At 38.2% G+C, this 58,738-nt stretch overlaps 1 protein-coding gene across 4 annotated transcripts; it reads left to right on the top strand.

Moving 5' to 3' along the window:
* The first annotated feature begins 34,933 nt into the window (after positions 1-34,933).
* Positions 34,934-58,528, top strand: LOC149789613 (carnosine synthase 1-like). Of its 4 annotated transcripts, XM_089971637.1 has the most exons (12): positions 34,934-35,126; positions 35,640-35,814; positions 36,291-36,503; positions 40,481-40,666; positions 44,244-44,482; positions 45,477-45,746; positions 46,264-46,444; positions 46,860-47,180; positions 49,197-49,459; positions 49,930-50,146; positions 51,744-51,828; positions 53,500-53,637. In XM_089971637.1, the coding sequence occupies exons 2-11, from the start codon at positions 35,640-35,642 to the stop codon at positions 51,785-51,787; spliced, it is 2,109 nt and encodes a 702-aa protein (XP_089827763.1). In that variant the 5' UTR covers positions 34,934-35,126; the 3' UTR covers positions 51,788-51,828; positions 53,500-53,637. The 4 variants fall into 4 exon arrangements, with proteins under 4 accessions (XP_089827763.1, XP_089827760.1, XP_089827761.1 ...); XM_089971634.1 differs by lacking the exon at positions 51,744-51,828 and having other exon boundaries at positions 34,945-35,126; positions 53,500-58,528; XM_089971635.1 differs by lacking the exons at positions 35,640-35,814; positions 51,744-51,828 and having other exon boundaries at positions 34,948-35,126; positions 53,500-58,528.
* The last annotated feature ends 210 nt before the right edge of the window (positions 58,529-58,738 follow it).

Raw genomic sequence — 58,738 nt, 5'->3', positions numbered from 1 at the left:
TATCAATACGCTAGAGGCGATTGTCACATCAGCCAGCATGGGGTCACAATGTTGTCAGTACTCTAGAGGTGATTGTCACATCAGCCAGCATGGGGCCACAATGTTGTCAGTACTCTAGAGGCGATTGTCACATCTGCCAGCATGGAGCCACAATGTTGTCAGTACTCTAGATGCGATTGTCACATCAGCCAGCATGGAGCCACAATGTTATCAATACTCTAGAGGTGATTGTCACATCAGCATAGGTTCTTCAGTGATTTCCAAGGCAGTAAATTGGTTGTAAATAAAAGTTTTGCCGATCTGTCTTACAAAATAAGAACTGTGAAAATATTGTTTTTGCTACTTATAATAAAACTGGTCTTAGTGATATATTTTTTTAAACCAGAAGCGTTTGTTTTCACTTTTTTTTGTTGGGGGAATAGATTGTCAAGCTGACTGACATGGTTGCCATTCTGGATATTGGATTCTTGCCATTTCAGGATTGCATATGGGATGCGTGATCGTGCAAATCCCCGCAAAATTTAAGATTTCCTGTAAGATTTGTAATCCTATGTAGGCAAAATCGCGCAATAAATAAGATTTGTGTGCATTTTTTCGTTAAGAATGCATTATTTTATAATTTTTGTATGCTGTAAAGTTCCAGTTGTCACTAGCCAAATATGTTGTATAGTTGTAAATACATTACTTTTTTCTGTGTGTCGTGTGCTCAGTTCTGATTGGTTAATAACAAAGGTCAGAACACGTTTGATACGGAGGCTGGCTTGGCTGGACAACATGTTAAATGGCTAAATCAGTTACAGCTTTGACCCTTTTTCATTATTTTAGCAATAACACTTCGAACAACAGCAAAGGTGCAGAAGTTTGTCAATTGCACACTGACAGCGAACAAACACGTCGTCAGGCTAATCCTGTATTGGATGATGCTAGTGATGATGTGCTTAAAGATTGCAGCCATGAAACTAAGGGTCCATCTAATGCCAAGAAAAAAAGTACTCTTTCAGTTCAGACTGGAAGCTAAATCGACCATGACTGGAAATAAACGAAAACAAATATAATAGAAATTATATATACATTCCCGAATTCAATTTGAGTTTTGGACGTTTCCTTAAAAATTATTTGTCATACATGAAAGGAAAATATGTGCTCTTCTGATCTTTCTTGGTATGGATTTGTAACCAATCAGAATTGAGCACGTGACACGCAGGAAGTACATGCCACTATTTTAAGATTGGCCAGAGGAGTGACACTATCTTCAGTCTACGGTTTGATTCTTTAATGGTTAGTGTGTAGATATATAATGCTGTTAGATATAAGACTGATTTAAGTTTTAAATGTTATACTATAATATACAGAAGACATGAGATACATTTAATGCACTTATACTTGCTATTGCTCTTTTTGAATATATTTGAGTTTTGTTTTACACCATACTGGAGGGCCTTCCCTTGTGGCTATGTTGGCCACCCCTTTTTCAGATGCAGTGGTGGCAAGTACCCACATTTATAAAATCTTAGATGCAACCTTGCATTTTAATTTAGAGCCAACCAGACGAGTTTCCACCAGAAGACTTGTACAATTCAGAAGACTTATAAAAATGTGTTATTGGTCTGAAATTCATGTGCCATTGTGATGTTAAGTGTGGCTATTTCATGCAGGTATTTCTCGGTTGTTATAGTTTGCTAAGCCGGCTAGTAAGTGGCTACCTTATGCCAACACCAAATGGTGTCGATGAATTCCAACTTTACAATAGGCAATGGACTCTGACCCTACACCCCAACATAAATTTCTAAATATCATAAAAGGCGTGGAAAGGGTCAGAGGAAACTTGGACTATTGTAGAAACAGGATTTTTAGAACCGTATATTACCACACCGAAGAAAGAGTCATAAAATAAACACGTGGTTTTAAAGTGATTCTCATGAGAAACTTATTTTATGCGCACCCTTGTCACGCAAAGAAACCACAATTTCTGTTCGCTTATTTGTATGCCATGCATTGTTCCAAGATGCTGTCAACGTTCTACTGAAAATGGCGTCAAAGGCAATTAAAAAAAAAAAATCAAATAGATATGAGACAAATGAAATTATCTTTTGGACCCCGTTTACGACCTACCAATGACAGCAGTAAGGTTATTAAACCATTGGAGTCATCATCCTCCAAAGATGAAATAATGGTAGTCCAGTGTTGCTGTCCAGTATGAATATTTGCATATAAAATAGTGTTGCTGTCCAGTATGAATATTTGCATGTAAAATGGTGTTGCTGTCCAGTATGAATGTTTGCATGTAAAATGGTGTTGCTGTCCAGTATGAATGTTTGCATGTAGAATGGTGTTGCTGTCCAGTATGAATATTTGCATGTAAAATAGTGTTGCTGTCCAGTATGAATATTTGCATGTAAAATGGTGTTGCTGTCCAGTATGAATATTTGCATGTAAAATAGTGTTGCTGTCCAGTATGAATATTTGCATGTAAAATAGTGTTGCTGTACAGTATGAATATTTGCATGTAAAATGGTGTTGCTGTCCAGTATGAATATTTGCATGTAAAATGGTGTTGCTGTCCAGTATGAATATTTGCATGTAAAATAGTGTTGCTGTTCAGTATGAATGTTTGCATGTAAAATGGTGTTGCTGTCCAGTATGAATATTTGCATGTAAAATGGTGTTGCTGTCCAGTATGAATATTTGCATGTAAAATGGTGTTGCTGTCCAGTATGAATATTTGCATGTAAAATGGTGTTGCTGTCCAGTATGAATGGTTGCATGTAAAATGGTGTTGCTGTCCAGTATGAATGTGTGCATGTAAAATGGTGTTGCTGTCCAGTATGAATGTGTTCATGTAAAATGGTGGTGTTGTCCAGTAGAATAATATCAACGATAGTTTCAGTATCTTTCCGAATGGAAGGAATACTATTTTAAACTTGGCCAACTTCATATGGCTTTCAATACCTAGTAATCTGAAGAAATTTGCTATCACAAATAAAATGAAATCTCCCAGTGATGGCTTCACACAAAAAACAAACTGTAAAAGCTTTAGTTTTCTAACTGAGAAAATTGGGTAATAATAATATTTATAATTTGATGGATGGATGAAGATGATGATAATAATAATAATACAGTAATTGCAATAATAAACTTAAAGGTGCTAAAAATGTTTGCAGTTTTCCTATTCCCTTTCATTATTTGTGCTATATGTACCTCGCCACCATTCATATTAAAGTCATAACAATTGAACTATATATGTGTGTGTGTGTGTGACCATTTGACATTTGGTTTGATGGACTTGCGTTGCATATAGAAGTAATCAAAGTATAATTAGTGTTGAAAATTAAAATATTGGTTTTGTTAGTATGGACAATTTTTGTAGTCATTAAATTCAGAGAAATATAAAATTGTTTTATTTCTGTCATGCAAGCTCTTTAATAAAAGGTGTACTTTGTGAACCAAATATTTTTTATATCCTGGTAACGATAGTATCTGAAACCTTTTCATAGTATCATCGACAGTCAGTAAAATAAAAATAAAATGATTGTTATCCCATGCAACTTTTAAAAAGGGGGGAATTCTGTATTAATGTCTCCTGGTCCGTCCCTCCATTTTCCACATTATTAAGGGCACAAACTTGAAACTAGGGGATAAGACTTGGGTAGTCTTTAGATGCATATACACGTAGTAGTTCAAAAATTTTCATTGCAACTCTTTGGATGGGATCGGTTTCTGTGACGAGTGATTTTTAAAAAAAAATTCCAAAGATTCAAAGTCTTGTAGGAAAGTTGGGTTGTGTCGTATTCTAGGCCATTAGTCTTGCAATGGACTTGTGGGTTACACTCTGTCACTCTGTGGTCTTGTGTGTAAGGAGACTTGCTCTTGGATCATCATTGGAAACTGTTGAGATATCCAGTCTATAGGTTTGAAGGTCATGATGAGTCAAAATTAGACATATCCCCAGCACAGAACCTGGGTTGTGCCCTCAAAATTGGAAATTGACTATGGCTCGTACATTTGAAAATGTTACACCACCACCACCGGTATACACTTACAATATAGTTAATGTCGTGATGACATGCTCTGCCATGTCTTTTGCTTAATTCTAGGGATTTTCCTGTATCACACTTTGGATTGCACTGAATTTGATGGTTACACAAGCAATCATCCAGTGGGAAAACTACAAGTGACACTGCCCACATAAATCTTGAAGAAAATGTGGAATAAGCGTGTATGGACACTAGTGCAGTTTTTGTATACAATTTTTCCAACATAATTCTGCGAGAAACTAGCCTAATGGCTGACTGATGTTTTGTAAATTTATCCAAGGTAGATTGTAAGTAGCCATTCTTTCTTGAAGGTCAATGTTACAGTTACTTTGCGTGTTCTGTAACATGGAATCTGATCGAAGTCGTGGTATGAACCTTATCACATTCATAAAATAAGGGTGTAATATTTTCCACTTTCTTGGCTCTTGAAGGTCAAGGCACACTAAGGCAAAATCAACTTTTAATTTACAAATAAAGATACTAGCATTATTTTGCGCTCTATGTATGCATGTGTGTATATAGGTAGGTAGCTAGGTATGTGTGTATGTATGCAATTATGTATGTATGCATGTATGTATGTATGTGTTGTTTTTAAAAACAGGATCTTGAGATTTAATGAATTTATTTAAACTAACAAACACCATATAAAATCAATGACAAATATGCCAGCATACCACATATATGACTGCTGATGACGTCATTAGGGATCTCTCTACAGCAGCAGTACTGCTCCGGTGGCCCAGTGGCTGGAGCGTTCGCTGGGGATGCAGGAGGTCGTGAGTTCGATCCCCGGCCGCGTCATATCAAAGACGTACAAAAATGGTACTAACAGCAGCCTCACTTGGCGCTCAGCATTAAGAGGTTAGTGTTAGGATTGGTCAGCCTGTTGTCGGGATAATGTGACTGGGTGGGACATGATGTATCATGTCTGCCCCAGTGCTAGACATCACTTTAAACTGCCACACTGCAGACATCGTAGCGATATGACTGAAAAATTGTTAAAGCTACGTTAAAAATCGAAATCACATCACTCTCTACAGCAGTACATCATGACATGATGTTGTCACTTAGCACTTTCATTAATCTATCAGTAAGGGCAAGTCGTGTCTCGGGTCAATCTAATTTTGTGTTTACACTGTGATCCAGAAGCTGTTGTTAATGATCATATGCAAACGTGAAGCTTACTCTGTATAGGACCGCTCCGGTGGCCTAGTGGTTAGAGCCTCCGTTTCGGAAGCGGGAGGTTGTGGGTTCAATCCCCGGCCGAATCATACCAAAGACTTACAAAAATGGTACTAACAGCTGCCTTGCTTGGCGCTCAGCATTAAGAGGTTAGTGTTAGGACTGGTCGGTCTGGTGTCAGAATAATGTGACAGGGTAGTACATCATGCTACATGTCTGCAGCATGATGCCCCCATTGCTGGACATCACTATAAACTGCCACACTGCAGTCATCGTAGCGATATGACTGAAAAATTGTTAAAGCTATGTTAAAAATCCAAATCGCACATACACACTGTATAGGAATAACTCGAAATTCATTGAAGGTAGTTCAGTTACACTTGTGTTTAATTGGTCTTTTTTTAATGTGTCATGTATTTTTTATTGATACATGTATTTTAACCTGTGTTTTGACGGATCAACATTTTCTATTTTTTTGTCAAGGCTCAAGGTCTCATATTCTCGAGGATAGCGAGATGAAATGGGGTTCATTTGTCAATCATGATGTAAGGTTATGTCACATGGTACACATTTATAATCCAATGTTAAGGTCAATGTCATTTTTCATGGTTGTGCTATTGGCAGATTTGCAGTTAAGGTGGTCAGTAGGAGAAAGGGCATGAGATGGACATATAAAATATGTTGTGTGATGCTTCTATTACGTAAAACCTGGATTAAGGTCTTTCAGGGCCCTAAGAACTGAAAATAGTACGGTGCCCCACCCCTCCTACAAAATGTGAAACTAAAAAAAAGATGACCCCGATGTTAAAAGCTAAATAGGTGGGAAAATATCAGTGTTGCCGTCTTTCCAAATCACAATACTCTTACATGCAGATCAAAATGGGCATATATAGTTCATTCAGTTTTATCGTCAAGAATTAGTTTGAATTTTTCTGGTGCCCTAAGTATGTGTTTAGTGTGCTTAATGGGTAATCTGGCACCACCTGGAAGTATCACATATCACTATTTTGGTGCTATCTTAAGAATAAAAATTGTTGAATTTGAGAGGGGTATTCTACCATCAATTCATGTGACACTGCTGTGAAATTTTGGGTTCTCGTAGTATGTTCATTTTAGCCACCTTTGTAGTAGAATTTCATGAATTTTGTGTGCATGTCGCTATGGCAGTATTGTGATAAGAATGTATTTTTTAAAAAAAAGGAAGAGCAAAATTAATGCTGCCTGAAGATTTCTGTTTTAAAATAATTATCCATAAGTTCAGTATGAAACAAAGTTAAGTTCCAAAGAATTCTTCGCATGAACATATTTTCGAAATAGGCAAATAACACGAGGGGCTTCATAGAAAGTGAGACAGGACACACGTCATGTATTATTAATTTATCATCTGACCTGTATAAACTTGTTAAGTGACATAAACTTTACAAAGTTTTACATTTTAAGCAATAGTGTTTCTATGGAGAACTAGAACCTGCCTGCTCGGGGACCATTTATTTTGGTGTGCATAGAGGGGATGGGGACATAACTGTTTTTCTTTAAAACCAGATATTTTTTCTATTACCTCAAGTAAGTAAGTTGTTGTTTTATTGTGTCTAAAATCAGAGTGAGATAATTGTCTATTTGACTGCTGGAACATTGTAATTTTTTGGTAAAATATTTCAGGCTCCCACTCCTTCTGAATGTAAATGGGCAGTCTGTGAGTTTAATGTAAAAAAGGAGAAAAGATCTCTGAACCCTGTTCAGCCAGCAAATTACAGCTTTTTTAAATTTGTACCTTATTTTAATCAGTGGCGTAGCTAGGATATTTGGATCCATATGCAAATCTTACCGATGGACACCTGCCTAATTTCTACTGTAAAAGATAATTTGTGGCCCCTATGTATTGCATACTCTTTCTATATGGTAGCTACGCCCCTGGTTTCGGTGTTAGCCTAGTAACCTCTAAAGATCTTTTGGCCCACGTCTGTAAAAAGTATTAGCTGACCACTACATGTCCACCTCCGCACCGAAAATAATTCTGCACGTTCCCGTTTTAAATCATGATTTGTTAACCCAAATAAAATTAACTTCTTCAAAAGTAGTCAAGAGGTGTGACCCGTTCAAAATGTTTTCTTTCTTACCTCCATGTCAATAAGGTGGCAGTAGATGGGATTTGCTTTGTCCATCTATGTATGCGGGTCCATCTGTCTTCCATGTCAGTATGGTGGCAGTAGATGGGATTTACTTTGTCCATCTATGTATGCTGGTCCATCTGTCTTCCGTGTCAGTATGGTGGCAGTAGATGGGATTTACTTTGTCCATCTATGTATGCAGGTCCATCTGCCTTCCATGTCAATATGGTGGCAGTAGATGGGATTTACTTTGTCCATCTATGTATGCGGGTCCATCTATCTTCCATGTCAATATGGTGGCAGTAGATTGGATTTACTTGTTCCATCTATGTATGCGGGTCCATCTGTCTTCCATGTCAATAACGTGGCAGTAGATGGGATTTGCTTTGTCCATCTATGTATGTGGGTCCATCTACCTTCCATGTCAATATGGTGGCAGTAGATGGGATTTACTTTATCCATCTATATATGCGGGTCCATCTGCCTTCCATGTCAATATGGTGGCAGTAGATGTGATTCGCTTTGTCCATCTATGTATGCGGGTCCATCTGCCTTCCATGTCAGTATGGTGGCATAAGATGGGATTTACTTTGTCCATCTATGTATGCGGGTCCATCTGTCTTCCATGTCAATATGTTAGCAGTAGATGGGATTTACTTTGTCCATCTGCGCATGCGGGTTCATCTGTCTTCCATAGCCATGGTCAAACTCTTATACAGCTTGGCTTATTATAGTATGGATATACCTCCCGTTAGTTTGTACCCACTATCGATTTAAAATACGAAAAGCACAAATGCGATAAAAGATGCTCATAACTTAATCAGTTAATTTATTGATCTGTAGTTTCAAAACTGATTATTCTGGGGGGGGGGGATCCTAACACCGTTATAGTTAGTCTGCGTGCGTTTCACTCCCAACGGACGTTTTCAGTTTAAAAGACGACCATGTTTGCTAGTCATTTCCAGTTCCTGGAAAAGTCCATTTTCATCTAAGCAGGACTGTACACAAAAGGAATATGATGTCGTCTGCTTCCGATATTTACAATGTCGAATCAAACAAAGGAAAAGAATGACAACTTCAAATTTGCCTTTCCCGTGGATTTAACAAGGGGTTTACTATCTACTTTCATTTGTGCAAAGAGATATTATTCTAGACTCTCAACATGATGGTAATTTACGGAATTATATGGCAGTTACCACATAGGATGAATAACGTCACAATCTTGTCTGAGGAAATGAGACTCGCCCATAGTGTACACAATATGGTGCGGTGTTAGTATGTAAATGCCATTAAGCTTGAAAGGTGCGGAGGATGCTAGTGTCTAGTTACAGGCAGTTAGAAATTATAAATCGAAGACTGAATTGACTAACTTCTGTCACTTTTTACCACATTAAAGTTTTTCGTTATTGAAATCGGTAGGGGGTACAAACAAACGGGGAGGTATGGTCGGACTATAACATTAAACTTTCACTAAAGGTGAACTAGGGATTATTATATTTTTACCATATAGATAAACTTATACAGGGCTCGTCCTTATATTATTTTAAGAGAGAGAGAGAGAGGTGGTAGGGTGGTTGTGCTAACGTTAACTTTCAATCGATAACATTCTGAGACGATCCCACTGATCTATTGACGAGAGAAATTTATGTGCTTATCCATTAATCGAAAATTGCGTGTATTTAAACTCTTTCAACCATTCAATGTAAGCGATAATATCCATTCGCGCCGTTTGCACCTTAGATCGCCTGTTCGAATTGTCACGTGACCATATTAGGTGCCAACAAGGTCTTTTTAGACGAGAAAAGCTCTTCATACATCGAAATTTGACCGTCTTGAAACGCAATTTTCAACCTTTTCAGATGGAACACGGTGAATTTAAACATGTTTCGACATTTTCAATTTTACAAAAACGAAAGCAAAATTAACATTAAAAATGTATGCAGTTGAACTTAAAAAAACAAACAAAACAAACAACAATGCTTTGCGTTATAAGGGAAAAAAACTCGTACAAATGAAATGAAATTTCTTTACAAGAGTTTAGTATCAGGCCGATAGCATTCACCAATAAGATCCAAACTCCTTCCGATAGAATCTCAATTCCGCGAATTGGGGCTCAGGCAGAAATCGGTCTCACTGACGTGTTATAAGACTGATATTCAATTTCCGCTTGTGAAGCAATCCTCAGTGTCAAAGTACAAAATGTATTTTCAACATTAGATAAATAAAGCCTAGACGACTGAGGCTATAAAGACACAAAGTTTTAAACACACACACACACACGCGCGTAAATACGGCAATACATGCTAACTATGTATCAATTAAAATAGATATAGATAGGCAATGCATATTTACGTAGTTTACATGTGTATATAGTAGCTACTATAAAGGCTTCTAGGAATATTGTACAAGTCTGAGTGCATGAACTATGTTTAGACCTGTCAAATTAAGTATGTTTTATTGTGTAGTTATCAAGGAATCAGATCTTTTCAAATAACGTGCAAGTAATAGTATACCGAAAACGGGGTCTATAGTCCGTGGCATAACAGAGAAGGCTGTCTCGCTCTGAAACATATGCTTAGGCAGCCTACATTAATTTCATGCGACGATTGTGTCGATAGAGAGTTTGGGGTTTCCGCATCATAACGTGCAGGTGGAACAGGTTCAGCGTGAAGATGCCTACATTGTACAGTGAGCCTCCAACCAGTTAGTTTATGACAGAAGCGCGCTCGTCCTCAATATGTTTTGCACGAGTCTCATTTTGTGTTTGCCTTTTTATCTTAAACGCCGTAGGCCATATGGACCAAAAGCATAAAGTTCGTGGGCCATACGTGATATATATTTAATAATTGTAGAAATGACATTTTGGATGAATGCGGGCGTTAAAAATTGACAGTAGGCCATAAAAAATGACCCGCGGGCCTATGCTGGACCATACTGCAACACATGTATCATATCCAATACATTGTTGCATAAATTAGTTTAAATTATGAATGAATAATAGCGATATAAACCTGTGTACACGTAAATCCTGAGAGAGAGAGAGAGAGAGAGAGAGAGAGGTGGGTGGGATAATCTAAACTGGAATACCTGATACGCATACTTTCCTTGGTATTTTACAGTAAAGTCTTCATTCCTGAGTAATTGTATACGTTATATCGCTTGTTTTCTTCCAATGATAGGGATTAATCTATGATTTTCTAAATACGAGGTTCAAAAGACAGATTACAACAAAATGATATTCATCTTCGATGCCATGATTTACACAATATTGACATTTGCTTTCACGTCGTTCTTCTTCTACATATCTACCAGTTACTATCGATATTTATTGTGGGTGATAAAACAATTAATTTACTTAACGCCTTTCCATGGCTGTCATTAGTAATTTGTTTAAGACAAGAATCGGTTCGAACACCTATTTCATATATTTATAAATGTATGAAGCAGCTATTGAATTCCAGTCCGAATAAAATATGTCTTAAAGTCTTTGGTCAAAAAAGCGATAAAGTTGAAGATAGATGGACAGAAATAGGGTAATACCAGCTTTTTCCACATCCTGAGAGGAACAGTATAATTCTAGAAACCCCGTTTTTATAATTATTTCCTTCGCAATTGGTAAACATTGTGTATTTTTCGAAGAATATTATTATTTGTGTTTAGCAATCTGAACCAGTACTTAATGAGGTGTAGATATCTATTTAGATATTGGCCAAACGCTCAATACACACATATTGTTGGTAGAAAGTTTAGCATTTTTGTAACCACTTGCATTATTTTGTATGTACCCGTTCTATATTTCAAAAATCCCCCAATTTTTCAGTAAACGCCACACACTCAAAAGTTAGTGTTCTTTTGTTCTATCACCAGTGATGTCACTAGGGTTGGTGTCACCCACTGCGGTAACTCATGGTGTCACCCCCATTGAACTCCTTCCTGCACAAAAAGTCAAACATTTTATAGACAGTCATGTGCGGTAACTCATGGTGTCAACCCCATGGACCTCCTTCCTGCACACAAATTCAAAAATTGTATAGACCGTAAGCTTCGTGTCACCTAGTCTGAAGGTGTTACCCGGTGCGGTTCTCACCCCACCCCTCTCACCACCCCTAGTGACGCCACTGAAACTCCCAATTATTTGAACAAATCACAATGTATAACTAAATGTTGATATATTTCTCTTTCATACACGTGCTAATTAAAAATAGACAAATACAACATCACTTGAGGACCGGCCAGTTAGTTCAGGCTTTGCCACTAACTAGGACAGACTGGTACTAGAAAATGTAATCAGTCTCTGGCAAAATAACGCTCTTAAAATGAATATTTTATTTTATTTTTGAAGAGCATATAACATTGAGTTCTAAACATACAGCAAACATATTTTCATTCTCCTTATTTTCTCCTTTCATGATTGCCAGGACACTTTTATTACAAAAATGCCAAGTTTATAGCGTTTTTCACATATTTCGAAAGGAAGAATTTCTAACCATCCATGTTTTCTGATAATACCGATAGTGACCAACTGTAAAATCCATGTTTACTTTACAAAACACTTTCTTTGCTGTCTAATCTCTGAACAACAAGAAAAATCTTACTTATTCACTACTACCGCCTCATACCAGTGTGAATCGGATAATGGGCGTATAATACATTGAAAACTGAAGACTCTCAGATAGCACGGGCCATGTATCGGAATATTTTATTTATTTATTTTATTTATTTGTTAATATATACATTTATACATTAGCAAATGGGCAAAATTGTTGAATGCATTTTTGAAGCCTTCCATGAAAAAGAAGTATTGAGTGTCGTTATTGTTTGATATAATTATTGGTTAACATTCTACAACTGTTGTTGTTTTTGTTGTTGTTATTAATATTATTATTATTATTATTATTATAAGGTCTCGATGATAGTATGGAGATAAACAAGGATAACTTAGGAATCAGCAGTTTTCTCCCAACATTTTTATATAGTGTTTAACCAATTAGAAATACGTTTGAAAAATTTTCAATCATGCAGAAAGAGGCAATAGTATTTGCCGTCCTTTTTTATTTGTATTACGCGTATTTTCACCACGTAGGGACATTGCGCCCGACTTTGCCCATTTCCGGTTTTCTGGAATGGATATCGCAAATAAGAATTCATCTAAGGAGGGAGGGGTATTTGTCTTTAACTTTATCATAATTTATTTCTTATTCAACTTATATAATGGATATAAACGCATTCTTTCTTGCTATAAATGTGAGCAAGACTATTTTTTTAAGTTATTGGAGAGTCGGAATTATTTTCATCCCAAGAGATCTCAGTCCCTGCCCATAATTGGTCGGTCCCTACTGTAGTCCACGAAACGTGAACATTAGCTAGCGAACATTAAGTAGTGAAAGATAATTCAAGGAACTCTAGTGAAGTGGAAACTATTGACGAAGAGAAGGACCCGTGTATAGGATTTGAGAAGAATGTGCACTTTTCTGACCGTATACAGTATCAAATTCTGTGAAAAAGAGACAGAATATGCTTTTTGGTCTAACCTTTGGATCTTTTACATATACATATATAGGTATATAGGTGTAAGGGACATGTTCATATAAATCTTAAAATATTTGCTAAAACCATGTTTGGAGTGCAGGCTTAAAGTAATGAACCTTAATGTTCAAATTCGTGCAACAGGAATGGAATACACTGTTAAACACTAGTCATACAATGTAAAAGTAAAACACCAGTCGTACAATGTAAGAGAGTCCTACCATCTAAGAAATAAACACTAGTCCTACAGTGTAAGAGTTAAACAATAGTCAAACATTTTAAGATTTAAACACTAGTTCTACAATGTCAGATAGTCCTACAATGTAAGAGTCCTACCGTGTAAGAGTTAAACACTAGTCCTACAGTTTGAGGTAAACACCAGTCATACAGCGTAAGAGGTAAACACTAGTCCTACAGTGTTAGAGGTAAACACTAGTCCTACAGTGTAAGAGGTAAACACTAGTCCTACAGCGTAAGAGGTAAACACTAGTCCTACGGCGTAAGAGGTAAACACTAGTCCTACAGCGTCAGAGGTAAACACTAGTCCTACATTGTAAGAGATAAACACTAGTCCTACAGTGTAAGAGGTAAACACTAGTCCTACAATGTAAGTGTTAAACATTAGTCATACATTGTACAAAGTTAACCTGATATTTATGACCGTAACGAGCCGATGTCTTACTGCTTGATTAAGCGGTTATGTATTGCGTTATTCGGCGAAATTCAGAGTTCTCAGAAAATATAAAAAGAAATACAATTTATTTAAATTGCTGTTCGTATCTCGTGCCCAACCCCCCGTTTTATTTACAGCGAGTCTTTACAAGGCTTTATTTTAAAACTTGTAAGTCTCAAGTAAGTTGATAAAATCTGCTGCAATATGTTAACACAACGATGCTTAACTGGTTATTTGAATAAATACAAGACCGAATCACTTGAGAGAAACAAGACAAAAAGCTCTGTTTACTAACTTAATCCATGACCCTAATCATGTGCTTGCTATGAACTTGCAATGTGTCTAGAAAAACAAGAGTTCCTATACAATGATGAAAATATCAGATATAAAGTGTTCTTAACAGTTTTCAAAGCTCTGTAATTTGAATGCTTAAAACTATATATTCCATCTCCCTTCAACGGGGGGAGCCAAATGGTTCAGTGGTTAGCGTGTCGGACTCACGACCGAGAGGGTGCTGGTTCGAATCCTACTATGGGGGACAGCCTGGATCAACTACTGTGGTGTTTTCCTGGGTAAGGCACTTTCATCCAATCGCTTCAGCAAATAAATAACCTCCTTGTGATGCTGTCCCGTGAAACAACAAACTAAAAATCCTGACAACAATAAATATACAGTCCATTAATTCTTTCGTTGATTGCGAGCAAAATACATTAAGAAAATCCGCAAAGTCATCCCATCTAACGTTTGATTAGAAAATACAGCCTTTCTTTATTGCGCTATGCATGACTGTAACCGCACCTCGATATGGTTGATGTCCTGCTAGGTTTTCTAGATTGTGACACATCAACATTTTTACAGAGATTACTCTTTTTATCAAATACCATTTAATCGGTGACTTACAGTCTGGATTAAATTTCAGTAGCATGTGTCCTGGGTTTTGATTTGAACAAAGTTCTATATATCATATCCATTCCACATCAATACATGGTGCAGTTGAAACTCGTGTTTTGGTTGTACTTTTCCTATGCTTGGATGATCAGATCGTTCCAGTTGAATGTCAAACATTACCAAGAGATATTACTGTAATCTGGGAAACAATAGAAGTCCATAGTAATTTCAATGCTATATCAACTGACCGTTCCGGAGGCCTAGCGGTTAGAGCGTATGCCTCTGATGCGGGAGGTCGAGGGTTCGAACCCCGGCCGAGTAATACCAAAATGGTACTAACAGCTGTTTCGTTAGGCGCTCAACATTACGAGGGTTAGTGTTAGGACTGGTGGGCCTGGTGTCAGGATAATGTGACTGGGTGGGACATCGTGCTACATGTCGCAGTGCTAGATATCACTATGAACTGTCACACAACATACATCGTAGCGATATAATTTTTAAAGCCACGTAATAAAACCAAATCAAACACACACACACACACACACACACACACACACACTATATATATATATATATATATATATATATATATATATATATATATATATATATATATATACACCAATTGATGGGGTATTATAACTAAATAATTCGATTAGTATCCACCTAAAATTCCGTTACTAGTTGGGCGACATAAAAAAAACCAAACAATAGTATTATTAATACGTTAAGTCACGAGCAGCAGAGGGGGCGAATCCGACATTTTGTCCAATCGTCATTTGGCTTAATTAATACTTTCTGCACTCAGCGGATCCGGTGTCGTCAGCGCCTGGTAAAAAAAAAAATGACGTCGTCGTTGGGGGATCGTCCAATCGTCATTTGGTTTAATTAACACCTTCTGCGCGCCGATCCCCAGCGTCGTCAGCGTCTGGTAAATACATCGACGACCGCGTCGATGTCATCGCCCCCTCTGCTGCTAAGTGGCTATTTACAATGAAAATTATTTACAACTAACCGAATATTTGGTCAAGTCCGATACGATATCGTGTCCGAGGATCATGTAAATTTATCGTTACAAATCCATGTGGGGTCGACTGAGCATGACTAAAAAAGTTTCGAAAAACATTGAAGTCCATGTCACCGCCGCACCATGTTTGCCAAATATTTCGTAGCGTGTGTGTATCAACGCCGTTGAATACAGCAAGAATATTACAGTTGTCTCTGATTACTTTTGGAATCTGAGTGTATCGTTGAGTGACATATATCACGTCAGTGTTTTTATGCCTGCCTCTGGAAAATATCCTAGCTGGGTTTTTTTTGATTGTCTAACATAACATCATCGTACACGACTAGATTGTTAACGTCGCCATCAATATCATCGATACCTGGTGCATCATTGATATCTGTAATAAACTCAATAACATTTTTTTCAGCGATCGCTGATGCATTCTCGTTGAAATCTTTCAACACCTCGTAGCATCGTTGATCATCTACGCTAGGGGCGATTAAATACAACTTATCCCACTTCATCCATCTCATTATTAAATTAAGTAACAATTGCGTCTTGCCGGATCCAGATGGTCCGATGATAATCATCCGGATCGAGTTTGGTAACGCTGCAACATGCTTAACTGGTTCTCTTGTTTTAGTCGCCGAAAAATCAATTATATTCATATCTCTATACATAAATTATGGATCTATATTGTGTGAAGTGTAGAGTACGTACTGGCACAAATGATATGACAACCGCTACAACAAGAAATAACAGATCGGCCCTTACTGGTAAGTGTGTACAATGCGGTACAAAGAAATTTAGATTTATTTCTATTAGACCCGGGGATGTTTTAAAAAAAAGCGAGGAGGTGATATTGCAGCCAGGTTATCAAAACTCCCCGGAACACCGTGGGCAAAGTATCCAGGAGAAAAGCACCTCCCAGGATATAGCTACTGTGGCCCCGGAACACGATTAGATATCAGACTCGATGATCAAAATCAGCCCAAACCCGGTGAGTATCCAATAAACGCTATCGATAAGGCGTGTCATGCTCATGATGTTGCTTACAAAAGTAGCGATCTGCAACAGCGTCATATCGCGGACGTAAAATTAATTCACGCGTTAAATGCTATTCCTGATAAATCCTTCAAAGAAAAATTGGCCTCATGGTTGGTAAAATCGGCTATGAAAGGTAAATTAATGATTGGAAGCGGAGCTTCTCGCGCTGGTAATTGAAAACGTCAGCGTTTATAATAACAATATGGAATCCATCTATTATTCTCCGAGAGGATACTGGAAGGGGAAGGCCGCAATTGGTAAGCTTGCAAGCGCTGCAAAGGTAACAAAGGCCACTGCGGCTAATTGGTTATCCAGACAGGCTATATGGCAAATCTATCTACCACCGCCTAAACAAATCAACTTCTCGCGCTTTGATGTCGGCGTGCCTAATGAAGTTCATCAGGCTGATATACTATTTCTGCCGCATGACAACGGTTACAAATACGCGCTAACTGTAGTTGATGTTGCGAGTCGATACAAACAAGCGGAGCCGTTAAAAACAAAGTCAGCAACTGAAGTAGCTGCTGCGTTTGAAAGAATTTATCGAAGGGGTCCTCTGCGCTGGCCAAATCTATTACAAGTTGATCCTGGTAGTGAATTTCGCGGCGCTGTTTTATCAACGCTGAAACATCATAGCGTCGCGATACGACGAGGTCATACTGCGCTACATCGTGATCAGGCAATTGTTGAACGATTCAATCGGACTCTTGCTGAACGGTTATTTGGATATCAGTACGCGAAGGAATTCATCCAAGAAAAACGATCTCGTGAATGGGTCAAAAGGTTGCCAGGCGTAATTGCAGCGTTAAATAACGAGATTACCCGAGCAATCAACATGAAGCCCAGCGACGCGATTAAATACGAGTATATACCCGGAAGATCAAAAATAGATAGCGTTTCCAAGCCGATTCTCGGCGATGTCACCGTGAGATATCTGTATGAACCAGGAGAGCTTGAAGGCGGTAAAAAAAGGGCTACTGATCCTATTTGGAGTGTTACCACACATAACATATCAACGATAACACGATCAACTGGTAGACCACCGATCTATAGACTGGATTCAACTGCCCCACAGCGGGGTTTTACACGCGAGCAACTACAAGTGATACCTGACGATACTCAATTACCCCCGCGTGGTCTTAACTAGCGCCGTTGCGTCTATTGCACTCAAGACAGGTCAATCTCACATTGTTTTTGACATGACCGAGACTGTTATCGATCCTGTCCACGGTAAATTGGCGAGTGTCTTTATCCGAATAACGCCAACTCATTATACAATTGCAACTCGCGCAGTGATTATTCTGTTGTTGTCGTAACGCAATTATTAATTCGGCATCAATATCAAAACGCCGCTGTTTTTTTTTATCCTGTTGGCGGTAACCCGAGAGTTTTCTATCAATGACGCTTGCATCGATGATGTCGTTGTCGTTGGTGACTCCGTCACTGACTCCGTCAACAACAATTCTTCGAAGCTGATTTATCCTCCGTACTCGGGACACTGCAAGATAGACTAGATTCGACCATTCGATGCGATTATCAACCATCCAAACAATTGTGTCCGTGATGGTTAGTCCCTGCGAGGAATGTATTGTCGTTGCGTATCCTAGCGTCCACAAGGATTTATCAGCACGTAGCGCGTCCTCGACGACGCTGATATCAACGAGCACAATATCATTCAGCACGAGAATTTGTTTTTTTGTCCCTGACGCTGTCGGGCCCGGGATTTCAACTTCAATGTTCTGCCGCCGTGTATCCGCGGGTCTATAACATAACGGCACTGGACGCGTTGGAAACTTTTCCTTATGCAACGTAAACAACTTTTGATGAAGTGTGTCCCTGACTATCTTTCTACTCGCTACAATTAAATCGTTTGGTTTCCATGTTTCCCAGAATTCATTTAACGGCGTTTCCGGAATCACCTCGCGGATTATTTCACACTGAATTCTATCCGGCTGTAATCTGATTAATTTTTTAACCTCGCGCAGTTGTTCATCAAGTGCCCGGTAATCAGTATCGGTTTCTTCATAATAGTCCACAAACCCGCTCAACCAATCATGTGGACCCTCGCCGACAAATGGTGGTGGTTGACCATGGTCGCCACACATAATTACCGCTGTATTCGCGAGCAGCAACCAATCAAGAAACATTTGTAAAACGTCTAACGAAACAGTACATATTTCGTCCCAGATGATAACCTCGGGAATAAATTTTTCACCCATTCGATCAGGAGTCCACTCACCGCCGCTGTATCGAAAAAAGCTGTGATAAGTATCGGCGTCAACATTTCGTTGTTTTATCTCTCGCGCTAGTCTATGGGTCGGTGTAAGCACGATTACACTTGCCCGCGTTCGAAATAATTCAATTGCCCGAGTCGTCTTTCCTGACCCGCCACAGCCGCTTAAATAAACTGTTTTGTATCTACAAATTGGATCAGAACACGGTGGTGCATTAGACCATTCTGACAATTTATCACCGCGTAAGTAGTTGTTTTCAACGGTGGCATCTGCTGACGGGGAATAATCGCGTCGTATTTCTTTTTTAATTCTCCATGTGCCCCAACTCTCGTCCGGACTAGTAAACTCGGCTACGTTTTCCTTATACTTTACGTCTATGTAAAATGAATCAACGGCTACTCTAACCGCGGTGTCGGGAAATCTATTTATCATCGAGAATAAATTGATAGCGGCGTAACCCAGCATAGACGCCCTCAAATGCGGATATGCCGGGCTGTCTCCGTCGCTGTAGGTAACAACTGTACCCAACCTTGTTCCATTGGACAAGAAAGCTGTTTTGCAGTTCACGTATCTATTTTTCGCCACTGCGTCCTTGATTACGAAATCATATTCTGCGTCATCTATAATCAGCCGTGAGCAATATCGTTTGTAATCGCAGTTTTTTCCACCTTGTGTGAACTTACCGATTATTTTTCTACCGAGATCTTTTGCCTCTCTGTTTCGTTGGTTGAATATCCTCCTGGACCATTCGACGATATATTCCTCGTCGGCATCAATGTGTTTTCTGGACTCGTCAATTATGCTATCTAGACGCTCCGGTTCTGGTAACCAGACATCAGTCTGCGCTCGATATGATACAATCGCGTCACTGACAATCAACGATACAAGCATGCTACAATCAATCATATACCGTAGCAGCGCTATTGGCAGCCACTTCTTTTCAGTCATGTGTCTACCGATCCAAATATAGCAACAGCGATGGAGTCCTGCCGCGAATTCAAATGATACTATGCGAGCGAATCCGGTTAAATCAAAATCAGGCAGTGGTCCATTAATAGCAACACGAGTCATTTCATGACTGGGGTGTCCAAATCGTTTGAAATACTCAGCGGCGGATCCATACCCAAGAAAACTCGCTGGATAACAGGCAACCATATCAACCGAGATCATAGCGTCGCGGTTGTATTCGGTGTTCCATACTCCACCGTGATAATACTCCAAACAACTGGATTGTACATCCGGTAGAAATTCCCTGCGCGTTGGTCTCCACGCATTTTTCCTTGCTGCAACATGAGCCGCAACCGATGGAATCGTAAAACAATTTGTTAGCAGTTGTTCATCATGCTCCTCAAATTCTATGGCGGTTTTTTCATCCTGTTGTGAAATGCTTCAGTGCGATATAATTCACCGTTTGGTCTTACAAACTGATCAAAGGTATCCGCATCGTTTTCAGCGCTGCGAAGTAACCACACTGATACAGGGTCGTTTTTACACAAGTAGGCAATAGCATCAAATAGTTTCCTCTCCGCGAGAAAACCATCCTTGGAGAATTTTTCGGGTATATACTTTACTGTTCTATCGCGTGGAAATATTGTGATCGCGGGCGTCCATGCGTGTTCGTTATGATCAATAATTTTGATTGGGGCCCCATTTGATTTATACTTCGATTCGTATAATACTTCACCGGTTATCGTTGTAACGGTTATTGGAAATCTCAACGACGTTTCTAATCTCGCTATGTCGCTGATGGTTGCTCCTCGCTCTTTTACGGTTAGTTCCCACTGGTTGATTTTGCTGCGTCGTAAATCAGTCAATTTGTTTCCTCGACACGCATTTGTAAAATGCTCTATTACTCGTTCTGCTACACAATTTATCCCCGTTGACTGTTTCATCGGCGCTAGTTTTCGGATATCAGGTTTCTTATTTAACGGGTATATTCCATAAACAACTGCTGTTTCAGGATACGCTCGTTCATAGTATGGTCTGTCAATTCCGGTTAACAGCCCCGGCTTGGATTCGCGGCTAACAATGACTGTTTTCTTGTCGCTGAGAACTGGTTCAAATTTATCACGTGTGATCCAATTACCTGATTCCACCCGGACAATGAATTTTACTCTGAAAAAATACTTTTTACCGTCAAGTTGTGATATTATCGTTGCTGCGCGGTTGTCGTTCATGGTAGCATCAACAATGCCATCAATTCGAAATGTTGACCAACTATGAGATGCACCATCACGCTTGAATTCATCGATACAATCGCGTATTTTATTCAACAGGGTTCTATCGTTTATTAACGCTTTTGGTGTGTCCTTGAGGACTCTATCGAGATTGAATTTAATATTTTTCCAGGGCTTAATTGCTGCTAATCTCTCGAACTCATCCATATAATTAAAACAAGTATTAAAATAAAGAATATAGTATAATGAATAAATGCAAATGGTTGATGATTGGGTCGATAACCCCGTGCAATAAATCATGTAGAGGTGAATTCTGCGGGTATCATTTACAAAGCGTTCGTAATGGTTCTCTTGGCCCCCTCCCGTGCTTGGTTTGCCACGTTGGTGTAAGAGGAAAATCGCAGTTGTGTATTAATTGTGGCGGAAAGCGATACAGGGAACTAAAACGCTATTATGACAAACGAATTAAAAACGCCGTCATTGACCCCACCGCTGACTCCGTCATCAAAACTCCTCAAGACTACATTGAAAGGTTTATAATTAAAGCAAATAATGAATTAGACAAGTAGTATTATTATATAAATGGACCAAGAATTTCAGCCGCATCCCCTGCTCGTCAATTACGAGGCATCTCGCGACGGCGTTGTTAGAAATTGTAGACTGAAGAAACCGGTTGGATGGAAAAACAATCACGGGTATTTAATGTTTACTGCTGGAGGGAAAAAATATCTCTGTCACAGAATCATCTATGAATGTTTCCACGGATTGATCAAAGATAGTCTCGTTATTGATCACATTGATTCTAATTATCAAAATAACAGACTGTGTAATCTGCAAGCTATCTCTCAGAGTGAAAATATTAAAAAAGGCCAGACTGGTAAGTACTCAAAAGCAGCAAGGGGCGTCAAATCATTTGATACGTCAACGCACGAGGAAAAAATATTTCAGTCAATGAATGAGGCAGGAAAATATTTTGACATTTGTAGCGCCTCAGTACGATTTGTTGCAGAACGAGTATATCAAACAGCTTTCTCAAGTAAAAACGGACATAGAATTCGATTTTCATATCTGAAGGGGGATAACTCGTGAGGGTATGACGAAGTCGCCATGATAGAGTTATGCTGTCACGTGATTTGCAAATATAGTCGTCTGTTTCAATGTAAATGAGTTACCTATGCGCGTTCACCTGGAACGCACTACGTGCTTATATTTTTTAAAAACTCGTTATTTGTTAGGTGCGTCCGTAGTCCGATGCAAACATGTTTGACTATGAAACTCGAGTCAACAATTTACGGGTTCGCGCCTCGCAGCGGGCAATTGCCTGGCGGGAAACGGTTAGATGTTTTTTTTTCTATATAATTGGGGGGAGGGGATAAAGCCCCCTTCGTTGAAGTTCAAAACGAACCAAAACGCAGCCCACACTATCATTCATAGTGTGCGCGGTTGGTTTTTTCCAACTACGCAACCATGATTGATTTTTATGGGTTGCGTTTTGGTTCGGTTGAGTGCAAACCACGCCCCCGTCATTGTTTGTACTGTCCATGTATGCCTGCAATCTGCCACAACACTCGAGTGGAAATTTACGGCATTGTACTGTCCATGTATGCTTGTAATCTGCCACAACACTCGAGTGGAGATTTACGGCATTCTACTGTCCATGTATGCCTGTAATCTGCCACAACACTCGAGTGGAGATTTACGGCATTGTACTGTCCATACAAAAAACGGGGTCAAAAATGACCCCAATAATTTTATTAAAATTTTTGATATTAGAAATAAGATGTTTATAAGAATATGGATCCCCAAGACATCAATAATATATTAACTGAGATTTCAAAATTAAAAAATCAAGGAATTGTATTATCTGATAGGCTCAACAGCGAGGAAATATTATCCGATTATGGGGTTATAAACGAGCAATCGAAGCGGGGGCGTTTTACGCTAGCCTGCGAGTATTCTTTTATAAAACGATTACAACATACGATTAATGAGAACCTGTATGGTAATGACGTAAGCGTATTCACTGGGTTATTCACTGCCGTTGAAACAATACGAAAAAAACTCGGGCAGCTTTATGAAAAACGCCGCGAGATCTCTAGTAAGATTAAAAACATTAGGAGGATTATAGACGAAACCCCTGTGGGGAGCCTCAGCTTGAAGTTACCTGTGCCCACATCGCGTGACGAAGTCGGCATACCAATGTAACATTATATACATGTGATGTACACAATGACACAACTTTTGCTTTGATATATTTCTGCCACCATGGAAAGACCCGGCGGAAAATTAGAAAATTTTATTTGAAATTGCGGATCAATTTACAATAATGGTAGGTGAATCACTTACTACTCGGCTAGCCAGAGAGCGGCTAGCAGCGCTTAAAAAGTTTATACCGTTACGAGACAGAGTGAGAGAGAAACTTCAAACGCGGCAACAAATGCAAACTGATTTTGCTGTTGGAAGTGAACAGTTATTTGCCCCGGTAACTAAAGCGACTAAGGATGTTACAGCGGCAACTGTACCCGTTCTCGATGCGCTTGAAAAGATAGCGGCAGAGACAAAACAAACAAAAAGGTCTTTAGAAACACTTCCTGCGAAAATAGCATTCGCTACAACACGGAGGCCACCACCACTCGCTATAACGGACCCACAAGAACCTTATGTTACAATGGCCGACGAAGAAGAACTAGGTGCTACTGCGAAAGAACCAGAAGAAGAAATACCGGAAGAAATACCGGAAGAAGCACCGGAAGAAAAAAAGAAAAAGGAGAATATACCCCGTAACGTATTTACAAAGTCCGCAATAGATGAAATTAGAGCCCTCGACGGCGATGAAGAATTATTTAATTTTACTGTTGCAAACCTTGATAAGAACCCTCGAGAGACGTATGTCAATAGCGGTTACGAGGAAAGTGTAAATTCGACGGAAAAATGGACAAGAATGGTGTATTTAGCGAGTAAACATAAGAATGCGATACCACGTGGTGATCCCGATTACAAAGCATTCCTCGATAGGGTTAAAAAGGCAAAACCAAAAAAAGGAAAAGGATACTCTGTTGGTAAAGAATCCTACGGCGTTACCTGTCCTGGTAGTGTTCTCAGTGATATATCACGGCTAGAAATACTAATCGGAGGAAAACGAGCCGGAAATAACTCTCCGGAAATAATCAATGAGGCCGCTGATATTTGCAAGCGTTTATTTGCAGGCGGTATCATGGACATTAATGCATATCGAACGCTCATAGACGAGTTAGTGGATGATTAAAAAAATTATAAAATTATAAAATTGTCAGTTTTTTGTCAATTTTTGTCGATTTTTGACCGTTTTTGGCCATTTTTTGACCGTTTTTGGCAATTTTTTGAGGGTGAAAACCCCAGGAAATCATTTAGAGAAAATCGATGTTTTTGCTGAAAAATCGAAAAATAACGACTATAGGCAACAAAAAACGACCAAAAATGACTAGAAATCAAGAAAAAACCAGAAAAAACCCGGATTTTTATCGAGGGCAAAAACCCCAGGAAATCATTTAGAGAAAATCGATGTTTTTGACAAAATTTATGATTCGGTGGTGGGGAGGGGAGTGATTAATCACTAATTGGAAAACCGGTGTTTTATAATAAAGATGATCATACACTACAACCATGATAAACCAGTACTCGTCTACGTGGTAAACTCGCGATTGCCTGTTTACCGCGCGTACTATGGAGATGGTCTCGGTAGCACCATTGCGGGGTTATTTACAAGAATGGCTCCAAAAGTAGCGCCGTTAGCCAAACAATTAGGAATGAAGGCTATTGATGTTATTCGTGATAAGGGAATCAGCGCTATTGGAGATGTTGCCGGAAAGGCGCTTTCAGCCGCGCGGGACAAACTAATGTCGTTGGTGAGAAAACGAAAACAGATGCCATCAACGACAGTGATGCCTGCAAATGTCAGTAAAGTAATAAATAACGCCTTGGAAGAAAAACTAGAGTCGTTGGCGGCGACGACTCCGCCAATGGCGACTTCGCCATCCGCCGATGCGGCAACCAACGCGCTCATGAACGCGATAGCGGGAAGTGGTCTACGACGAAAACGACGTTGATGGATTTCAATTGAAAACACCGACATGAATAATAATAAAATGTTTGCGCGAACCGCTGATCCCGCGTTTGATATGGACGCCCCAGTGCGCAGGGATGATTCTGTCCGCGATTATCAATTTTATTCTTATTATGCAGCGCAACCTGACCTACGATCGCGAATTGAACTTCAAGTCCAAGATACCAGTAAATATTTTTTGCCGTGTGAAGCGTTTATCGAAATCGAGGGAGAACTCGTGACAAATGCTGCCGATAATGCACCATACGCAGATGACAATCGTGTTCGAGTTGGCTTTGTCAACAACGGTATCATGGCGTTATTTGAGAGCGCCAGATATCTTATTGACGGGCGAGAAATTGAATCAATAGAACGCGAGGTTGATGTTGCAACGACGATAATTGGGTTAGCGAGATACTCGGATGATTATACAAGATCGGCGGGCCCATCTATGATGTTCGCAAAGGACTCCACCGATAACGCTGATCATCTTCAGTACGTTAACGTGCTGACGAAAGAAAATACCGCAGTTGACCAGGCTGAAGCAGCCAATCCAGATCGCAGAGCAAAACCAGGCGCTGATTTCACTGTTATAAAAAGTCTTAACGATAATTACAATATGGGATTCGCAGCACGAGTAGGGATGTTGCAAAGACCACGCCGAAAGTTTTCATGCGCGATTCCACTCCATCACATATTTGGATTCTGCAGAAATGTTAGAAAAGTTATCTATGGGGCTAAGCACACAATCGCGCTGACGCGAAGGGGCGATGATAACAATGCAATATGGCGTGCTGCTGGCGTCGCTGCCGGTAAGGTTGTTTTAACTAAAATGGCATTGTGGATGCCGGTGCTGACTCCATCAGTTACCACGGAAGCACGATTGTTATCATTTATGGAACAGGGAGGAAAATCGTTGTTGAGTTGGCTAGCGGTAACAACTGATGCTAAAGAGGATAACGTCGCCGATACGTTTACATGGCACTTGGCGTCAAAACAAGGCGTTTCGGCCCCGCGTCATATTTTTATAGCGCTACAGAATAGGGAACGATTGGGTAATCAAGAACGCAGCCATATGATATTTGATCAATTAGGAGTCAGGGATGTTTCGCTGAGAATAAACGGACAACAGGAACCATCCGAGGATATACAGCTTAATTACGGCGACAACCATATCGCACGTGTGTATCATCGATTGCTGTCATATATGGGTCGTGATCAAAACGTCGACACTGGTTTGCAAATATCACAACTTGATTTTAAAAACCTGTACCCGATTTATTATTTTTCGTTGGAACATCTTGATTTAACGAGACAATCCGTCGTTGATATACACTTTAGAGCTCGTTATAGCCCCGGGTGGTGTTAATTATAGAGCGGTTGCTGTCATTCTCAGCGATAAATCAATGCTGTTGGAAGGTGTCGGTGGACGAATGAGAATCGTTGATGCGCCAGTGGAAAACATGTAATTGAAAACACAAACGCGTTTACAATAAAATGTCGTATAGTGTTGTCAGTGTAGAGTTGACTGATGGTCAAGTCAAGCAATTACGATCAAAGTCGGCTAAACAATGCGGGACCACAATAACGCCGAAGCCGTCACAGATGGCAGGTGGTAATCATAAGATATCGTTGACGGCGCGTCAAATAAAACATTTCAATAATGCGATGAAGAATAAAAAGGGTGTTCAAATAGATTTTTCGGCCGCAGCGATTAAAAACATGGAAAAGACCGGTGGGATATTTCCGCTGTTAGCTGCGATTCCGGCATTGATTGCCGCGGCCGCACCAGCAGTGGCGAAGGCGGCGGCGTTGGGGGCCGTTGGTACCGCGGCGGGAATGGCATTAAAGAAGGCAACCGGGAAAGGCTATAAAAAAAAACGACCCGTAGCCGGAAAGGGTCTAAGACTACCGGGGACCCCGTATTCATGGTACTCGGGAAAGGGTCTAAGACTACCGGGAACCGTTTATTAACTCCTATGTCTAATTTTGATTTAATAGACGCCGCAAACGCGCTAGCGATAAAAAACTTCAGAGGTGTTTTTATGAGGGATCAATTACCGGCGGCACCAAGGAATATTGAAACCGGCATAATTAACCTCGATGGGTCCTCCGGAGCGGGAACTCATTGGGTTGCATACGCGATTGATCCGCGTGCGATCGTCTATTTTGATTCATACGGGTTAGCCCCGCCGAACGAGTTCATGCGGTATGTCCGGGCGTGCTCAGCCCGGGTTTTTTATTCCACGTTGCCAACACAGCAGTTAAGTGACCCACCGATATGTGGCCGTGAGGTATTGAACGTACTCGCGGCGATTTCATCATCGCGAAAACCACCTCATGTGGTTGTAAACGAATACACTAGTGGGGTCGTAGAGGCCCGGCGGGTTAATTAAAAACACCGGTTTTTTTTACAATAATAATGATTGATATCTGGGGACGACCTATTTCGGCGCTAAAAGAATCCACGGAAACGCCCGCCACCGATGACATAAAAAAACTAATTGAGGATGAAATCGCTGATACGTTAAATTTAACCAGTGTTGACCCGGGCGAAATAGTTGTATTTCAAGACCGCCAGGGTAAATTGAAATCCAGTAATGTGTCGCTGGATGACGTTTTAACACGACGGCGTGATGCCGCCGAGGACACTATCGCGCTGTATACCGGCGACGGACGACTCAAACCGGGTGAACATCTGTCGACGGTGACGGATAGGGTAACATTAGTCCAAGACGGTTTTACAAGGTTAGATAGATCGGTGACCGAACTCGACGCGCGGGTGAATAAATCTGTCGCCGATATACAACTCACTACCGCTAGTTTTTTCGGGACCCCGACGGTAACCGAACCGAATCTTGCAACAATAAAAAATACTATTTTGGAGTTTACGACGCTGTCGGGCGAATTTACCTCGTTACGGAAAAATTTTAACAGGGTTGATAGCGCCGTTGATAAATTCCTTGGTAAAAAAAATATCAAACCGGATGAGATTACAATAACTATAAATGATATCACTGCGTATAGACAGGAAATAGAAACAATCAAAACTAATGTTGCAACGAGCAAAGGGAATGTAGACGTGCATGAACGGGAAATAGGAATAATCGGCGCTAATGTTGCAACGATCATAAATAATGTAGACTCGCATGGACGGAAAATAGAAACAATCAAAACTGATGTTACAACGATCATAAATAATGTAGACGCGCACACACAGGACATAATAACAATCAAAACTGATATTGAAGCGAACAAAAAAAATATAGACGCGTATTGGCGGGGAATAGGAATAATCAAAACTGATGTTACAGCGAACAAAAAAGGTATAGACGTGCATACATATGAAATAGGAACAATCAAACTTGATGTTGCAGCGAACAAAAAAAGTATAACCGAGAATACACGGGAAATAGAAACAATCAAAACTAATGTTGCAGCGAACAAGAATAATATAGACGCGAATTTGCGGAGAATAGAAATAATCAGAACTGATGTTGAAGCGATTAAAGACGGACTACCGAGAGTAGCAGAGCAATTCGAAAAAATAAAAACCCCTCATGAGAACATCATCAACACAGTATACACAATTCGGCATGGATCATTCACTTGGACTCCTACACAGAATACAGTAAATATTACCGCAACTGTTAAGGGCATTTATCGATTGACACTGGTTTCAATGATGCAGTTTAATATATTATCGTCGAGTTCATCCGGGTTTAACAATACAATATCAACAATTATAGACAGGAACGCAACTGAACAGTTTACAATTTATGCCGTTGATAGAAATTTAGCCGGGGCAAACATCACATGGTATGTGGAATTTGTAGCGAATCTAATTAATTAAAAACACTAGCTCTTTTAAAATAAAAATGACCACCAAGGTAATTGAATCAGAGGTATCACCGACGTCACATCAATATCGATTCGATACCGCAAAAGAATTCTCCGCGAACTTGAAAACGCTTTCCGAACAATACCGCGCAAAAATAAAAAAATACCGCCGAAAAATAACCGCCATCGACGCGGTCGTGTACTCGGTGTCGGGTATAGTAGCCGGTACCGGTGTTATTTTATCCACGGTGACCACGATAGCCCCGATCGCTGTTCCAATCGCTATCTCCGCGATGACAACAATTGCTGGAGTTGCCAACGCAATCACTAGGAAGATATCATCGTGTTTTCAGAAAAAACTCGACGAGTATACAGTAAAACATCAAATAGTATCCGACGCGTACTCGAAATTATCCGGGTTGAACTCGTTGTCGATTGATAATTTGTTCATATCCGATGTTGAATTCTCCACGATGGTCCAGTTGTATAGCTCCGCGATGTCAAAAATCGAGGATTTTCAACTGGAAGCCGGAACCACTTCAATGGGCTCTGGTTGTTGAAATTAGACACTAAAGACAACGAATAATAATAATGTCGCTGAACCCCGAAGGGTTTCAATTACTTCAGCGGATCGCGGAGAATACCACTCCGGTACAAACAAATATGATATCGATAACGTCAACAAAACCCGAATTCAGTGTGAACTTTCCATCACCGGTTCCAGTGAAGGAAATAGCGCTGGCAAAATTGCGAATATATCACAGTTGGCCTAATATCCGAGCGGACGCATTTAACGGACAACAACCTAATAACTCGCTGGTTTTTGCATGGACAAATAAACCCGATGGAACCCCAGACTGGAAGGAGGTTACAATACCAACTGGGTCATACCAAATAGAGCAAATCAATAAAGAATTTCAACGCAGGATAAAATCGATCACAGGAAAAGAATCAAAAATCGCTATTACGGTTCATGAACCGACGTTATCGTCGACGATTGAAATAAGCACACCGGGGTATATGGTTGATATTTATAACAGTTCAATAAGAACCATACTAGGATGGCCTGAGAATCCACTTCATGAAAGTCCCGCGGACCTGCACACGAATGCGCAATCGTATCATGAGATTAATCCCAATTATCGAATTGATTTGTCTATTATAAAAAGCACGTTATTACCCAGTAGGTTTATATTTCAAGACAGGAATACCATGCAATGGTATTTTCCGTATAAGGAAACTCCTAAATTGTCCGCCGCGGTCACAGTTAGTTTAAATGATATCAATAATTTTTTTATCGAGATTAATTATATTTGCCAATCACAACTAGAACAGCTACGGAAAACAAAAGCACGAAAACACGTCGAGGTGTTAAATCAACTTATATCAGACATGGAATATATTAATAAACGAATCGTTGAGACAATATCTGCTAACAGCGATGATAATAAGCAAAAATTCCTAACCGAGTATAATATCATAGAAGCCGATTTACCCAATCTCGAGTTTCCAGGATACAACGCGCCAGAACTAAGAAAGTCTCTTAATGATTTTCTCGGTCCATCAACTATCCTCAGACACGATAACGGAGATGGTGGTAGGCATATTGCTCCATACAACGTAAATATCGCATCGGTGATAGCAATTAATCTAGTGTGTGATGCTATCGAAGGGAGTTACCAGGTAGATACCAAGCAATCAAATCAGGCTCAACAGGGGTATATCCTTTATTCATTTTCACCAACAGCCCCTCCGGGATTTTTAATCGTTGAGAGTCCGATTAATCCGGTCTATATGCGATGCCATAATCGGTTTTTAACGAGAATTAATTTTAGACTTACCGATCAGTCAAATAACCTAATTGATCTACAGGAGGAGGAGTTAGTGATCACTCTGTTTGTAAGATCATAGCAGCAGAGGGGGCGATGACATCGACGCGGTCGTCGATGTATTTACCAGACGCTGACGACGCTGGGGATCGGCGCGCAGAAGGTGTTAATTAAACCAAATGACGATTGGACGATCCCCCAACGACGACGTCGTTTTTTTTTTACCAGGCGCTGACGACACCGGATCCGCTGAGTGCAGAAAGTATTAATTAAGCCAAATGACGATTGGACAAAATGTCGGATTCGCCCCCTCTGCTGCTTCACGGATTCCTAGAACATTTTTTTTAGATTTGGCTCGCACTTCAGTTTTGTTTCACTGTGGTTACATTGTTTACTGATTTAATTTGTGCTGTTTTGTGTATGTTTTTAAACTATTTGCATTCATTAGATAGAACGTGTACTGTTTTATTACCTATGTTGGTGTTCGTACAAGAATATTGACTGTACTAATACGCTCTACAGCGAGTTGGTCTTGTCCATATTGTACAATATTATACCGTCTTTCAAGTCACAGGTTGCTGTAACCTTTTAGACGGATTTTTCATCATGTATTACTAAAATGTGTCTGTGAAACGTTTGTATGTGTGATGTGTATGTGATTTGGATTTTATAACGTAGCTTTTACAAAGTTTTAGTCATATCGCTACGATGTCTGCAGTGTAGCAGTTTATAGTGATTTCTAGCACCGGGGCATCATGCCGCAGACATGTAGCATCATGTCCCACCCAGTCACATTATTCTGACACCAGGCCGACCAGTCCTAACACTCACCTCTTAATGCTGAGCACCAAGCGAGGCAGCTGTTAGTACCATTTTTGTAAGTCTTTGGTATGGCTCGGCCGGGGTTCGAACCCGCGACCTCCCGCATCCGAGCCGGACGCTCTAAACACTAGGCCACGGGAGCAGTGGAAGAAAAAAAAAAGAAGAAAAAAAGAAGAAAAAAATTATATCCAATATATTAGTTGACAAAGATTACTTATCTTGAGGTAGAATAAAAAGTATTCAGGCTGAAAAATGTAATAATAGCCCTAACCCCAAACAAATTCAATGGTCAGTCCCTAACCCCAATCAAATTCAATGGTCGGTCCCTACCTATGCAAAGGTAGTTCGGGTGCAAAGGATAGTTTTATGTACAAATCTGATATCTCATCAATGTGTCTAATTCAACAATTCATAATGAATACGTAAAAAAGATTCATGTTTTTTTATAGATAGCTATAATAAATCACACCGTAAGCATATCATTTATTCACCTTCATAAATCAATGGATGTACACAGCAAAAAAAATTTATGCACTCCTCCCACAAATTCACACATGCACGTTTCATGTACGTGGGTAATATTCGACACAGTGATGCTCACAGTGGAAATGCAACCCCTGTCCAAATGTGATAATTTTGAACAAAAAAACAAAAAAACAAAAAAAAAAACAACAAAACATTGTGTACCAAGCATATTGATCTAATTAACAAATTTTGCCATCCGGGCCTTGTTGGAGACATTCCAACTACAATGAACCCATCGTTTTTACAGCCATGGTGTGACAGGCTCTACCTCTCTGCCGACGGTTGATATTTCACTGTCTTGACACTATGACGTAACTAACGAAGCCTACCATTACTTTCAAGAACAACTCCAACCCACAATACAATACCTAATTCACAGATATATCAGCATCTTGAATTATTGAACAACTAACTCAAATGCCCGTCCTAAAGCAGGGAAAAATTGGGATGAGAGAGTTTAAACGAAAGTAAGAAAAGAAATACAAAGCGATTGCAAACAAATTTGGATGCCGCCGCGAGTTTCGAACTCGCGACCTCTTGTTTGGCAAAGGCTAAGCACAGAAAGAAAGACAAATGTATGTTTATATATAAGATAACAACTAGAAAAGTCACACCATAGCCTTTGTTAAATAATTTGGTAGGTGTCAATTTACGCAACTATCCCAGCTACCTTAGCCTGGGAGGTGTAGGTACTTTTCATAAGTTCAAGTGTTTCACTTTACCGTCATTTGTGCTTCAGAGACCCGCAAATTTTTAATTTGACCCCCAAGTCTCCTATCGTAAGACACATTTTGGACTGACCATTTAATTTTGGGGCAGAGAGGACTGAAAGGCGGGTTTTTCTTTCATATGATGGTATTGTTTTTTACAAGTATATATTTTGAACTATACAATGCATACAATTAGATTTCGTTTCTCAAAGTCGGAGCAAAAGTAGATTTTCAAACTTATTGAGGGCCGAAAAATGTTCACCCCCCCAACCCCCAACTTCTGTGCCTCTTACGTATGATACGCTAATATATTTTCTGTGTTTATCCATAGTTTTCATTATTTTAAACTATTCATGTATGACAAGTTTTTCTTTGCAATCAGGTAAGATCAGATTGTTTTGTCGTATGTCTGGATATAGAAGACCCGCACAGTTCTGTGATTTTTTCTACAATTTATGATGTTTCTACTGTGTGTATATGTGTGCCTTTGCGATTGTGAGTGTGATCTGTAGAAGGTGGAATCTTTACGTTATACTCTTCCATTTAACTGGGGTTCGACTTTGCAAGGACCCCATTTCCGAAAACCATGAGAATACAATAAAATATGCCGTTTTATTTAAAAAAGAAAATTGAAATAGACCCCAGCTTCATCTTTTGCCTCGAAATTTTCTCGCATTGAAACGTACATGTACTGTACTGCAACGACTAATTTGGCCATTTTCTCCCAGGACATATGTTTCTTATGTTTCTGGCCGAACAAGTGCTCTGACTACAGGGCCATCAGGTTAAAAACACTTGATATCTACGTGAAGGTAAAATTGCTTTTATGTTTGTTTGTATAATACATATTTATTTCTTAACTTGTCAATCATTCGTGGCTTCAGTTTTAACGAGCCTGATGTTCAATAAACTGGTGGAAATAATTCTTTCGATTGTGCTTCTGATGTTCAAACATTGACGTCTAAAATTACTTTCCATGCGCCATACTGAAATTTAAATAGATTCCGTCGGTTGCAGCCTGTAAATGAACAAAATTAATGGGCTAAGTATGCATTAATTGCTCCTGGAGCAAAACAAATGTAAAATTTTTACTTGGTTATATAAAGAGCCTATTCAGAAATGAAAAATTCAGTTTAACTGCATCTGTTATAATCCACGTTGAAATTGCATCAGTACAGTGGCGATCCGTTCAAAGTCGAGTTGAATAAAGTCGAGTTGAATGGAGTCGAGTTGACTGGAGTCGAGTTGAATCGAGTCGAGTCAAACTTGCCCTTAACCATCTTCTCTAGCCAAGGTACAGACAACACTATCTACACCTTGGCGTATCGAACTACATTTCTGTGAATCTGGTCTGTAAATTTCATTGGCAAGCCACCGGATGCAATCAAAATTAAGTTGTTCAAATTTGAACACTATTCCTACGTGATCGAGTCAGGAGGACACAACGCGAATGGACTGATAAATAAATAATTTTCCACTGCCGGTCAGTGTTTGCAGAAATACTTTTCACTCATATACACCTGTAATGGCTTCTCTCTGGTACTTACTCATACTTTCTATGTTAAACTTATAAAGTGTCCTTTTTAGGTCAATTGCCTCCACCGTTTTAGGCCGATGTACAATGCACTAGGCAATTGGTTAGTTGGCATAACACATGACAACACATGAGGTCCAACAGATGTTACTAGGCTAAAGCACAAATATAGCTGTTCGATCCGCCAAGGTGTAGATAGTGTTATCGGAACCCCGGCTAGCGAAGATAGCCCTTACCATGGATCAGGGGGCCCCGAGTGGCCGAGTGGTCTAAAGCGCTCTCCGTTACGAATCACTGCCATCTCACCTCTCTGCGTGGGTTCGAGTCTAGGAATCTTCCAATGTGGGTATATGAGAAAGTTTGCCAGTAGCTTCTCGTGGGTCGGTGGTTCTTCCCGGGGTTTTACTGGGTTCTTCCTCCACCATTAGTACTGGCCGCGATACATAGCCTATTGTGTGCTGAAAAATGGCGTTAAACCCAACAACAACAACCATGGGTCAGCTTTTCTGAGGCCTAGGTGTCTTTGCTCAAGATTGTTCTTATAACTCGTTTACATGGAGATGTTTATGCGGAGGTGTTGGTAGTCAAATTGTAATAGTCGTTCTTTGTAAAACAGCAGTTTAACATAGCTCTATTTCAACAATTCCCCGAATTTAGAACATGAGTTGTCATAATTCAGAACATGGTAAAGTCCTGGTGAGAAACCCTTCGTTGTTCAATAAAAAAGAAAGTCGCCAGAAAAGACTGGTTAGAAGCAGTCGAGAGTTACTTAAACGAGGAACTAAATACAAGGTCGCGTAGAGTTATTGATCGGTTTTTAGCATACCAAAACCCGCACAAAACACAAGTTAGGAATGTTGTCGTTGTGTATGTTTGAGCTGTAAAAAGAATTCGTGAGAAATAAAGAAAGGTGAGTAATATATTATTTTTAAAAAAATGAGCGAGCTATTTGTTTGTGATATTATTTTTATGTATTTTTATTTATAATGATGAAAGCGAGAGAAATTTGTGTTAAAAACTACATTATAATCTTGCTTGGTCGCTAAATTTTCGCAACATAAATAAAAAAACCAACAAAAAAACAAAAAACAAACAAAACAACCAAACAACCAACTTTAAGCGGATATTTTAAAATTCCATGATTGATCGTAATATTAAACGCAGTTTCATTATGTTTTTGTCGCAGTTAACAAAATGAAGTAAACAGTGTAATGTTGATCTAACTGAATAAATTAAATAAAACAACCACAACAACAACAACAAAAACAAAAAAAGAAATATAAACGAACATAAATTATGATACATTCTGAAGATCATATAAAATAACAGCAACAACAATACCAATAATAATAATAATAATAATAATAATAATAATAATAATATTATTATTATTATTATTATTATTATTATTATTATAATGGAGATGATGAGCGAATCAGCTAGCTACGAACCCATACCAGACGACAATGCCTTTGATTCGTTGGCTAAAAAATTTCAAGCAGCAGAGTTAGTGAGTTCTGTCCTTGATAATGTATCAACTGGAAACCTGTTTTCATTTTATGACGATTCCGTCCCACAGACCGAAGCCAGAGTGAAAGGTATTTATTTTTTATTTAACTTCCTAGTGACGTAATCATATTTTCTCATCGGTTGAACGGGAAACACTATATGAAGGGCTTCTTTCATTCAAAGGATGTGTGCGTGAGTGTATGTGTGTATGTATGCGTATTATGTGTGTATATGCTTGCGTGTGTGTATGCTTGTGTAGTTTTCATTTGGTAAAATTTCTTTTAATGCATGTATGTTTACATGACGTCATACTATTTCCTTATCGGTTGAACGGGAAATGTTCCGCGAGAGTTTCTCATTCAAAGAACGCGCGTGCATGCGTGCGTGTGTGTGTGTGTGCGCGCGCGTGTGTGTAGAGATATTCATTTGATAAAATTTCATTTATTTATTGCATATGCGTCTACATGACTTTGAGACTTTGTTATCCGAAGTGCTAGACCTACATTTTTCTCTGTACATATAAAATTAGACTTTGTAAAATGCATTCTTTCATCTATTTTTAAAGGTCAGCTGGTTTACAATATGAAATTAGATGATGGTGAGGTTGATCTGAAATCATTTAGCAAATTGGAAGAAGAGGAGGAGGAGAGGAAAGAGAAAGATGAAGAAAAGTTGCCGAATACGGCTCGTATGAAAAATTCAGCTAATAGATACAGTACATGCACTGGCTCGTACAGAGCATGGTCAACTAATGTGGACCTGGGACCACACCGTGCAGGTATGGATCATATAATAATAATACTAATACTACTACTAATAATAATAATGTTTTCACCAGTAAAACTAAAGGCATCCGACTTCAAATTGTAACATAATACACACTGACACTTAATATATTCAATTATCATGAGATTATATACTTGCATATAATAATAATAATAATAATAATAATAATAATAACAACAACAATAATAACAATAATAATAATAATAATAATAATAATAATACTAACAACAACCACAATACTACTACTACTACTGCTACTACTACTACTACTACTAATAATAATAATAATAATAATAACACAACTACTACTAACAACAACCACAATACTACTACTACTACTAATAATAATAATAATTAAAACAATAATATACAACTATTAGATAATGAAGATGAGTTTGATAACTTGCTAGGCATTGACAATGAGAGTAGTGGATGAAGTTCATTACTTTGAAAAAATTGGCACATTTGTTTCTTGAGATTTAATACTCCATGATTTTGGAAATGTGCTCACAAAAACTTCATCTCCATAGAAATCTTAGGGTAGTCTCTCATTTCTGGTCACAGCCAGAAAGTTGGTGCTTACATGATTTTTGTTGTTGTTATTGGTGTTATGGGGTTTAGCACCATTTTTCAGCACAAGACATGCCTTGCATGGCAGCTAGTATAACTGGTGGAGGACGAACCAGGGAACAGAGAGAACTTTTGGATCTATCACCATATCAAGGTCAATGTATCAAAATCGGCACAAAAATGAATAGTGCTGCATTTACCACTAAGGGTATGAAATTATGAACTTACACAACTATGAATGAGTTATGATTATTAGCTCAAATAGTGATAATGAATACAAGCGTGCATTAAACGTTTTGGATATAGTTCCTGTTGTTGTTGTGGAGTTTAACGCCATTTTCCAGCACACGATAGGCTATACATAATTTCCGTTATTAATGGTAGGGGAAGAACCCGGGAAAACCCCGGAAAGAACCACCGACCCAAGAGAAGCTACTGGCAAGCTTTCTCACATACCCACATTGGCCGAATCCGAGACTCGAACCCACGGAGACAGAGGTGATATGGCAGTGATCCGTAACGGAGAGCGCTTTAGACCACTCGGCCACTCGGGGCCCCCTTTGGACATGGTAAGCACCTTACTAGTGGTTCTGTCTCTGGGCTCTTGTGGGGTGGGGCATACAGCTTCTGAAATGTACCGCTGGAAATAATGATAAACTTTACTGTAGCAGCGGGGACAGTGGAACAACAAGAACAACAAAGTCGTCGGTACAAACGTTTTGTGACTCTGGGTCTATTATCGGCATGCCTCTGGCATATAGTGCATTGTGTCCATCATTTATCGGCATGCCTCTGGCATATAATGCATTGTGTCCACCATAACATACCGCTCCGCGACGCGCCGAATATTTCCGGGCGCAAAGTTTTTTGCGACTGCCACTTTTTCTTTCAGCTCAGTATGCACAATGGAATCGCTAGATGATCTTTGGACGCATTTGCTGGCGGCGCTAATGTTCCCAACCAATCGCTTGAACGGTGGTGAGCCCTTCAGCACAAAACCGGAAGACCTGGAGTCGTATCCTATACTACAAAAAGATCTTAAATGATTTATATAACGGATCGAGTGAATTCGAGAAATTGAGAGCACCACACTGCCACAGTTCCCATAGTAACATTACACTAGAAAGTCAGCTCTTCGAGGTGTGCGTGGACCGTTTCCCCTCCTCGATTCTCATCTGCTTGACCTCAGTCGCTTAAGATCTGCTCGCAATTGTGGGAGGGGAGTTCAACCATTTATCATAAGGACAACTCCTCGAAAATATGGATTTTCATTTTCTAGATGTCTTTTCCAATAGCTTCTGGTGGAGGTGTTCATTTTTATTTGAGATGGCCTGTTTGCCCATCCTTCTGAGGGTGTACCAAGATCCTTGTAGAAGAATCAACCTGATTCTACTGTCTTAACGACGTGTTTAAATTGCGATTGAAAATTTAACTTTGAATATGTACATTAAAAATACATACATGTTTAAATGCATGCTACACTCTCTTTTATGTAGATACGGGAACTTAAATAATTACACAAAAAATAAATTTTTTTATTTGTTGAATAAATGGACATAAAATATATAAATTAGATTTTGTTTTGTCTACGTTCTGCAATCAGCTGCGGTCACTATTTAAAAATGATAGCATGGCCACACTATAGTAATATATCACTATCACGGGCCACTTTCTGCATATATTGATTGTGTAACATACTCACATGTATCATTTAATCAATGTGCTTTATATGTATAATTTTGATTCCTCGACTGTATTTGTCCAGCGCCAAAATTGCAAGGAATATGTATTAACTTCACGGAATTTATACAATGTTTAAACCACATTTAGCAAATAACAATCTGCTACCAGTTACACATCTGATACCGACTTTATGGTTTTGCTGCTTTGTGACAAATGCTTGGAAGCTCTTGTTACTAGGAATTTTCATTAATAAAAAAATATCACCGTGACACATTGTCTTCTTGGAAGTCAGTTTCTTCTAGGAAGTCCTTTTCTTCTTGGAAGTCCGTTTCTTCTAGGAAGTCCTTTTCTTCTTAGAAGTCCTTTTCTTCTAGGAAGTCCTTTTCTTCTTGGAAGTTCGATTCTTCTTGGAAGTCCTTTTCTTCTTAGAGTTACGATTCTTCTTGGAAGTCATTTTCTTCTTGGAAGTCCGTTTCTTCTAGGAAGTCCTTTTCTTCTTGGAAGTCCGATTCTTCTTGGAAGTCCTTTTCTTTTTAGAAGTCGGCTTCTTCTTGTAATTCCTTTTCCGCTAGACTAAAATGGAGATAGCAGAAAATGTTATGGACCTGCTACTCAATGATTAGTTCTCACCCTGTTTTATGACAGCACCACTCAATTAAAAAAACAAACTGGCTGATTTTTATATATGGTACTATTTGCATTCTTAAAGTGTACAACAACGGGGAAAGACTATTTGCATGGCGGCTGTGTACTGCAGTTGGAAATGATTATTTATACTGCCACAGTGCTTTTTATCTGGAAAACCAATTCGCAAGGTTGCTGTTTACCTAACTACATATAAAACAAACATGCTATCAATTTTTATTAAATTTTAATGTTTGAGCACACACACACACACACACACACACACACACACACACACTGTTCACAATAAGTCTCAGTATTTCTTCCACCGTGACTTTGTACCGAATGACAATTTATGTGACCATTTTTTGTAAGCACGAAGGCCCAAATATCATTTAGCAAACATTCAGATTTGTTACCCACCCACTTGGGCACCGGAAGACGAAAAATAGCACAGGAATTAAAGAAATGAGAAATGAAAACCACACTTTAAATGTTGATAAATTTTACATTAAATTATTAAAGAAAGCAAAGTGTGTCAGTTCACATATTTAAGGTGAAGAAAATCAAAACTTACAGCAAGTATGATGAAATAGCAATTATATACAAGTCTATTGTTTTCTTGACGTAATTTGCATTGCAGTGTGATACTATCGATGATGTTAACAATGTCTAAAACGACGCTTTCAAACGTATCCACTTTATGCAAACATACCACCAGGGCATTCAGTTTCTGCCATTCTCCCACTGACTGATGCATGCAAATACACTATGCAGATAAAGTCTGCGCATGTGCAGACTAACATCCAGGAATACATTTCCGTTAGATCTAAATCTGTCATCCTAACACATGGCGCGCAATCGTATCATCTTATAGGTTCAAGGTCACCGCAATTCAGAGTAACATTCATTGGTCACAGTATGGATAGTCTTTCCTGTCACACCTCCTCCTCGTGAACAATCTTTGTAGAAGCAAGTACACCGCTGCTTTACGAATATCCATTTCCACTGCATCCGATTTTTTTACACCCTTGTTCATTTTTCCCATATGAAAGTGAATTTAATATATACGCTTTTTATTTATTTCTAAAGACATTCCAATCCCCGATGAAGATGAAAACATCCTGATCTATTACGACATACTTCAGTACACTCTGTACGAAACTGGATGTCCAGAAACCATCGACAGCACGATTCAACCTAGAACGGTGTCTAAAGATGCCACAAGCATCACCATCCTTTCATCTCCTGTAGAGTGCATGGCGGTTCTAATGGAAGGTCCGTATTACGTTCTAATTCAGCGCTTTTATGTATTAGCTAACCTTCCCGCTCTGTTTCTGTTTCTGTACATAAATCAACATATATATATATATATATATATATATATATATATATATATATATATATATATATATATATATATATATATATATATATATATATATACAGTGTACAGCCTCATTGCATTTCTTTCTATGTCCTAGGAAACACTGGAGGGGGGGGGGCAGGTTTCATAGCATCTGGGGTCAACCGTGTATAGACATGTACTGCGTTTAGCCCAGGCTTTGTGCACGTTTTGGACATACTATTCAACCTGGAATTATGAAACTTGGTAAGGGCATGAATCATGATAAGTGGGTCAACGTGACTGGTATTTTCAAGCTTAAATGACTTTAAACATTGTGTCTCAAGTTTATTTCTCAAGCTCTCTTTATAGCAGAATCATCATACAAGATGGTTGTAAACATCTCTGTTAAGAACCACGTATTTATAAGAAAAGAAGGTCACTGTGACAAACATTTCATATTTTACTTGCTTGATTTTACTTTGTGCTCTTATATATTGGACAAATAAACTTATTGCACGTGTATAAATAGAACCACGAAAATGAGAGTATGACAAGGATTCAGCTTTGATTTAAGTTCATTTCACAAGCAAATACATACATTTGGCAAAACTAGGTCACTGTGACACATGTTTCAGTCTTGAGAGACTTCGGTTAAATTTGTTTTAATTGTGCAATCTATTCAACCAGATGATTGGTTATATTTGTATTAGTACAACTGTATAATATAGAAGGTCACTGAAACTTACATTTTACATTTTCCTTGTGAATGTAGGTCATGACCACATAGCTATTTGTTTGCATGCTACGTACATATTAACCTATCTAGAATCATGAAACTTGATGAGACGTTGCATCCCGATCAACACCGTCATTATAGGGGTTTGTGCGCATCAGAGGCTCGTAAACTACTCGAATGATTATCATGATTATCATGACGCACCAGACTAAACTACTCGAATGATTATCATGAAGCTGTAGACACATTTGTTTCAGGGTCTAGTTGGTATGAAATGAAAATAGCTCTGCTGCCCGTCCTAAATGGATAGTCGTATCGATATGGGATTTTTAACAGAGCACTTCTTATGCCGTGTAGTTGACCCTAAATTAAAATAACCCCACTTAGACATCTAATATGACCGCCACAGTGGTTATCTTAAAAATTGTGTTATTGCTAATCCTTCTGAATGGAAAGTCGTATCAACATGGGGCTTTTACCAGAATAATTCTTATAATGTCTCATTGGTCTTCAGCGCAAATACTATTGATCTGACCATTAATATGGCTTCACCAATATCCATCTTGACGATCATGTTATCGAAAACAACTCTTCCTTTATGGATGGCCTTAGCAACATACCGTTTTCAGAATACTTTGTTTTATGTTTACTTTGTCCTGAATGATAATGGTTATAATCTGACCACCAATATGGTCAATACCACAATATTCCCACTGATTGAATGGTCATTTTCACATAAGTGTTTCGCTAAAGGACGTCTATTGATATCTAGTTTCTTCCAAATGAAATTAGTTCAATTTTACATCCAACTTGGGTGCAAGAACAGATAATTGGAACACCTTGAGAGAGTTTTATTTAAAATGAAGAAATGGTCGTACTTAAAATTCCTAGTGATTCTTTTAGGCCTGTCGAATATCAATATCTCTTCAAGGGACATTTGTTTGTCGATCCTTTTTATGGTACTTTCGACGCATTATCGACTTTATGGTGATAAGGAAATGGGGTCTATGTACTTTTCGAAAGGACACAATGTGACAACCTACCTGGGTGACCTGGGCAGAAACTAACCAGTGGTCCGTGTATTACAAGTCAGAATATCTCACTCAACCGATATTACCGCGGCAGGCCCGGCCATAGGACATGCTGGGCCCAAGGCAGCAAAAGCGATGAGCGGGGCCTCAAGCAAAAAAAAATTGCATTGCGGAATTGATTTCCTGAAAGCACGGGGCCCAAGGCAGTTGCCTTGTTTGCATTGCCCTGGGGCTGGGCCTGTACTGCGGCTTAATGCAGTTTAAGGATTACAAACATAGCTGTAATTGTTGCCGTAAATTGGAAGCTGGATATAGTAAGTTTGTGTTAGTTCCTTGGAGTATTGCGCATACAGCTGCAACCTTAGTCCAATATTTTGAATTGTCTGTATAGAGGAATAAACACGATTTCAACGAGTTGTCTGTACACAGGGATGGCTACGATAATATACATTGATTTAAATAAATTGTCTATATATAGTGATGACCATGCTAATCGATCTTGATTTAGTTGAATTTTCTGTATGCAGGGATGATTACGACAATATAGCATGATTTCTTTGAATGTCTATATATAGGGATGGTCACGATAACATACCTTGAATTGATTGGTTTTTATGTATACAGGGAGATCACGATATTTGGGCATGATTTCACTGAATTGTCTGCATGTAGGGATGGCTACGATAATATACATTGATTTAAATAAATTGTCTATATATAGTGATGACCATGCTAATCGATCTTGATTTCGTTGAATTTTCTGTATGCAGGGATGATTACGACAATATAGCATGATTTCTTTGAATGTCTATATATAGGGATGGTCACGATAACATACCTTGAATTGATTGGTTTTTATGTATACAGGGAGACCACGATATCTGGGCATGATTTCACTGAACTTGTCTGCATGTAGGGATGATCAAGATAACATACCTTGTATTCGTTTAATCCTATGTATGCAGGGTGATCACAATAATAGGCCTTGATCTCAATGAATTGTCTGTACACAGAAGTGACAACGATAATAGGGCATGATTCCTTTGTATGGTCTGTATACGAGGATTAGCGCGATACTAGCCCTTAATTGCAATGAATGTTATGTATACAGGGATGACAAACAATAATTGGCCTTGATTTCATTGATTTTATACGGAAAACTATAGGACTGAAGGAGTACTCTTTATAGTGGCAAATATCAAACATTTATTTCGGCCGGTTTTAATAAACAATATAGTGATTTGGTAGATTTAACAATATTCGTTTTGCTGATAAATTAAGAGTTGGAATGATGTTTATTTTCCGATCGTACGGTGTTGGCACTTGAAACTAAAGCCAACCTCATAAATCTGATTAAATGAATGAGATCATTGTTTAAAGTGTTCGAGATATTCATTTTCATTCGCCTGAGATAAACTGGTGGGTCATTTGCTTCAACACAGGAACGTTTTTGATGGGGAAATGGTCGTTTCAAAGAGTTTATAGTTAGCACGGGTTGAACGGTATATTAGGCACCAGCAATTTAAATTTTAGAGAACGGAGTCGACTGGGATTTTTCAAAACATATTTTTCGGCCATCTCTGAAGGGTGGAGTGAATACACTCTGATGTTTTCCACTCCACCACTTTCCCGTTTAACTTACAGTAAATAATGTCACGCCCATCGCATCCTATCCATCGAACGTCCGTGTATTATTTAGGCATGGTTACTAGATCATTTTGCTTGTCTTTTACCTAACAGGTGGAAGACGCTGTCCAGGGGACATGCTACTCGTCCTGTCCTCAAGCTGGTTGTCCAAGAAAAAATCGGAGACCAAGCAGAGTCTGTACTCACTTTATGTGCACAAGGCCATCGCTTTCGCAGAAGCTGGGCGAACGTACTTAGAAACCTACAGCCCTCCACGAAGAACGACCTACTTCGTTAACTTCTTCACCACGGCCTGCACCAATGGTGCAAGGAATGATGGAGAAGCAATTGAGGTAGGGACATACCGAATCTTCATCAAATAGGCATGTTCTTGAGATAGGTCAACACATCCCAAGCATATAAGAAAGGAAAAAGATCAGCATTTTAAGATTGATGTTGATGTTTAAGAGACGTGTCTTAGTTCAGTACGCTAGAGGTCAACACAAAGGTAGATTACCAATACTGATGAACAATATTAACCGTATTTATACCCACCTAATTTGAAACCACGAATAATAATGATAGGCATTACGAAATTGTCCAATCTTTGCTGTTTAAAAGTTGCTTTGAATTTATGTTCCACACGAATAAATTATTCGCCGTTTGCCTCTTTATTTTGTGCATCCCTATATATATATATATATATATATATATATATATATATATATATATATATATATATATATATATATATATATATATATATATATATATATATATTTCATATCATAGGCTGCGCATCATGATACGTGATGTCATGTGGTCATAGATATATTGTTTTACCTCTTGAGTGACTTTGTCACTAAGATATTTTTAAAGATATATCTCCAGCGTAGATATTATTTCTTTCTTCAATTCTGATGAAAGATCACATAAAAATTGCACTATCAGCAATTTTACAGTCTTATCCTAGATTCCGGTCGTTGTTACAGTTTCATGTTTGTTTGAATGTACTGCAAAAGTTTATCTTGTGACTCATTCTTTAAAATTCTCAGCCTTGTTCTCGTGAAACTTTGGACACTGATGCATCTTGTTGCACTACGAAAAGTTGGTCAATGTAGCCTATTTTGTATCATGAACAGTCTTTTTAAATAGAGCAATATATTTTATCAAAATATTATACACATACTATTTGCCTTACACTTAGCGCCTTCCAGGTACATGTGGCATACAGTCAATCTATTGTTGATATCCGTGTTATTCTGGTGATACCATTGAAAAAAAATGTACCGTTGGAAAGAGGTTTTGCGATTTAAAATACCACATTGTTTCTCTGATTTATTTCAGTTCCTCATTGACTGCCCAACAAGCAGCTCCCTGAAGTTGACAGCACTGGTGGATGATAAAGTATGGACACGTTGTATCATGGCAAAAGTTGGCATGGCTTTTCCCGAGACCCTTGCCTTTGTATATGATTCAGACTTGATGTATCCCAACCGGGATGTGCCAGAAATCAGAGTTGTTCGCATTGATGAACAGAAAACTGATCTCACCTTGATTGTCTACACTCGGGTCATTGATTTTCTTGCAATGTGTGCTGATAAGGACATTCCAAAGGTTTGTTCAAGGAATGCATGTCCAGATTTTTAATGCTAAAATTATTCTCTTTAAAATGTATCATCGTTTTTGACCCATTACATGACGAAGGTCAGGTTACACTTTTGTGGCAGAAATGATGTGAAGACTGAACATTTATAATGTAACAAACTTAGAAGTAGTTCTAAATTGGTATAGCAAAACTAGCACTAAACTGGACATTGCTTTCAATATATTTACTGCTTTTTAGAGATAGTTCGTTTGCTGAGATCTGATAGTTATTAAAACATCTTATGTTGACCAAATTATTCAGTTAGGAGCAAACGAATGACGTAGATACAAGGGAACTGGTTGATTTACGTTTCACTGTTGTTAATGTTATACATTTCCCCTCTTCCATAGAAGGCATACACGTTTTGATTTTTGTTCAAAGATTTTTTAAAACAGGTATTTTAAGAAAGCCACAACAACATATTATGTTCAGATTGCTTGCATGGCTATTACGTACAATGCTTAGATATTTTGCCGTGTCTTCTAGATTGTGGTCAAACCATCTGGAGTCATGTGGCATGGCAGTAAAGGTGTGACCTTCCACTATACAGCTGAGAAGGATGAAATCTTAAGTGCTGTTCTTAAACTTATGACACTCATCCACAAAGGAGATGCCATCTTGCTGGAAGCATTCCAGGAAACCGTCAAGCCCAAGAACACTAGCAAACGTAGAGTCATTCTTAATCTACAAAAACAAATTTGATTGATTGGTTTAAAAGTGTGATCTGTGCTTTTAAATGCTAATGCAAAATTACTAGGCAATAAACGGAATCTTTGTTCACAGATATTGATCATTTGTTTCTTTGCGCTAACTGATTTAAGCTATAATTCGTTATTTTTAATACTGTTTTACATATGATTGGTTTCAAAAATATATACAGTTCATATACACCATGGGGCCTGATCCCCTTCTTGAAACATCACAGGTTGCTTGAGACGAACACTGTATATTGTTACCCTTTATATTTGTTCCACTGTTTAAAAGACAATATTTCTTAGCTCTAGAAAGGGTTACATCTTATTAATCAATAATAGGCCAACATATTTTGCTTTATATTAACTGAGAGTGTTTGTATATTTTAGTTCCTAAATGGGCTTGCAATGATAACAACGCTGTGCGTCTGAGAACAACTGTCTGCCGTGCCCATGACGACACCCCCAGAACAAGCAATATTAACTGTGGAGTGGCACATCTGAGTGAGCCAGTAAATGGTAACAATACAGTTTGTCAGTCTCTAAAGACAACTCTGATTGCTTTTGGTATTACTGATGAAGCCGAAATGGCAAGCTTTGAAAAGGAAGTTAGCGATAAATCTGCTGCTGTTTTGGACGGTATCATGTCCTACGAGAATGACCTTAGCACCACTGAAAGAGGAGGCCTTTATGCCCAAACAGATGTCATTGGTAAGTATATAAGTTTTTGTTATTTCTTTATTATGGGTGGGGTGGAGAACCATAAGAAATAATGGTGTTTGGACAATGTAATACGTACCAGATTAATCTATGATTTTCTAAATAGGAAGTACAAAAGACGGATTACAACAAAATGATAATCATCTTCGATGTCATGATTTACACAATATTGACATTTGCTTTCACGTCGTTCATCTTCTACATATCTACCAGTTACTATCGATATTTCTTGTGTGTGATAAAACAATTAATTTACTTAACGCCTTTCAGTGGCTGTCATTAGTAATTTGATTAAGACAAAAATCATTTCGATCACCTATTTCATATATTTATAAATGTATGAAGCAGCTATTGAATTCCAGTCCGAATAAAATATGTCTTAAAGTCTTTGGTTAAAAAAGCGATAAAGTTGAAGATATATGGACAGAAATAGGGTAATACAGCTTTTTCCACATCCTGAGAACAGTATAATTCTAGAAACCCCGTTTTTTATAATTATTTCCTTCGCAATTGGTAAACATTGTATACTTTTCGAAGAATATTATTATTTGTGTTTAACAATCTGAACCAGTATTTAATGATGTGTACATATCTATTTAAATATCGGCCAAACGCTCCATATACAAACATATTGTTGGTATAAAGTTTAGCATTTAGTAACCACTTGCAATATTTTCTATGTACCCGTTCTATATTTCCTGTTTCAAAAATCCCCCAATTTGTCAGTAAACATCACACACTCAAAAGTTAGTGTTTTTTTGTCCTATTTATAGATTAGAATCACTAGAGGCGTCACTAGGGTTGTCGTCACCCACTGCGGTAACTCATGATGTCACCCCCATGGACCTCCTTCCTGCACAAAAATTCAAACATTTTATAGACCGTCATGTGCGGTAACTCATGATGCCACCCACATGTACCCAATTCCATCACAAAAATTCAAACATTTTATAGACCGTCATGTGTGGTAACTCATGGTGTCACCCACATGTACCCAATTCCATCACAAAAATTCAAACATTTTATAGACCGTCATGTGCGGTAACTCATGGTGTCACCCACATGTACCCAATTCCATCACAAAAATTCAAACATTTTATAGACAGTCATGTGTGGTAACTCATGGTGTCACCCACAGGGACCTTCTTCCTGCACAAAATTCAAAACTTTTATAGACCGTAAGTTTTGTGTCACCCACTCTGATGGTGTTACCTGGTGCGGTTCGCACCCCCACCCCCACCCCCTAGTGACGCCACTGAGACTCGCCGTTATTTGAGCAAATCAGTGTATAACGACATGTTGATATATTTCTGTATCATACACGCGATATTTAAAATTAGACAAATACAAGACCACTCACAATAGCTTGAGGACAGGTCACAGTTAGGTTAGGCTTATGCCATGTCCATCGTGTCACGTTACATCATGTCACGTTACAGTATGATATGTTACATCATATGCATCACATCATGTTATGCCATGTCCATCATGCCACTTTACAACATGCCATGTTGCATCATGTCCCTCACGTGATGTTATGTCATGTCGATCACAAAATCTGATTTAGGTCAATAACGTTAGAATGACTATATATTAAAACCAAATTATCTGTAATGATTTAAGCTAAGAAGATTTTGGTCTATTTTGTACTAAATTTAACAAAGATATGACCTCTATTTGGCTTGGAACTTTACCCTTCAAAGTCATTGTAGTGGTGGATTCATTCATGTTATATTATTTATGTGGAGGATCTGTGTGAACTGAAAGATTGAGCATTTATTTAGTTGCATATTTTAATTACAATATTATTTAAAATTTATTAAAACACCTCATTCTGTGAAACACACGTATCACCTTTTTGGAAGCAGATGTGGTATGTACGTCAACAGGTTTATGTTATAGTTTCTGCAAGGTCTAAAGCCAACAGGGACATTTCATTTTTTTGATGTAGGCAAAACATCAGGTTCAGTGACACATTTATTATTTTGTATTATTACATATTTACAGGTATTGACCTTGTAATCACAACTCGAAATGGTGTGCTGACACCAGTCGGTGTTGAGGTGAACAGCCATGACTGTACGTTCAACTGTCAGGTCTATGAAAACTTATATCCACAAGAGAAAGGCCTATCAGTGCGTCCTTGGATTGAAACCATGATTACCAGGTCACAGAAATTCCTCTTGGTTGGCAAGAAAATTCTTGTAATAGGAGGTGGAAACTATGGCAAAGCGTTCATCTGGGATGCAGCCCAGGACATGGGGGTTCAGGTGAAAATTAATTAAATGACGTGCCTCGATGTATCCTCTTTTTATAACTAGTCCTGGGATATTCTTTGGTGGGGAAACGTAGTGTATATAGTATGTACAACCCTTTTATAGACATTGACTATGTGGGTTTGTTACGCTTGGTTATTACCTTATCACATTTGCCTAAATACAAATTTTTTAGGTATAGCGAAGAATATGCAAAGGAGAAGTAATCGAAGCATTTGAATGTATTCCAAAGTTATTTCGTTACACTAAACTGTTTTTTTAAAAAAATAGCAACAGCATTTGTCACTATGTATTAAAAATGTAGTTTGCTTGAGTGGAGTTCAAGAAAGAGCTGTTTTTCAGCTTGTTTCATAAATTTCATCTCACATGAACATTGATTTATGGCACATTAGCTTGTGTAACAAAACAAATATGTAGGCTAGATTAGATAAATATAAATAATTAATGTGTTTTATTATTTTCAGGTGGTACTGGTGGAGTCGAATCCTCGTCACTTTGCTGCTGAAGACGTGGAAGAGTTTATCCATTATGATTTTATGGATCACACCCAGGACGACAAACATGCAATCAAAATCTACAAGCTTCTGGAGCAAAAAAAGATCAAGGTTGATGGTTGCGTCACCTTCTTGGAGGACTGTGTACCACTGGCAGCCATTATGTGTCAGCTTCTTGTCATAACAGGTTTGTATCCAAGCACTTTGATTTCTGTGACTTGTGATGCAACATTAGCACAAGAGCACATGCAAATCTGTTTAGCTCCAAAGCAATGGAATCAGAATAACTTGTAGAGAGACATACAGCAACAGCCATCCTTGGCTTGTCCGGGGAGAATTTGAACCATCACCATTTCACTAATGCTTTATCATGAAAAATCTTTAATTACTAACAATTAAACAATACCAATTATTGTCTGATAAATTCTTCATTTGAAAGAAAACAATGTGCAAATTTTAAAATAAATTGGAAATTAAAAGAACTAAGCTCAAGGTCACTAGATGGAAGGAGAAAAAATGGTTTATGTGCAGTATTTGCAGCTGTCATCCATGCTTCCACTTCAACAAGTTCTGTGGATATAATGCGCATAGTGTAAGAAAGATGCATCTTTTAGATCTTCTGGTGAATAGGTAAAGTGAGGGTTATTGTGGCTGATAGTAGCAAAATGACTTTTTCGGTATAGTAATGTTAGTTCTGGACCAGGAACCTTGACCAATATTTGTCGAGGGCTTGCTGTCATAGTATTGAAGAGGCATGTTGATTTTGGTGTCAGAAGGTCAATGTAATTGTGGCTGAAAGAAAAATTAATTTTGCAGAATAACGTTTTTATAGTAAGTTTTAGTTTTGCAAGAATGGGTTTTAAATAAAAAGAGGAATCTATATCAAAGAACATGTCAATATGCTCTAACATTGCAATTTAAATGATATATGCATGCGTATTAGTTGTACATTCTTGGCGAAGCGCAGCCGTTTACACTATGTATACATACTGTTATTGCTGGAATTAATACAAGTTGGGATAGGATACATTTTGATGGGTATTACACACTTATCATAAAAGCAGGTCCCTGTCGTCCATATATTACACTTCATTGACATTGATTAAATTGTATGTTTTATGTTTGTTTCCCGAGCCCTTAAGACTAGACGAATATGTATCTCTATTAGTACTTTATGCTTGAAGCAGAAAGTCATTGTGGCCTATATTTCATACTTTTGCTGTCAAAGATGAACTATGGGCATCTAGTTTTGCTCCTGATATAAATATCATTAAATATACACAGTCATGAAAAAGGGATGTATACCGATGAACACCTTCATTGAAGAAGTAGGTCATTATGACCCTTTTTACACTTTAATAACATTGGTAAAATTATGTGTTTGATGGTCATTGTTTAGAAACTTTCAGACTTGAGTCATGAGATGATACGCATCTCTGTGAACACCACACTTTTACAAAAATAACGAAATTCACCAAGAGCTATTTACTGGTTAGCGTACATTACGCTCAACCAGAAAGGTGCACTTGATTTGGTTGATCTGTCACGCTTAGCTCATGACCACGTTCAGATTTTGAATCAGATGCATCTCGATAAACTCTAAAATCGAAAAGAGGGGTCTCTAACTGCATTTCATGCTTGAGTGACTTTGTTGAAATTATGTGTTTCAAGACATTGAGTGATGTTTGGATGCATACTTCTAGTACTGCACCCTCACAACCGAAGAAAGTCACTGCAACCCACACTTTATGCTATACTAATCAATGATATTTATGTGTACTTAGCTCATGTCTACACTGATGTACGTGCTGTATACCACACTTGCTGACTACTGCAGATGGAAGCAGGAATAAATACCTTTATCCAATGGTAAACTTTCCATATTTATAAGCTTGAACGTTTAAATTTTCAAGAATTTTGTTTTGGAATGTGTTCTTATGGATCTTTGTGTAAAGAAATCCACAATTTATTAATTTAAGGTCTTTATGCTAACAATTCCATGAACACCTACCAGTGTTTTGAAAACAATAAAAAAATCCCCAAGTAAGACTTTCCTCAACCAGATACCTGATAATCCAACGTTTGTCTTCTAAGGGTAGGCCTGTTTATGGAGTTTTGATTGGTATTAGATCACTGGGAACAGTGTATAACTAAATTCAGCATCCTAACCTGGTTAATTTGCATATGAGTGTATTTAAAACCCGGCTTGAGGTAGTTGGTGGATCACTTATACAACAGTAAATCCATCCATCAGCAATATTAGTATTGCAAGCTAAGTTTAATGGGAATTATCTGATGTCGATCAAACTTGGTACGCAGATAATGTTGTTGAGACCACAAAAGAATGCAACTTCCAGCTTTGTGTGGCGTCAACTAGAAGCATTGTGGCCAATGATTAATTTCTGACTTCAGACTCCACAGCTTAACGTTACCAAGAATTGTTGGATTGTAAACAAATTACTTATGCAACTCCATAGTTCAACATTGTCGTGAGTTAGAGTTTTGGTTTTCCGCAAGGTTATTCACAGATGTCGAACAATGGCTGCCTGTTCTTCGGATGATGGTTTCCTTAGATTTACTTTACAACGATTTGCCTGGTTTCACTTCAGTGTGATTTTCGACTTTTATGTTTATCCGATATTGAATGTGTTCAGTTTCCATCATTCCACAATATCATTTACAGAGCTCTGCTCCTGATTGTCCATCTGTTATGCTTTTATTTTATGGAGAACAATATACTTGGTATATGGTTTTGTGAATCAGACCTTCACTGGGAGTGATTACTAGCATTTTACGGCACCAACTAATTAGTCAAGGAGATAAACAAATCCAGGCAATAAACTATTGTAAATAATAATTATTTAAGGAGTTTATCGTCGAGGTTGCTCATCCCATGGCTACTTTTTAAGAGTTCATATTATTAGAAGTTACAGCCAAGATTGTCCATCCTACCGACGTTTGCTTACTGCAACATTACTTAGAATTGCTGGCTTTCAACTGGTGAAACTTTCAAGGACTTTGGACTTCCAGCATTACACATTCATCATTTGGATCTTGAATACTCCTTATTGAAAGTTTGCTTCTCAAACATAGATTCGTCTGTTTAAGGTAGAAAGCCATTTTGAATAAATTCAAGCTATCGGGCCCTTTGCAATGCACCTTTTGCCTATAACTAAATTTGGGACAGGATATTGTTGTTAAGGATAAATCTTTTGTAATTTTCAACCTTGTGTTGACAGTGAATACGTGTAGATTATTTCAGATCAATTGTGGTTCTTGAATATTTCTTATTGTAACTTTGTTTGCCAACATTTGTGTGATATTTCAGTCTTCTGTTTTCGTGAATAATGTGTTTGAATGGTCGGTATGCAGATGTCGTATTCAGAACTAATATTCACTTTTCTTGCATCACCAAAAATGTAACCTAGTCTGTAGGAAAAACGTGACAATATAGTGTTCCCGTTTGGTTTGGTTATCAGTTTTTGTTTGTTTGCATTTTGTAGCTTTTCATTAACTTTAAATCTATTTGTGTTTCAATAGGACCCAGTGTCAGGGGAGCCATAAATGCCAAAAACAAGAGCTCATCACTTTCCATTCTGAGGAAAAGAACTACAGGCATCCCCCACTTCCCAAAAACCTATCTGTACACTTCATGGTTTACTTACCTGAGAGACAAGAGTGACCTCGAGAATGCCACAAAGGTGTGTCAGTTCCCTGTTGTCATGGAATACGGACCAAGTGCCGCTGGTGTTATCTTAGTGCAGAGTGCAGATGAACTGGAAGAGAAGTACATAAAACTCCAGTCAACCTTCGAAAAAGAGGAAGATTATATTGGTATTGGACGTGGCCATGGTAATACTATTATGTTGATGGAATACATTGGAGGCACTGAGCATGATGTTGACGTCGTCATCTTTGAACGAAAACTTATCGCTGCCTTCGTCTCTGACAATGGTCCAACCGGAGACAAGACATTCACTGAGACTTCTGCGTGTATGCCAAGTTTTCTCCCCTATGACAAGCAGCGACAGCTTATTACTGCTGCCTACCAATGCTGCACTGAAATAGGCCTGGGGAATGGGGTCTTTAATGTGAAAATGAAGATGATTTCTACAGGCCCCAAACTGGTAGAGATCAATGGCATAATGGGCGGCTTTTATCTCCGTGACTGGATAAAGAAGCTCTACGGCGTAGATTTGGTCATTTTTGCTTTTTTGGTCTCTTGTGGTATCAGACCATATTGCCCTGGGTTGACGCCAAAGGGACAGTTTATGGGCTTCATGTGCTTCCCATCTCTCCACAGTCATCTGCTTAGCGACCCTGACATTCTGTCTAAACGCCAAGAGCTAGAGTCAAAGGGCATCATCCATTTCAACCAGTTTGATGAACATGCTGATATTGGCAAAGATGGTTTTGAGGAGCCATTTGCCAATCTAGGTGTGTTGGAGAAGGACATGCCATCAGCCAAGCGAAAACTTCTTGAATTTTCCAAGGAATTTAATATCACTGGACCGAATTACAATGTTAAAGACTTCCTTGCTGATTTAACAAACGTCTAGATGCATGTTATATACTGTATATATTTACGTTTTTGTGTTGTTTTAGTTGCAGCTTTCAAGGTTACAGGGAGGTAAAATCTGTAATTAAACTTGGATACACCATAACATTGGAAGTCTTAAAGTTGTTAAACCGTTACGTTCCAATGTTGCTATCTTGAAAGATCTTACAAGATACTAGACTGAACTCGACAATAATTAAAATTATATAGGCTCTGAAGCAAACGTTCATTTAGCTTAATTCAAAAGTTTATATGCATATAGCTTAGCAACATTGATAAAATTGTTATAGATCGAATCAGATGAAATCTGTACCAAGTTTTTGAACGCAGGGACGATCGTCAATTTTGTAAATAATATAAGCAAATGTAAATGTTCTTTCCATTTATCAAAAATGATAATTGAAATCGTTCTGCTTTGGGTGTTTCTACATTTACAATGTGATTGCTTAGAAATTGTGAAATCTTGCATTCATTTTGGAATCGATGACCCAGGAGATGGAATTGTTAGCCTAGTACCATCTTGGCAGACCGAGTCCATATACACAACGTTTGTGCAAATATCTAAAGGTATTCGTGCAGGGTACTTGACTAGGCAAGATGCACAAGATGGTTGTCATTTGATCTATCCTAGTTTTATCTTAGCTGGCTTTTATCGATGTATTCATATACTTATCAAAACCAACTTTCTACGCACCACAAATATATGCTATGCTTATACAGTAACCATTCATGACAGGTACAAATATATGCTATGCTTATACAGTAACCATTCATGACAGGTACAAATATATGCTATGCTTATACAGTAACCATTCATGACAGGTACAAATATATGCTATGCTTATACAGTAACCATTCATGACAGGTACAAATATATGCTATGCTTATACAGTAACCATTCATGACAGGTACAAATAAGATGACGAATGGCAGAAAATGAAAAACATAATTCATTGGATTGATTTCATACAATGACGAGTTCATATTGTTAACACCACACCCTTTCACGCGGATATTATTTTACACACACATACACACACACACGGAATGGAAAATATTAAATTGTTTGCACTGGCATATCTTTTACTCACTGAACAATTAGCGGAGTGACATGAAAAAAAATCAGTGTTGGGGAGTCTCTACATATTCGTCCAGGTTCGCTTATAGGATTGAGTCCGAGTCTAGTTAAATATTGTTTATTAACAGTAATATTGAGGTGGATGGGAGGAACACAATTTCATAAAATCACATGCTTTAAACCTTGTTATTTTAGTTTGGCTTGGTATATTACGACAAGGCAACACGAGTAGATTAGTACTGAGGAATCGGCGTAAAGTGCCCAAAGACACACCATGGTAGAAAAGATACGACTAGGTAGGATACGGTTAAGTGTCACTTGGCTTCAATCGCCTCAGCACTAAACAAACTTCTTGTGTTGCTATACTGAATAACACTAAATCAAAATATCAAGTCTGAAATGACGAATATGAACGGGATTGCGTCTCAACCCCTTTTTTCTCCTTATTTGTCACAGACTAAGAGAGCTTATAGAATGGGTCTTGGTCGTCCTTTCATGAGAACAAATTTGTTATCACTACTCCTCCCATATCAGTGGACATATCAGCATGGTATGTTCGCTTGAAGACTTTTAATGGGGAATACATGAAAATAATGCCAATCTGACGTCAACTGTCCGCCGCAGCAGCCATTTTGAAAATCTTATCGCTGCTCGTCATGAATGGAAAGTCATAGAGATATTGAGTTTTCACCAGAAGACATCTTATGATGTTTAAGTGGTCCTAAATGAAATGGTGGTGTTACTCAGACATCCAGTATGGCCGCCTCAATGGCCATCTTGAAAATCTCGCTACCGTTATCCCTGCATAAAGGTCCAGCTAAAAATCGGTCTTTCACTTATTATGATTTTTAGTAGATTGTAAATGAATGAGACGCTGATCTGATTTCAAATATGGCCGACACAATATCCGTGACGAAAACCATGTTGCTTCATCTTCTAGATGGATGTTCAGGTACTTTCACCAAAATACGTTTTATGATGTCTTTTTGATCCTAAATGAAAACGATACCAATCCGATATCGTTAGTCCTCCAGAATTGAAAATCAAAACAAGATGCCTTTTCCACTAGAGAATAATTTTTAATATCGTCTTAGTCCTAGAAGAAAATGCTACTAATCTGACGTTCTATTTATTATGTATATCTATATATTTTTAAGTCTTGGTACATAATTATATCTATAAATTTTGTAATGTTTATTGTAGTGATTATCTATAGATATATTTCTGTTTTAAGATACTGAGAGTAAGATTGCGTAATATTTATTAACATATTTTTACGTACGTGTTTACGGTTACTAATAGGACTATTAGTCGTACACACGAAAACAAGTTTGGGGTTGTTTTCCATTCGACAGGCCGGTCAGGTGGGTTTCTAGAAGAATTAAGTTAATTCCCATTGGATGGGTATGGCAATGTGTGTTCTTAACGATGCTGAATATATACATATTTTCACTTATTAGTAGTGACAATGTGAGTGTTTTACCCTTTCCCCTGTATATAAGTGGCTAAGACTGGACAATTTTCTCATATTTATTCATTGTGTTCTTGTTGTAACATTAAGCCTGCATGCGTATTTTATATTCTATGTTGAGAGAGAGAGGGAGAGAGCATTCGTTTGTGTTATTCAGTGGAAATAGAAAGTGCTTATTATAATATTATGTTGAAACGATTATTAAATATTCAAAGTGGTTCTGGACATCGCCAATTCGACACTTCAGGATTCTTGGCGGACCAGTACATTTCCGGATCTGACATTTATACGTAAACTTTCATTCTTTTGGAGTCTAAAATAACTCCTGTTAGCATTATTTTAGATTAAATTTATGATGCTGTAAGTTCCTCTTGACTTTTCATTTTATAACATTGATAATCAAATTATTCAAGTTTTAAAAAACTTAATCGTTTTGCTTCTTTCTGTTACTTAATTTTTGACAGTATCCGCCACATTGTCTAAAACAAAAACCTTGTTTCTGCTAAAGAAAACCGTGCTGTTGCTAAAGAAAACATTTCTGTTGCTAAAGAAAACACTGCTATCGCTCAAGTAATCCTTACTGTTGCTAAAGAAAACCTTGTTATTGCTCAAGAAAACATTGCTGTTGCTAAACTATATATATATAGTTATGTATGTTTGATTTCATTTATATTTTATTTTCTTTAATTTTCTGTAAGTTTTATTCATTGAATGTTAGCGTAATGTAATTTTGTTTAATGTAATTTGACATTTTCCAGAAATTAATTTGACCTGAATGTGTTGTCGTAAACACCTAAAACTGACCTAGTTCCCGACCTTGATTCAAACACCAGTGAGTGAAGTAAAAAAAACTTTCTATTTTTAATCTTATTGGTAGAGTAAAATTATTGGTTTTTGTCAAGGTCATACTGGGAATACGTGACTTTAGATGTTAACAGCCTCTGTTTTTAAATTCTGGTTTTACCGGAATTGCGCAGTAGTCATGTTTAATAAGAATAATTATAGAGAGTTTAGTCAGTTTTGACTTAAAAACATTTGGTGTCAAGGTGTTAGTTTTGTTGTGACTAGTTTGGAGTTACATTTTAATAGTTATTCACATTATTTGGATTCTAAAAGATTAATTCGTTTTCCTGGAAATAATTTAGTGCTCATACAGAATTATTGGACAAAGACATTTCTTTAAATTTTATTCGGAATTCAAACACCGGAATGTCTGTGGAACAACATAGGACTGTCCACACAACAGCACTATACTGACTCTAGTGTACGTCATCACATTTCAATTTTGACTTTCGCCGGGACTCGAACTTGAATTCAGTAGAGCAGTGTAGTACTAGGACTTCTTATTTTTAATTCTGGGATTATTCTTGGATTATTTTTTAATTTGATTCCTGAAACGGTAAATTCTTTTCCTTACTTTTACATTGTTTCTCCAAAGAAATAAATTATTTACAAAATTTTATATAGCTTGTTGTTTTCACTTTTTCTTTGTTACTGTTTATTAGAGCCTAAACACGTAACAATGTACACACACACACACACACACACACACACACACACACACACATATATATATAAAGAAAACAAATCATATGGCCAATAACAATAACAATTCTTTCAAGTGCACTGGATCCAGCAAGGGATCACTTGTGTCAGGGATTGATTAAGATAA

The sequence above is a fragment of the Sinohyriopsis cumingii genome, chromosome 10 (genome assembly GCF_028554795.1).
Source record: "Sinohyriopsis cumingii isolate HCF-2022 chromosome 10, ASM2855479v2, whole genome shotgun sequence".
NCBI classification, from domain to species: Eukaryota; Metazoa; Mollusca; class Bivalvia; order Unionida; family Unionidae; genus Sinohyriopsis; species Sinohyriopsis cumingii.
This window is presented reverse-complemented; position numbering and strand designations above follow the sequence as displayed.

Excerpts from the sequence above, each read along its gene's own strand:
- LOC149789613 (XM_089971634.1), top strand. The coding sequence starts at position 35,640 with ATGATGAGCGAATCAGCTAGCTACGAACCCATACCAGACGACAATGCC. Across the intron at positions 47,181-49,196 it reads TGCCCAAACAGATGTCATTG|GTATTGACCTTGTAATCACA; the intron begins GTAAGTATATAA and ends ACATATTTACAG. Across the intron at positions 49,460-49,929 it reads CCCAGGACATGGGGGTTCAG|GTGGTACTGGTGGAGTCGAA; the intron begins GTGAAAATTAAT and ends TATTATTTTCAG.